This window comes from Vigna angularis, chromosome 11, assembly GCF_016808095.1.
Source record: "Vigna angularis cultivar LongXiaoDou No.4 chromosome 11, ASM1680809v1, whole genome shotgun sequence".
Taxonomy (NCBI): domain Eukaryota; kingdom Viridiplantae; phylum Streptophyta; class Magnoliopsida; order Fabales; family Fabaceae; genus Vigna; species Vigna angularis.
The window spans coordinates 21121107-21192872 of NC_068980.1; the positions used below are offsets into that span (position 1 = coordinate 21121107).

Below are 71766 nucleotides of genomic sequence, written 5' to 3' on the forward strand. Positions count from 1 at the left end.
TAGAGAACGGATAAGTTGTCTAATGTGTATTAATAAACTCATATAATATGTGTATAAATAAACTCATCTAATGTATATTGTTAAACTCATTTAATCAATATATAGACAAACTCATCTAATGTATGTCGCAAGACTTGTTTATTCAATATATGGAGAAACTCGCCTAAAGTATATTCTTAGACTCTTGTAATCAATGTATGGAATGACATTATTTAATTTGTTTTTTTTTTGCTATACTTATTTAATTATAGACTCATCTAACTTATTTCTAAACTCGTCTAATGTATAAGCAAATATAAAGGTTATTTCTTAACCAACTCTTTGTTTACCTTTTTTTTCTCTCAATCAAATACTTTTATCACTCTTTATTTTTTTTACTTTCCTTTTTCTTGCATTTTTCTAGAATTTTTTCTCTTCCTTATTTTCTGTTTTACTCTTTTTTCACTTTCATCTTAATTTGATTCTCACAAACCGCTCTTAAAGATAAAAAAAAAAAAGTGTTAGGGACACCTTTTATCCTTTGAACAAGAAAGAATACTATTGGTTAGATCATCATGGATTACCTTTCTATCATATTGTCAAGGTCTTCCAAACAACAAGTGACTCGCCTCCATAGGTACCACATCACATACTACCTCTACTTATTTACCTATAGAGAAAGCAATGTTCACCTGCTTATCCACCACCAATTATGCATCCTCACCACACCGAGCTTCTCCACTAGTCGTTTGCTTATTACATTTGTACAACTTTCTCCATCAATGACGAGTGAGAACACATTTCCTATAACCATACATCTATAATGGAAAATATTCCTTCTTTGGGTCTCATCCTCCTCCTTATTCATATTATCAACAACCTCCTAACCATAAAAAGATCTCCCTCCAAAGGTGGTACTTCACACTTCATGTCCTTTTCATCAATACTAGATGATTCACCAACATAATGCTCACTAATGTACTCCCCATTCTCCAATAACATCATAGTTCTCATGTTGGGACATTCAACTGGTATATGTGCTCTACTCAAACATTCAAAACATTTTTTTGAACTAGAACGTGAATCATCATTATTAGATTAAGAAGTTACTTTACCCACTAGTGCAGCGAAGGAAAACAACAACGATTATTTTTGACAATATGCTTCAGCTTTCGAACCAAGGCATATACTAGCGAAGGAAAAAGGTGGGGGACTTTTGGCTTCGGTTCCAACTGTGGTAATATGTCAAAGGTTTTTGCTTTGGTTCCCTTGCACTCGAAGTAGTAAGAAAGAAAAAAAAAAAGGGGAGAGGGAGGGGTTATTACCTCGATTCAACCGAGGTAATAATGTGGGCTTATGGTACCACTTGAATACTCCTTCTCCTTAGATTTAAGAATGGTATAAATAGAGAAGAGAGAGAAAAAGTTGGGCGCATGGCAGGAAGAGCAGAAGATAGAGAAGAAAAAAATGCATATTTCTTTGCCACATGGAGTTAACTTTGTTTCTGACAATTTAACAGAATAGACTTGATTGGTACAATTATACCACATGGGGACACAATTGAGACGTTTTTAAAAGCGAGTACCAACTAGACATTAACCGTTAAATTTGAAGACCAAATAAGCAATTAAGCCTAAATTTAATTAGTTGAAATAATAATCATATATAAGATATATAAACACTCATTCAATATAACACTGAACTTTTGAACAATTCAGTAATAAATATCGATTTGCATGTATTTTCTTCAATTGTATAAGAGTGAAAGTTGATGAATTTTTCATTGTTCTAACTAGTTAAGGATAAATAATTTGAAGATGTTTATTAGGAGACCGTCGAGACATCAACTTTTATTTAATCTTGATCCAATTTTAATGAGTAATAATTCATAATCTTTTGAGCTAAATAACTTTTACTTATAGATATGCTCTATTTTGTACAAAAGGACTTCAAATATCAAAAGATTTTCTATAAAGAAAACAATAATTTTATCAATACTTTCTTCAAAATAAAATAGGTTAAACACAACAATATCCATTTACCTTCAATCAGAGAAATTGATCCTCTTAAGTTTCATTTTTCATTGTAAGATAACGATTTAAATAGAAGAAAAGACAATTCTTTAAATATATGTAAATTTCTTTATATAATCATAGTTATATTAAATTACATGGTTATTAAATATATAAATTTTGAGTTTATTATTCTAACTTCCAAAAAATATTGGTAAAAAGGAATTCACCCATATAATAATTTATAATCAATATTATAAATTAGTGTTCAATCAACTTATAATTATTCTATTTCATTTGTTAATTTTATATTTTATGCTATACAATTATAACACTTATATGTTAAATAAACAAAAAAAAATTATTATTTACAAATAGAATTAGAAATATGAATCAATGGCAGGACATCACTCATAAATTCATATGTCTGATATTTTTAAAATTTAAAATTTACATTATTTCTTACTATAACTTTAAATATTAATATTGATGGTTATATATCATATATTTATGCAAAATATATGTTGTTATATAACAAGACCAGTATATATGTTAGGCCTACCAGACTGGTTAAAACCTAATATTTAATCTTCTAATTAAAAAAAAAATTCATTGGCTTTGACAAGAATACAAACCCCTCACAATCCACATAACCTATTTCTAAGTATCTAATTAATCCCCAAATGTTATGATTTGACGATACTTAAACTTAACCATAACTCATAATTATAATATATTTTTATACATTTAAAATTTAAAAAAATAATTTACAAAATCACTACTTTAGCTAATTTCAATACTAAATAGGATCTCGATCCATATGTTAACAACGAATTGTTAATAACATTTTGACAACGGATAAGTGTCTAAATGTTATTGGGTCATTTTAAATAATATTTCTTTTGAAAAAGCATAAGTTGGGAATTGGTTTCCGAAAATACCCCTCCCAATTTATAACTTTTTATTCTCTATTCTCCATTTTTGTTTTCATTTTATGTGTGGTCTCTCTCACGTGTGGTTCCTCTTCTTTCTCTCATGAAGCAATCATAAAGGGTTATCTTCTCCGATGAGGTAATCCGGTAAGACTCCGCTAAAGTAATGGAAAACTTCGGTAAAAAGTTATTCTTTTTCCCCTTTGCATTGTCGGTTTCTCCTTTCCCATGTCCCCTTTCCCATTTCCCATTTCCCCTTTCTCCTTTCCTCTTTCCCCTTTTCACTTACTCCATTTTGATTTACCCTTTAGCATTTTCAATGTACCCATTTCCATTTGCATTTTATCCTATGGTCATTGATTTATTTTTCATGCAGTTGAATGTGCGTCATTCTTTCAAAACGAAGTATGTTGGTGATTTGAATGGAAGATTAACCCCGCACCATAGAAATTTAATTTCAAAGACACCATTCAGTTGCTTTTTAGAATTGTTTGGCAATGTTAAGTTACGTAGAAATCTATTGAATGAGTTATTAGTTAGATGGGTAGACTCCAGTGATGGTTTTTTTTGTGGAGAAAATTTGTAGAATTCAAGGAAATTGATGTGTGCTTAATAAAGATGATTGTATTGTTTTTTAGGATGATTGTATTATTTTTTATGACTAATGTATCATGATATTATTGTAATGAAGATGATCAAGTTAATAGTAATGGTATACAATGAATCTATGTGGTCATCATTGAATGTTAAATTATTTTACCATCATTGCACTTAAAAAACAACCATTCACATTAACTCACTCACTCGTCTAAAAAAATGCTCATGGACCTCATCTAACTTACATGAAAACACTTAAATGATATTTTTTTTCTCAACAATTCAATGACCTAACGTGTTCATTGGTGCATTAAACACCACCCATGACCATTAAACTCACTCACCCATCTAAAATAAGAAAAGTGAAACAATAACTTAAAAGTAAACTCATTTAGGAAGCTTAGAAAAACATTTTTTTTGCACCCATGACCGTTAAACTCACTCACTCATCTAAAATAAAAAAAACATGAAAGAATAACTTGAAAGTAAACTCATTTAGGAAGCTTAGAAGAACGTTGTTTTTGGGACATTAACTGCATCTAGTACAGTGGTCTAAAAATCATGAGTTAGTAGTCATTTGAAAGCTCTTTGAGTCTAAATTCCAACAAAATAAGAATCAACCCATTAGGACTTTGGTAAAGATAGTTACGAGCAAAACAACTAGCAAAGGTCAGAGGTGACAGGAATATATAAAACGTTAACTTTAAGGAATTAACTGCACCTACTCAGATGTCCAAAAATCACAAATCAGTAGTCATTGGAAAGAGTTTTGAGTCTATTTTCTAATGAAAAAAGAATCACATTATTTGGACGTCTTTGAGAAAAGTTATGATTAAAATAGTGAGCAAAGGTCAAAGTTGCAGTATGTTATCTCACTCGAATTGTCTTTGAGGAGTGACGTTCTCACAGCTGGGTACTGTAGTAAGTTTTTGTACAAAACCAAATTTTTGTACGTATAATCGTTTACATGGCCATTGTAATCGATTACAAGGGACTGTATGGCCTACACTTATTTGAGGACTTCACCTAACTTGGTCATCACACCAACATTGGGTCTTTCCTCTAACATGGACTGCCCAAACCTCAGTTTTCAAGCTCTACTCACACTTAAACTCTAAAAAGAAGTCTCACCCATTGAAGAAATATGAAAAAAATACTTAGATTGCCTTTGGGGAGTGACGTTCTCACAACTGGGTACTGTAGTACAAGTTTTTGTACAAAACCAAGTTTTTGTACAAATCAAATTTTTGTACGTGTAATCGTTTACAAGGCCATAGTAATCGATTACAAGGGACTGTATGGCCTACACTTGTTTTGTAATCGGTTACAATGACCTTGTAAATGATTACATGTACAAAAATTTGATTTTGTACAAAAACTTGTATTACAGTACCCAGTTGTGAGAACGGTACTCTCCAAAGGCAATTTAAGTATTTTTTTCATATTTCTTCAATGGATGAGATTTCTTTTTAGTGTTTAAGTGTGAGTAGAGCTTGAAAGCTGAGGTTTGGGCAGTCCATGTTGGAGGAAAGACCCAATGTTGGTGTGATGACCAAGTTAGGTGAATTCCTTAAACAAGTGTAGGTCATACAGTCCCTTGTAATCGATTACAATGGTCTTGTAAACGATTACACGTACAAAAATTTGGTTTTGTACAAAAACTTGTACTGCAGAACGTCACTCCCCAAAGGCAATTTGAGTGAGATAACATGCTGTCAACTTTGACCTTTGCTGACTATTTTAATCATAAACTTTCCCACAGAACCTCCAAATGATGTGATTCCTTTTTATAAGAAAATAAACTCAAAACTCTTTCCAATGACTACTAATTTGTTATTTTTGAACATTTGAGTAGGTGCAGTTAATTCCTTAAGGTTAAGGTTTTATATATTCCTGCCACCTCTGACCTTTGCTAGTTGTTTTGCTCATAACTCTTTTCTCCGAACTCCAAACGAGTTGATTCTTGTTTTGTTGGAATGTAGACTCAAAGATTTTTCAAATGACTACTAACTCATAATTTTTAGACCACTTTAGTAGATGTAGTTAATTTCCCAAAAACAACATTTTTCCTAAGCTTCTTACATGAGTTTACTTTTAACGTTTTCTTCCACCACTTGTTTTGGAAGACATATGTATTAAGCATAAGAAGTTCGCAAAAATCTTAAGTTAAACATTGATAAAGAAAACTTTCAATATTCTTAAAGCAATTGAGTCTTAAAAACCTTACAATATTTATGAAGGAATACAGTAATCATAATGCTCCTAATTAAAGTAAATAACACTATACTATATGTTAGTACGTATGATATTTGGATATAATGGGAAAGGGGATTATGATAGGAGGAGAGGAGTTGTATAAATAGTTGTTTGTTTAGTGGAGGGGGACTTTTGACAGTTAGATTGTTAACAAGCTTTGTCCTGTGGAGGGGGTTAAGCCCTTTGTATCTGTAGTTGCACACACCATTCTTTTGTGAATAATACTCAGTTTAATTCCTTTGTCTCTTTTGTGTGTCTGTTACGTGTGGTGTTTGGAGCGTTCTTGATTAGGTTTCTCTTTCGGAAACCTATCAATTGGTCCGACCTGCCAGATCAAGAGGGGTGTGAGATAGTGATGGGGAGCCAAACGGAGGGACGATTGGAGAATCTTGAGATCACAGTGGAAGGGATCAAGGCAGAGACCGCTGCGATACGACACGACATGCAACAATTGATGAGGCTAATGGGTGGAGGAACTAATAATCATGATGGGAACTCTGAAGGGGATAATAGTTTGGTGAACGATAATCACGAGAGACTTGATAATGGGGGATACAACAGAATTGGAGAAAAAGAGTAGACCTACTGGGGTTTGAAGGGCAAGAACCACACAGCTGGAACAACATAGCATAACGCTTCTTTGATATACAGAAAATGGCGGAGGAAGACAAGGTAGAGCTCGCCTACATTAGCATGGAAGGTAGTGCGAGTTATGGGTTTAAGATATGGAAAGACAAAGCCAAGAACCGTTCTTGGTCTAGCTTAAAAGCAGCATTGATAAATCGTTTTGGAGGGGGATTTTGAGGAACTGTGTACGAGCAGTTGGCGACGCTGCGACAAGAAGGGTCGGTGGAGGAATTCACCAGGAGCTTTGAGATATTATTGGGTCATATCGGAGGAACTTGTGTTAGGGTTTTTCCTGGATGGGCTACGGGAAGAAATTAAGGGGCAAGTCCGCATTCAAGATCTTCAAGAATTGGAGGTTGCAGTGAGGATCGCGCGGGACGTGGAAGACGCAATATCCAGAGCGCAGGGAGGAGGTTGGAACGACTTAAAGGTGAACCCAATGGGTACGCAAGCCTCGACAACCATCGTTCAAAGAGAGGTCGAGCGACAGTCAGCGAACCGTTCAGGAGGAATGGAGGCGAGTGCGTCAAACCGAAGAAAAGGTCCGATGACGACGAATAGCGTGAGAGGTGGAACCGTCGGAGGAGGCGACAATCGGGGGAGAATGGTAAGAAATTTACCTTATCCAGAATTTATTAAAAGACGGGAAGAAGATCGATGTTTTCGGTGCGGGGGTCCTTTTGCACCAGGTCACCGTTGTTCGAAGCTTGCGGGTGCTACTCCTGGCGAAAGACGAGGAGGACGAAGGGACAGAAGGAATGAACTAGGATGCGAAGCCCATGGAACTAGTTGCTTGCTCAGCAGAGGGGTTGACACCACCCAGAACCATGAAATTAACAGCGTGAATTGGAGAAAGAAGAGTGGTGGTCCTCATAGACAGTGAGGCCAGCCATAACTATATTAGTTTGAGGGTGGTGGAGGAATGGAAGTTAGCAGTAACTGATACAAACCCATACACGGTGAGCCTTGGGGATGGTCACAAGAGGATATCTCGTGGACGTTGCGAGAAAATTCTAATAAATTTGGGGAAAGCCACCGTGGAGGAGGAATTGTACGTGTTCGAATTGGGGGGAGTAGATGTAATCTTGGGGGTGACATGGCTAGCGAAGCTTGGAAAGGTTATGATCAACTAGGGGGAGATGTCCATGGAATATATGTTGAAGGGTAAGAAGATGACAGTAAAAGGTGATCCAACGCTTTCCAGACAGTTGGTGGAACCCAAAGCCTTGTTGAAATTAGTGGATGCTGAGTCATGGGTACTAATGTGGGATGTGGGCCTAGTGGAGCAGGAGGGGTGCGATGAGTGGACTAGGGATTTGACAAGGGAACAACAAGCTGAATTAAAGACAGTGTTGCAGGCACACTATGGGGTGTTACAGGCACACTACCGAGTATTTCAGGAGGTGCAGGGCTTACCACCACCTCGTGATACAAAGCATCCTTACAGAATAAAATTTGAGATTGAGAAATTGGGTTTGATTGAGAGACAAAAAATTATGGCCAGAAGAGATCTTGAGACTGGTGGTGGGAGAACCAAGAACAATAAAACAGAGGAAAACTACACTGTGCATGAGTCTTCTACTCCTTACGAAGCTGATACCCATTGGACATCCTCGCTGGTTCCTATGTTTGTGGTTGCTAATATTGTTGTTTTTGTTATTTCCATGTACATCAACAATTGTTCCAAGAATAACCTCGGTCTCCAAGGTGGTTGCGTGGCCAAGTTCCTTGGAAGGTTCTCCTTCGAACTTATGCAGGAGAATCTGTTGCTTGGTCCTTCTTCTTCAACATTGACCAAGATGGGAGCCCTTCGGTGGGATAATGTTGGGAACAGGCATCAAGGATGGAGACTTGTCACTTGTATTTGGTTACACACTGGGATTATTCATTTGCTTGCTAACATGTTGAGTCTGGTATTCATTGGGATTCGTATGGAACAACAATTCGGGTTTGTGAGGATTGGAGTTATATACCTGGTGACTATCCAGGATCAATATCCTGAGTTCAACCTTGTGGACAAGGTTGTTGAAGGAGAGGAGGGTAATGTTAGGACATAGGGTATTTGGATATAATGGGAAAGGGGATTAGGATAGGAGGAGAGGAGTTGTATAAATAGTTGTTTGTTTAGTGGAGGGAGACTTTTGGCAGTTAGATTGTTGACAGACTTTGTCCTGTGGAGGGGGTTAAGCCCTTTGTATATGTAGTTGCACAGACCATTCTTTTGTGAATAATACTCAGTTTAATTCCTTTGTCTCTTTTGTGTGCTTGTTACGTGTGGTATTTGGAGCATTCTTGATTAGGTTTCTCTTTCGGAAATCTATCACTATCAAATCTAACTACGAGGTTGTTCATCAAAGCGACTGCGTAAGTAATTAAGTTGTTCCTTAATGTTTCCAACTCAAGTGAAAAATTTCTTTCGATGAAGAGGAAGACTCGTGAGAGTGGAAGCAATGCTCTAGACAAAGTGAAAATGGTGGAGAAAAACGAAGAAGAGTAAAATGCCGCCAACCCGAAAGCAAGGACACTCGACGGCGAAATTTCTTTCGATAGATAGGAAAATCCGTGAGAGTGAAAGCAATGCTCCACACGAAATGAATATGATAGAGAGAGAAGAAGACATAAATAAAAATGGTGGAGAGAGAGAATGTCTCAAATGAAAACTCGAAATAAAAAGAAGAATTTCAAATGTTTTTCCAAAAATACCTCTACAACAAAATGCACCTTTTAATAAAATATTACAAACAAACCAATACAAAAATGTCATTGTTGTAAAAAAGTTGGTTGTAAAAAAGTTGGCAACTATGTGTTGTAAAAGAAACATTTTTCTATTAAATAATCCGGATCTGAAATCACACCGACCCAAATAAAAATGGATGTCCGAAACCAACACTACTTTAGATAACAAGATAAACCTCAGACTCTCTCACTCCAAAATCAAAACCTCCATTTGTTGTTCAGTTATAATATTGTATTCCGTTTCAGATAACACAGCACAATAACAATGGCTTCTCTTCACTCTTCTCTTCTATTGCCTCCGAATCTCCTTTCCCTTACTTCTCCTTCAAGTTCCCCTACTCACATTCTCTTGAATATGAGACCCTCCACCACCCACTTGCGACCCCTTTTCACCACACGGCGTCGTTTTGGGAGACCCTTCGCAGTGGCTGAGCAGGCAACGGTGACGGAGGCCGCAAGAAGGCTCTACGTTGGAAACATTCCCCGCACTGTCAACAACGATGAGCTCGCCAAGATTGTTCAAGAACATGGCGGTGTTGAGAAAGCTGAGGTTTTTAAATTTTCAACCTTTCACCAATTTTAAAGTTTTTTGTTTCCTAGGTTATTAGTTAAAGCTTTTCCTGTGTGGGACTGCGCTGAATTAAGATAATGTTGGGACAAACTTCTGGTTAGGTGTTCTTAAAAAGAAAAATACCAAGAAAAAAAAAGAATTTACTTCTGCAGCTAAACTTAGCTTATGCAAACAAACAACTGTTATTGAAGTAGTGCACTTGTTTTTGCTTATTAAATAAACATAGAAATGGGGTGTTCTTTTTGGTTTTATTTTTATTTGATATTTGAGGGAAAGGTATGTTTTACTAAGTAGTCTGTATCAACTTATAGAATTTTTTCACAAAGCATGATTTGTGTGTATGTGAAAAACAGTGCCAGCTGGGGATTCACTGATGTAGAGCCTAAGGTGAGTTTGAGAGTTGGATTTTGGAAAACCTCTCTGATAAGGATAATAGAAAGGCATTATCCCTTGTAAGATGATGAAAACACGATTAAATATGTTACATAGTAGTGCCCTGCACCCTTTTGAAAAGTAAACTGAAGTTAGAGTACAGTAGCAGTTGAAGAGTAAAACTTACTGAACTATGAAATGTGTACACGAAAAATTGGTATCACCTTTTATGTATTGTTATAGATTCTTTTGTATGTTAAACTGCTCAATGGAATGATTGTAGATGTATTGACATGATCTGAACAATTTAGTGAAGGACCTGCAATACACGAATATCCCTGGGATTCAAAAATACACTAAATACTATAGTATATTGATTAGTGCATTTTATATATCCACAAGTGACAACTTTATTTGTATGGTCTGTCAGAATATATGGGAATCCTTCATCTGTGTACTGTTAACATTTCTTAATGCATGGCTCATAGGTTATGTATGATAAATACTCTGGAAGGAGCCGTCGCTTTGCGTTTGTTACAATGAAAACTGTTGAGGACGCAAATGCTGTGATTGAGAAACTTAACGGCACTGTAAGTTTAATTGCAGAATTTGAAGGAACCTTTAGAAAGATTGTTAATGTTCATTCAGCAGTTTAGACTTTATATCCCTTCAAGGACTTGTGAAATTCATGTTTTCTATGGCAGGAAATTGGAGGGCGTGAGATTAAAGTAAATGTTACTGAAAAACCTTTATCAGCATCAGATTTGCCTTTATCCCAGGCTGAGGAATCTCAATTTATTGACAGTCCCCACAAGGTGTATGTGGGAAATCTAGCCAAGACAGTAACAACTGATACTCTTAAAAAGTTTTTTTCTGAGAAGGGAAAAGTTCTGAGTGCCAAGGTTTCACGGGTCCCTGGTACCTCAAAATCCAGTGGGTATGGTTTTGTTACCTTTTCATCAGAAGAGGATGTAGAAGCTGCAATCTCGTCTTTCAACAATTCTGTAAGTTGTTTACTTCAAGCTTAGATATCCAAATGTACTTAAAATACATGAAACCTTAAATATAGCACCTAGAAGATGCGTTCCCTTGTCAGACCCCCAAATTTTGGGAAACATGCATCAGAAGAAAGAACATGGAGATCATTGGACCACTTGTGCCCATATTGGGTTCCAGTTCTGATGTATAGTTAGTTATGAATCTGACAGTTACGTCAGATTCTATAAATTTTAGTATTGACTGGTCTGAAAAGGGGAGAGAGAAAGATGTTTACAGATTGAGTGTATAGAAAGTAATGTTTGAGAATGGGGTTTTGTGAGAAAGAGAAGGGAACTTTTTTTTTCTTTTAATAAATATTAATTAGTGCATAGCTTTTTAAAATAGAAGAAAACATGATAGATTAGCATAGAATTAGTGTCCTATTCTTTTTACAAATATCTCTATTAATTTAAAAATACAAAGTCTATCCTCCCTTTCTTTTCCTTCTAAAATTCCACATCCAAACTTACTCTTAGGGAGGGAGAGCTAGGAGTCTTGACAATTTCTAGGCAAGAGAGACCTATTGCATTCTGCTGGTCATCTTTCTATTGTGGTTCCTGTGAACTTTACTTGAAGAAAGAATCTAGTTCAGTAAAAATTCCATTATTTGATTCCAGCTTTGTTTATCTTTTTTATAATCTGAACTAGTTCTTACCACTCTTTTTTGCAATCATGCTTATGGATAACAGTGGTGCAGGTCTTATATACTTGCTGTCATCAATGTTACACATGTTATAATGTTGCATACAATCTACTAAGTGAATCAAACATAATCTCATTTTAATTCCTTACCAATCTAAGTTCATCCCAAGAAGACAGGTAATCTGCATCAACTTTTTTTAATATATAAGTAATAAATAAAATGTTTCTTGGCACAACCACAATGCCTGCGTAATTACCTATAGTGTAGCTCAATTGGAAACACACGCTGAATTGTGAGGGAAGAATAGAGTTTGATTCCCACATTACACCCTTGAGGAGGGGTAAAGAGCTCTAATTATGTCTAATTTCTTAATCTATCATTAGTTTCATAATCAGCTCAAATCATCAGAACTTGCGAAGGTACATTAGGGTCTCACTTGAAAATCAAAAGGCCTAATGGTGATTTATAAAGTAAAATAGCGTGCTTAATTTCCATTATCTAGTTTGCTTATAAACATAGAAGTGCACATCCACATTGCTAAAAGAATTATGTAATAGATGGTTCGTTCTCATCTCATCTCGTATGTCTCCCTTTTTGTTATGCTTATCCATGTTGTCTATTAATGATGTTTTGGTCTGGTTTTTTAATATCACTGGATGCTGTAGATTGAAAACGAGACTTTGAACTAGTAATTAGTTTTGCTCTAAATGTTAACTCTGAAAGTGATTTGTTATTTGTCTGATGTCTTGTTGAATGCAGTCATTAGAAGGGCAAAAAATCCGAGTGAACAAGGCATAGAGAATTAGCAATGTTGCTGAGCATTTATCTGACCATGTACTGTCTAGCCAGAAAAAAGTAAACTTTGGGTGAGGCTGAAACCACTAACAAATTTCCTTGTCTCTTTGTATAGCATAAACCTAATCATTTTCAGTTGACAAGGTTCTACAAAAAAAAATAGTGGTTAATGCTTCTTGTAGACATTTCACCTTGCTATTTCTTCATCTTCATGTTGTTGCTCCCTTCTACTCTACTCTGGTGATGTAACTCTTGTTTATATATGCATGTATTCAATTCCATTTTTGTCTGAATTTGAGTTACCATAAAAACTGCACCAAGCATGCCTCCAATTTTTCCGATTATTGCTCTTTCTTAGATAATACCAATCTATCATATATTAAGTATTCTTGACAATGTTCTGTTTGGAAATAATTTTCTTTGGTTTATGAATCGTTTTGTACTTAAGTTTACCATTAGTGTTGCCAATGAATAGGGGTGGCAAAACAATCCATTTATTCATCATTTGTGGTGTTCATCTTCTACAAATAAATCTATTTAATGCATCCATTAAAGAAATATATATATATATATATATATATATATATATATATATATATATATATATATATATAACTAAAATACTCTTTGGTGCTAATTTTTGTAGAAATTATTCAATGTGGTCTCCCTTTTTTTTTCAATTAAGTCCCAAGTGGTTAAAACGTTACAATTAGGTACTTTCTATCATATTTATAGAAACGATGTTAAAGACATGTCATGTGGGAGTAGGACTGAACAAAAACATGTATCTGACCGAATCTGTAGTAAATTTAAGCATACAGTCAAGTTAGTTTGGATAAGTCAGTAATGTTGAATAAATAAAATTGAGTAAAATGGTAATTGTGGTCAGGTTGTTGGAATTTTATGGATATCCCACTTGGTTTGAATTTTTATTTTAATAGTTATAAATTTCTAAATTTATTTTAAATTTTAAATTTTAAATTTATTTTTAATATGATGTTATTTTGTTAAAATTTAGTAGTAATTTATATAAAATCATAGTTAATTTTATAATCATTAATAAAATTATACATGTCATTTAAACATTCACTATTAAAAATAAAAATATTTTTTTCATTGAAAATTTTAATTTAAAATAAATTCACAATTTGAAAAATCTGATGAAAGTAACCTAGAACCCGAATAATCTAAATCAACTAACCTGAAAGATTAAATAGTTAGAATATGAATTTTAAAATATTAATTTTTGGTATAGTAGACTTGGTTAGGTTGGTCTGAATTCGATACAACCTGATTGATGCTCATCCTTACATGTGAGTTCTTTTTTTTTTCTTGTTATTTTTTTTTTTAGTTTTTGTGTTCACTTGTTAGATTTGTGTTGTGTCACTTACACTTGTTAATCAAGTGAACTTAAAGTCTCAAAGGTGCTATTTTCTTATGATGTCCAAACAGTGTCATTGTGATAGCTATAATCTAGATTATTGAGTTGTTATATGTTGTGAGTTAAACTACATTATTCTTAAAATCAATTTAATCACAAAAATTTTTTGAAATAAAAAATAAGACAAATATCTTAAAATGTGTCAGGTAAGGATAATTGTGTGTAACATTACCTTTGCTTGAAAATATTAAAGTGTATTTCAAGCTTTTATATATATATATATATATATATATATATATATATATATATATTGTAAGTCTTGTATGGGTGAATTTTGGAATTCTGACTATTGATATTTTAGTGAAATTTTAGCTCACCTTGCTAGAAATTGGATTGAATTCTTAAATAATCCAGTAAATTTGGTGTTTTTTTGCTTTCTTTTTATCATCTTTTTAGTATCTTGATAATTGTAAAGGTTCAAAAAACTAAGATTTTACTGTACATCATGTTAATTGATTAAATATGTTTAAAAAATTGTTTTTAAAGTTTAAAATGAACTAATTTTTTTTAAAAAACAACTCAAACCCCCTTTTGGTTTATGATTATTAACTAAAACTATTTTAACATATGAAGAACTGAATTTTAAGCCTAACCCAACCTTACAAGACTAGCTTATAAGATGAGGTTTGCATTCACTTATATACTATAAAATTGTGTTATGTATAATTGATGTGAGATCTTCAACACTCCTCACGATAAGGCATATGCATATCGAACGTGACATTAGTTCTTAATGAATGGTTCAATAATAGCCTAATAGCGAATGGAATAGTAGATCTAACAAACATCATTTTTTATACGATTCTAATCCATGACTTTAATATCATGTTAAAAAGTGAATTTTAAGTATAATTCAATATAACAAAATCGATTTGTAAAATGAGGTTTGCACCTGCTTACATACTCTGATAGAGATCTTCGCAGATCTCTTCTTCTGTTATTACCGAACGGTGGATAACAGGATCTTGCCGAGCGGCTGCAGATAGCTGAAGACTATCGAACGACTGCAGACTACCGAACGATGGACACTCGAAAGTCGTTCGGTTACAGTGATATATAATAGTTTTGTTAATTCTGTTTTCTTTTCCAATCTTCCTCTTTGTATATATTCTTTGCTTTCGCTGTACCTAATACACTTACTACTGATATTCATTCACAATTATGCTTTCTCTAGAGTTCTTGTTTTCTCTTTTCTCAAACACTCACATGGTATCAGAAGAAAGACAGTAATTCGGGTTCTTTCTTTGCCCCTTTCTTCATCTCCAGATTTCTTCTCATGGCAACCTCAATTTCTACCACCGATCATCGTTCTAATCCTGCCCACCCTCTTTTTCTTCATCATGGTGAGAACCCAACCCTTGTTCTTGTTAATCCTCCTCTCTCTGACACCAATTATCAACAATGAAGGCATGATATGCTTGTCGCTCTTGAAACCAAGAACAAAGATAAATTCATTTTTGGTACTCTTTCTTGCCCTCCTCCTGATGATGTTCTTCATGAAGCCTGGAACAGATGCAACAAGATGGTGATCTCATGGCTAACGCGTTCCATGACTCTAGCCATCAAACAATCTGTTATATGAATGGATTCTGCGTACGAGATTTGGAACGGTCTTGTCCAATGTTTTTCTCATGGTGATAAGTTTCACATCGCTGATTTCCAAGAAGAACTTCACTCTTGTAAACAAGGTGATTCTATTGTCTCTCAGTATTATACTCGTCTTCAAATAATTTGGAAAGAACTTTCTTTGTACAAGACCATTATTGTTTGCACCTGCACTTCTCCTTGTAATTGTGGCTTATTGACCAAGATTCAACAAGAGCGCAACGATCATTTTGTCATCAAGTTTCTTCGTGGATTAAACGATGAATTTTTCCAAGTTCGTTCTCAGATTATGCTAATGGAACCTATGTCGACTCTCCCTAAAACTTTTCCTTTGGTCCTTCAACAAGAACGGGAATTTCATAATTCCTCCTCACAAATTCCACAAGATTCCATGGCTAGTTTCAATTTCCAGGACCCTCAGAGCAAGACTTCTAATCCTTCTCGTGGTGCGTTTCTTGGTGGTCGTGGCAGTAAATTTGGTGGTCGTGCTAAATACTGTGATCACTGTAAAAGAACAAATCACACCTCTGAAAATTGTTGGATCAAATATGGCCTTCCTCAAGGTTATAAACCAACCATCAAACAAAAGTTTGCTCCCTCCAATCCCTCTGCCAATCTTACTGATGTTGTTTCACACACCTCCAATGACTCCTCTGCTTATACAACCCAAGTTTAATGTAGTTTTTCTAAGGAACAATATGATGTTATTCTTGGATTGTTGAAACAGTCTCAACCTTATACTCCTAGGATGGCCAACGTCAATCAATGCACTCCACAGTCATCAGGTTCTCCTTTTACACCCAGTTTTTCTTCTTGGATTATAGATAGTGGAGCTACTGATCATATATGTTCTTCAAAATTTCCTTTTAATTCTTTACATCATATCCCTCATATTTCTATACGTTTACCAAATCACAGTTTCGTTACTGCTAAATTCTCAGGGACTGTTAATTTAGGCAATTTGGTTTTGCACAATACTCTATTTGTTCCCAATTTCTCTGTTCATCTTATTTCTATTTCTAAACTGTTACATTCAAATAATTGTTTCATTATCTTTCATCAAAATAATTGTCTCATTGTGCAGATGAATACTTACCAGACGATTGAAGTAGCTAAAAACTACCACAAACTCTTTTATCTCCTTAATAATAATACCATTAGTACTTCATAATTAAATGTCTTTCATTTTGTTTTTCCTAATAGCTCTAGTGATTCTGGTAATTTGTGGCACATGAAACTTGGCCATCCTTCAAATAAATTTTTCCAGACATTAGCTTCCCAATATTCTGATATTTCTTTTCAATCTATTGATGCTTGTGCTTTTGCTAAACAAAAACGTCTTCAATTTTCTCTTAGCAAAACTGAATCTCCATGTTTCTTTCATCTCATTCATGTTGATATTTGGGGCCCATTTCTATTATTTCCATTGATGGATATAAATATTTTTTGACCATTGTTGATGACTATAGTCGTTTCACATGGCTTCTTCTTTTGAAACACAAATCTGACATCAAATGTTTACTTCCAAACTTCATTCTTTTAACTGAAAACCAGTTTTCTTGTAAACTTAAAATTATAAGATATGACAATGGAAAATATTTTCTTCTTAATGATTTTTATTCTACCAAAGGCATTTTTCATGAAACTATTTGTGTTGCTACTCCTCAACAAAATGGCATTGTTGAAAGGAAGCATCAACACATTCTCAATGTTTGTCGATCTCTTCTATTTCAATCCAAAGTTCCAAAAAAATTTTGGTCTTATTCTATAAAGCTTGCCATTCATATTATTAAAAGACTGCCAACCCCTTTTCTTCAAAATAAATCTCCTTATGAACTAGTTTATTCCACCAAACCTGATTTTTCAAATCTAAAAGTTTTTGGATGCTTATCATACTCCAGCTCTGTTATTGCAGGTCGCACAAAACTTGATTCCAGAAGCAAGAAATGCATTTTTCTTGGATACAAATCTAGAACCAAAGGGTTTGTGTTGTATGATTTGCATTCACACTTTACTATTGTTTCACAAAATGTCATTTTTCATGAACATATTTTTTCATATCAAACTTCTTTAACTTCACCTTCATCTCCTACACATGATGATATTTCTGATGTTATTCCTTTTGATTTTCCCAATATGGCACGTGTTTCCACTGCCCCAAATTATCCAACTAGTAACACTTCTAATCATACTTCTAATAGTGTCATTATTCCTACCTACTGTTGTACAAAGAGTTTCTCTTAGAAACAAAAGTAGACCTAAATATTTAGATCATTACTACTGTGGTACTATTTCTAGCATTCCCTCATCTCATACTACCCCGTATCATATGCATTTGTTCCTTTCTTATGATAATTGCTCTTCTAATCATGCTTCTTGTTGTCATAATATTTCTGCACAAGTTGAACCATCTTCTTTTAAAGAGGCAAGCAAGTTTGAATGTTGGCAGCAGACTATGAATTCTAAACTTTGTGCTCTTGAAAGAAACCAAACATGGACTTTGGTGAATCTCCCTGCTGGTAAGAAACCCATCAGTTGTCGTTGGGTTCATCGTATGAAGCATAAACTGGATGGCTCTATTGACAGATATAAAGCTCGTTTAGTGGCAAGAGGTTTCACTTAAATTGAAGGCTTGGACTATTATGAAACTTTTTCCCCTGTTGTTAAAATCACGACTGTTCGTCTTGTGCTTGCTCTAGCTGCTATCAACCAATGGTTTCTTAATCATTTAGATGTTGACAATGCCTTTCTCCATGGTGATTTAACTGAAGATATATACATGAAGCCTTCCCCTGGTCTCTGTCCATCTACTCCTGATCTTGTTTGCAAGCTTCAAAAGTCTCTTTATGGTTTAAATCAAGCTAGGAGAAATTGGAATCACAAACTCACATTAGAATTACTTTCTATTAGGTATACACAAAGTTCAACTAACCACTCTTTATTTATCAAACATACTCCCTCTACTATCACCATTATTCTGGTATATGTTGATGATATCCTTCTATCTGGAAATAACTTGTCTGAAATCACTATTGTCAAAGATCACCTCCACAACAAGTTTCACATTAAAAATCTTGGAGATCTCAAATATTTTTTAAGATTCGAAATTTCTAGATCTCAAGTTGGATTATGTATCAATCAGAGAAAATATTGTCTTGAATTGATTTCTGAAGCTGGTATGCTGGGTTGTAAACCTGCTCCAACACCTGTTGATCCTTTTGTTAAACTTCATGTTTATGAAGGTCCTCTCACAGATCCTTCTTCTTACTGGCGTCTTATTGGACGATTACTCTATCTCACTAATACGCGGCCCGACATTGCTTTTGTTGTCCAACAACTTAGCCAGTTTGTTTCTACTCCTCGTCAACCACATATGCAACAAACCATGAGGATCATTAGATACTTAAAGAATGCTCCTGGTTCTGGTCTGTTATATATTGCTGATAATTCCTTCCGCGTTCATGCATACTCTGATTCTGATTGGGCTGCTTGTGCTACCACTAGAAGATCCCTCTCTGGTTTTTGTGTTTTTCTTGGAACTGCTCTTATTTCTTGGAAGTCAAAGAAACAAACCACCATTTCCAAATCTTCTTTTGAAGCCGAATACAGGTCCTTAGCTTCTCTAACTTGTGAACTGCAATGGCTGCAATATCTTTTAAAAGATCAAAATATACCGTGCTCGACACCTTACTCAGTCTATTGTGACAACAAATTTGCTATCCACATTTCCAAGAATCCCACCTTTCATGAAAGAACCAAGCATATAGATATAGACTGTCACATTACTAGACAAAAGCTTCAAGATTGTCTCATCAAGCTTCTTCATGTTAATTCTACCAATCAAGTTGCGGATGTTTTCACCAAGTCTCTTTATCCTTCTCCTTTTAATACTATTACTTCCAAGCTAAACATGCATAATATCCATGTTCATCTTGAGGGAGGGTGATAGAGATCTTCACATATCTCTTCTTATGTTATTATCAAACGGTGGATAACATGATATTGTCGAGTGGCTGCAGAGAGCTGAATACTATCGAACGGCTGAAGACTACCGAACGGCTACAGACTACCGAACGACTGAAGACTACTGAACGGTGGACACTCGGAAGCCGTTTGGTTACAGTGTTATAGAATAGTTTTGTTAATTCTGTTTTCTTTTTCAATCTACCTCTTTGTATATATTCTTTGCTTCCGCTGTACCTAATACACTTACTACTGATATTCATTGACAATTATTCTTTCTTTGGAGTTCTTGTTTTCTCTTTTCTCAAACACTCATACACTCTGACCTTATCTCTAGTTAATGTGGAGTTGTCATCACATGCTCGTCATGTTGAGGTATATAAATCTTGAGCATGAAATTTAACAGAGTCATGTGTTGTCACATATATATTGTCTTGTATTCAATTCAATTTTTATATTTATTTTGTGATTCAATTTAGTTCTAATTTTTTCTTTCTTTAAATGGAAGATGATTGTCTCTTTCCAAAATATAATTGAATTCAATTTACTTATTAATATTTATTTTGCAGTAGAAGTTTTTCAGTTATATTCTTCTACATTAATTAAATATATATATATATATATATATATATATATTAATATTTAAAAATGACATTATTATATATTTATTAAAATTATTTCTATTTAATATTTATTTCATAAATATATACTACTTTTTTACATATATTAATAAATATAAAATAATTTTTCTTTATTTTAGTTTCTAGTATGTAAATTACAAATTACACTACTATATTAATATACTATTTTAACTTAGGGTTGAAAAGTGATCACAAATGTTTATTATAATTTTTCTAATTTTATATTATTTTATAATGGAAGTGTTTTATTCACATACACATAGTCAAGGTATTTTTATAAATTTTATAAATTAAATAATTTATAATAATAAAACAAGTTTTATAATTTATTTTTTATTTATAGTAAATTGAATTTAACCATGTCTTGAAAAGAGACAATATTGTTATATTCTAAGAAAATTAAGATTAAATTAAATTAAATAAATATAAATACTAAATTCAATATAAACAATGCTAATTAGGATTGACAAGTGACGCTTACATTGACATGTGGTACTATTAACTGACATGAATAACATTGACATGTGGTACTATCACGTGACATTAATAGTTTTACATGACATAACATATACCTGACACATACAAAAAAATGAGTTGGCACGTGACATGTTTTTAATGCTATATGTACAAATTTAATAAAAAACACTAATTGAATTGTTTTAACCAAAAATTAAGACTTAATTGAAAAAAAAGCACCACGTTAAATATTTTCAACAAAAATTGAGATCAAAAGAGTATTTTAGCCTATAAAAAAATGTATCAAATTAATTCAATTAACTTTACGAATGAAATATGTAACAACGTAAGAGAATAGACTATTTATACTCTCCTGAGAACCTATCAGTTTAGTATTAAGCATACCTGTCACAAAGATAAAAGAAATGTATGCAAAATCATATAATAAAGTGTAGTACAGTCTTGTCACCAATTTCTAAGGTTATTCAAAACACACAAGTTACTAAAATTCTTTAAAATTGTGAAACATACATTACATCATATAAATATATACATTCCTTCATAGAACTCTAAGAACGTCCCTTAGCCTACTGGTTTGTATCATTGGAAAAGAGACACAAACAACCAACAAACAAAAGAGAGTAAGCTAATGATAACTTAGACATTAACATACAATTATTATATAAAGATCTAAATCAAAGTATCGAGTATTCACATCACAAAACTATTCTCATCCATTAACAAAAATATGACATAGACTCAATTATTTGGATTTACAAATCCACTTGGACTCTAAAAGCTTAACTTTGTCATGTAAAATGAAATTCCTCAATGTTACAATTTCAGTAATGGTACATGGTCCCTTTCTCTCATGACAAAAATGAGTTAACTTATAGCTTAATAAAAAAGGGATCCACGACCCTATAAGTAGCTATAAGAACCTTTTTTCCTCTTCATCACCTATACTCAATCCTTTATATAAGTTTGTGAATCTAGTAAAGTGTAACGATAACTTCCAAATAGTGTCCCTAGTAAATGCATGACACTAGACTAACATGTCATACCATTCCTCATTAGGAATTACATGACCAAACAATTCAAACACATCCAATTCAGATATAACACTCCGTACCTGATGACACCTCATTGAATAATTCAATTTACCTCATGCATAATCTCCTCATCAAGTTACATATCCACAAAACCTTTATTCTTACAAGTATTTTCAACAATGACAACATTATATTCAAATAACTTAATACATTATCTGTTAGAAAATGTGAATGGAATGTTTCGTGGGTGGACAATAACCAAGAGGGGGGGATTAGATTTTAGATTTCCTTTTAAAAAACAATACATATAATCACTTCATAACAAAACAAGCAAATAAAATAGAAAGAGTATAAGGAAAGAGAAGTTTGAACAAGTGATTTTTATACTAATTTAGATCAAAAGATCCTCCGTCCAATTGTTACAATACAAAGTTACAACACAAAGTTACAACACAAAGTTGAGTAAAAGTTTAGAGTACACCTCTCTTGACAACATATGAACAACACTTCCTTTTGATACACAAAAGAATGAACAAGTTTACTTTGCTACAACATATATGCTTTTCACTTACACGCACTAAGACAAACACTTCCTTCTACCAACACAAAGTTCACAAACTCACACTTAAAGCACAAAGAGGTTTAAGTAAAAGCACTTGAGTTTTTAGAAATATTAAGTAAGTTTAAAGTGCTCATAAACAAGGTATTTATAGGATTTGTTTGACGTTAGGTCATAAGACAAATAGTCTTTTTGCAACTGTCGTTGATAATCGATCATCTTAAGTAATAATCAATTATTAGCGAATTATTTTGAAAGTTATTTTTTTCGAGATAATCAATTATACCAAGTGATAATCAATTATTCTAGAGAACCTTTCCGTTTTTTATTTTAATTGGGATAATCGATTATCCCAAGTTATAATTGATCATTCTAGTGAGTTTCTAAAATAATGCTTTACTTTGATTTTTTTGTGTGCATATTGTTATTCTAACTATTCTACTATTACAAATGAAGTATTACAAAAGCTTTGTTCTTAAGCAATCCACTGAACATCAATTTTCTCTTGTCTTTAAGTACTTCATCATCAAAATTCTTTTGAGTTGAATTCAGCTTGTTGTTAAAAATCTCCTTTTTTTTATGATGATCAAAATCCTTATGTAAAGCTTTTGTGAATACTTGCATATTTACAACTTAGATAGGAAAACAATATTAAAGGAGTGTATTGCTTTAAAACTTAACCTACTTCTCCCCCTTTTTTTTATCAGAATAAAAAACAGAAGTGTTCCCGTAAAAACATTTTTAAACTAAATAGAAGCCCCCTCTCAAAATATTAATTAAATTATCAAGAAACTCCCCTTAATTAAACAGTGTAGGTAAAATATAAAGACTAAGCAAAAAAAAAAATTGCATTAACCCATAAATAATGTTACATTTAATCCTTAACACTAGATTCATCATCATAATCTTTCTCTAATTTAAGCTCTGTATTGGTTAAACTATTGTGTATGTTATTAAGTAAGTAAGTCACACACTTTTTCATGTCTAACTTCTTGAGGTGAAAGATGCATGCCCAATGGCTTGGAGGTTGAACTTTTCTCCCATCCTCCTATAGAGGTTGGCAATATTGTCTTCCATAGATGAAGATGATCCTTTAAAAGTTATTGATGGTTCAACTACATTTGTTGCATCATGCATTTCATCCATAAGACTTTTGGTGAGTAAGAGGGATTTTAGCTCTGTAAGAATAAATGACTGGTAAACTCTTTGAGGTGGTACAAATGGTAAACTTCATCCGTAAGTCTCTCTAAGAAGCAATGGGAAGTAAACTCCTTTAAGACTCTAAGAGTAGTGATGAGTTATAACTCTTGTGGTGAACGAATGGTTGGTTTGCTACACATATGAGTTACAATTGAGAACCTGATATTTGTTTAGGAGAATAAAAGGCTGAAAACTCTGTAAGAGGGTGTAAGAGTTACAAAAGTAGTTTATCAAGTGATTTTGTATGAGTTGATGCCTTGCGTTGAGACCATTTGTGTGTTAAACTAATGAATGAGATTATGAGTGGTTGCATTGTTGTTTTGAAAACATGTTTTGAGATAAAATATGGTCATGGATCAAGGAGAATGTTGGTTAAGAGATATGGTGTGATTTTTATATTGTTTAGTTGTAAATTGCGATTATAAGATTTATTGTTTTTATATTAGTTCATATTTTTTGTTTGTGTGTGATTGCGATGATCATACTTTTATACACAAAGAGATCATAAAACATTCGGAAATGTAGATGTACAATGGTTAGAAGAGGCAATGTGATTTTAGTAGAAAAAGTTTTATTTTGTTTAGTCTCATGTTTTTCCTTTTAAAATATTTCTAAAATAATATTTTTTTCATTGAGATTTTAAATAAAGGAATGGAATTTTATTTTAGTTATATAATTTGTATTAATTATAAATTATAGGAAAAGAAAAACTGAGATGATAGATAACTTTAATTCTTTTAATTTGTAATTAAATTAATTGGACAAAAAGAAATCAAGAATAAAAATGGACGTTCAATTTGTTATCTTATCTTGTTTCAGATAAGAGAATTACATAACAATTAGTAAAATTTTAAAATTCCTTTTATCTATAAAATCGAATAACAATAAAATTAGTAACAAAATATTGAACTATACAATATTTCATTCTTCTCCAGCTTTTATAGTTTTTAAATGACTTTTTTATCCTTTTAAAATTTAATGAGTTGTTTTATAATTTTTTAAATAATACAACAATAATTATTTTTTTTAATAATTTTAATTGAAAGCTGACAATAATAGTTGCAAATATATATGTTTTTCTTTCCAAAAATATAATTACAAGTTACTATATTTTAGGGTTATTTTATACAAGTTACTATATTTTAGGGTTATTTTATACAGTGGGTTGAAAATAGAAATAGTAATAGTAATCAAATACAAAAGAAAAACTGAATGCAACTACAAATATTACTTCTACTTTTATTTTTTCAGAATTTAAATCATAATTTATTACATTTTTTTAGTTGATACCAATGTCAAAGTAAAAAAAAAAAAATTACTAAATTTCATACTAAAGTCTTAAAATTGCATTCCTACAAAATAATTATGAAAGGATTTTTTTTATAATATTGTAATTACATAATGAAACACTTCTAAATTTTCATCAAAATAAAAATAAAATTTGATTAAAATATACATAAAAATAAAATATATTTAAATAATAATATATAATTATAATTTTTTATTGATAGTTCTTTTATAAAACAAAAACTAAAAAAATTATTAATAAATATTAAGACATAGAAAGTAAAAGAAATAAAATAACATTTATAAAATCTAAACTCCATGATTTATATATATATATATATTATATTATATTATAGGTTATTTCTGATTTTCATTAATTTTCTTAATCCTACATTTATTTTTGTTATATTGATGTTGTCAGAAACATATTCTGTCTGAATAAGGGTCGATTTTAACCTGATATAAAAGTAAAGGTTATGGAATCCGATGGCAGACATTGTAAATAAGGGGAGAAAATGAGGCCATTTCAACAGAACTGGAAACTGCGCATCACCGTAATTCTCTGGCAACATCCGCGCCACTACACAGTTCCAAACGTTGTTTCCCGCCATTTCTCTATTGCATTCAATCACTTCACAAACCCTAACCAAACCCAAAATCCCTTCCTCCATCTTCCCGAATCTAGTCCCATCAAACATCTCAAGAACACTACCATGTTCTATTCTCAAACCTTTTTGGCGCGAAAGGGTCCACTTTCCACCGTGTGGATCGCCGCTCACCTCCAGCACCGCCTCAAGAAATCTCACTACACCACCACCGACATTCCCTCCACAGTTCGTAAGTAAAAGACGTCGTTTTTTTCCTTCCCAAATCATCTTCACCTCCACACTTTTGTTCTTAGTCTGTTTTTTTTTTCTTGTGCTCTTTCAGTGCGCATCATGGACCCTGGTGTTCCTATCGCGCTCAGAATGTCTGGGCACCTTCTTCTTGGCGTGGTTCGGATATACTCCAAGAAAGTTGAGTATCTTCACCAAGACTGCAAGGACGCGTTGACGGGTCTCCACAAGGCGTTTTCTTCTCTCCAGTTTGCTCAGACGGAGGAGGTGGGGCCAGCGCCGTTTCAATCGGTGACTCTGCCGGGGACTTTTGACCTCGATGCGCAGAACATTGACTACCAAATAGATTACACAGGGTAATTTTTTCTTGGGTTTTCACTTTTTTATTTTTTATTTTTTTTATTGAGTTTTCGTGGTCTGATTTGTGTTATCACATTATGGATGATTTTTGGGCGTCTCTCTAAGGACTGAGGATCGGAACTCCAGGGATTTGGAAGACATCACGCTCCCAGGTTACATAATTGGTTGAATTTTTTAGAATAAACAATTGAATTTGTTCCTTAGGATTTTGAATTGTGTGCAGACAAATGCAGTCATGCAGCCATGATTGAAGTAACATTTTGGTCATGGACATTTCGAAGCCTTGATGTTACAGTTGAGATTATAGCTATGTATTGTATTTTTTGAAACCAATAAGGGGTTGGTTTTTAATTTATGTTGAGGGGAATGCATGCTAATTTAGTCGGGATAATTTCTGAAAGACGATGAAATAGTTGTTTTTGTATTTCAAAAGTGAAAAAGTAAATTACTCCTGGGAAAAGACTAAATTTATGGATGTTTTACGAAAACAGTGATTTTTTTCTTTTGGGGACTGAGTGATGCCAAATTTGTGATTGGCCAGTTCGTATGTGTATTTTGCTGATCAATGAAAAGTTAGTGATGTGAGGACCAATCTGACAAGAAATACACTTTTGGGAACCCTGAGTATTGTTTCCATTTTTAAGGGATTAGCATGACGCCCTTTATCTCTTACGGACTAATTTGATTATGAACTCATTTCATTCCTTTTGAAAGCTTGTGAGCAGATGGACGTTAATAATTAATAATTCTCAATGTGCAGATCGAATTCCTGTGACAACAGATTATTACGTGACTGTATCTTTTGATGAGGTGCAGTCTTGTTCCCTTCAGGCAACTGTGTAACTATGTGACATTGTATTTTTCTTTTCAAACTGTTAATTTTTCTTTATTATTTAGGATATAGTAATAGATTCTTCTCATACAGAAGTGCTGCATGACACTGGCCCTATTCCAATGGAGGAGGAGTAAGCCCTAGCTGTATTTTAATTTTTTCTTTTTCATTCAATTTTTTGGGATTATGAACCAATGGTACTTGTTTTGTTCTTACAGCATTGTTCCCCGGTCTCCATCATCATTGAAAGGCGTGGGTGCTGCAGATGATGGTCCAAGCACCCAAAGAGAATCATCAACTATCCAGCCGGATCCTATCATACATAGTCCTCCACAAGCAACCACCCCGGTCGATCCCATTGAAGTTCGTCGGGGGTTGGGCCCTAGTCCTCCACAAGCAACCCAAGTCGAGGCACTTGAGGTTGGTCTTGATGCCACCAATGATGATCTCAACCTTGAAAATCCTCCACTATTTTCAAATCTTGAGGACAATGACGCTGAGCCAAACAGAGTTCATGACTCTATGATTCATGATTTTGATCCTGAAAGGATGTCTGTACCATCTCAGCTACGATTTAATCCTCCAACTCCACCTACGTCTCAAGGGGGCACCACCCCAGCTGTGCCAGTTCTTGTTGGTCAGTGCATGAATATCTATGTCTCTTGTGTTGCATATTGATCCCAGAAATACAAAAAGTTTACTTTTGTTTACCTTGCATTTCAGATAATACTCCCAATTTTGTGCTTCCTGAAAGTCCTCCAATACAGCAGCCACAAGGGAGAGGAAGAAAAAGAAAACAGTTGTTTGATGAACACATTGTGTTAAAGAATAAGTAATAATTTAAGATTTGTTTTTGTTGAATAGCCTCCTTCTCATGCAACTTGTAGATCATACCTGAAAAAGTTTTAGGTTCCTGTTCTTTCTCTGCTTGTTATGCATGTTTGATGTGTCTTTGTAGATTCATGCGGAGTGCACTTAATAATCCACGTGATATAATGAGGAAAAGAATGGAAGCTCCTTCCTCTAGCTTGGGTATATGGAAATTGAACAATAGTCGGAGAAAAGAGCACATGTTTTACCAGCCCTTGTTAACTGGTAGGCTGATGTCTGTATGTTATTTTGCTGATTGTGTGGTACCTTGTACTTTTTTCAACATGTGATCTGAAAATGTGTCCCGGTGTTCAGGAGTTGACAAGAATCTTTTGGACATATGCAATGGTGAATATATACGTTCAAAACCTCATTTGGTCATCTCTGAGGAAGATCATGCTGATGTTGGAATGGCTGAAACTCTTTCTCCAACCGACCAAGTCTCCGAAGAGCCAATAGCTCCTACTAACCAGCCCCCTGCAGACTCTGTAGCTCCTACTAACCAACCCCAAGTGGAGCAAGTAGCTGCTACAAACCAAACCTCTGAAGAGCCAATAGGTGCTACTAACCAAGTTACTGAAGAGACAATAACTGCTACATCGCCTGTTACTGCATTTGATATAGAAGTTGAACATGCTCGAAATGTTGCTGTCACTCCCCCTCCCACCTTCCAATCACACAATGTGGTTGAGGATGACTACACGAGCCCTGGTAGAAGAGATGACTTGACTATGACTTCGCTTCGTAACCTATCAGTTGCTTCTTTGGGAACAAATATTGCATCTGAGAGAATGCCGACACTAGATTTAGCGGCATCACCTAGTGCTTATGGATCAGAGACAATGCAATCTCCATATTCAGATATGCATCACGTGATCAATTCTGCTGCAACAGATGTAAGATTTTATGTTTTATTATGTATGCTTTCGTATAGTCAGTCTTAGTTAATCACATATTTCCTTTCAGTTAAAAGCATGTATTCTGATTTTCCTTTAGTAGAAGGAATATGGGAGTAGAATTAATATAAAACTGTAACTTCTAAATCCCTTGAAACAGATATTGTTGTATGTGTGATATAGTTTTGATTCTTCCAGGGATATTTACTTGTCAAGCATCAGTTTTTAAATATTTTAGGACTTAATGCTCTTTTTAATTAAAACACTTGCTTGACGAGTTGACTTCTGATCATATTTTTGAGCTAGTAGCAATAGCAATAGGAACGACTTCACTCATTTACGTCTATTTGCAACAATTTTTTATATGTACTTGCCTGTTCTCGCTGCCTAGTCTTTTTTCACCATCTGTGGATTCCATTCTTGTTCTGGAGTGTGAAAATTGCTTCTAGTAATCTTACTATTAATGCTCTTAGTGTGGTTTAATTGAAGCATTGAATCTAATAATTTGTTAAACTTATTTTTGTAGGAGTTTTGGTTTCTGAATCTGGGCAACAACACACCAGCCAGTAGGTTCTAAATGTCATATCGAATTTGATTTTTCTGTCAAATACCCTTTTATTACTTATTTATTGTTGGCATTGCTTGTATTATATGATACTGGATATCCAATTTCTACTATATCATCAGAATCAGATTTATGGTTAACACTGGTTATTTTGCAGGTTCACAAGGTACAAGTGGAAGTAACATGACATTGTCTGAAAGGACCAAGTACCTATCCATTTTCTCTATACATTTTCGTGGAATATGCATGATTTTGTTCAAGCTGTTTATAACATGCAATGCAATTTTTTGAGACAGTTTATAATATTTTTTATGTTAGCTTATAGAGAGCAGTTATCCAATTACCTCAACTCTTGACGTCAAGTACAACTATTTTAATTGTTTCTAATCAACAATTAAAGTTAATGAAATTATAGTTAATAGTAACGCACCAATAAAATTGGTTTATAGGATAGTCTTTTGAAATATCATTATTGTGATTTTTTTTGCTCAAGCATGCCATTGTGATATGTTTAGGTTGTGCTTTTCCAAATTTAATATATTTCTGGGTATTTTTAATTGTTTATATTTATGCATATAACCTAGGGACTTGCACATTGTGAATTTGTTCAGTATTCTATCCACAGGGACTGTTACCTCACTTTCTTCCTCTTCCTTGGGCCCAAATGATTGTTCATCCAATATGTCATTAGATACAATAGAGTGAAATATTAAGCATCAGATTAGTGTGGTAATTATGTTATGGTAAGAATGTAATGATGTGGTGATAGGTGAGGAAATCCTTAAAGAAATCTTAGTAATTAAAGTCATATTCTTAATGTGTGTGGATGTTTTTTTTTCTTTTCTGGAAGTTAGAATGTGCATATATACCATTTATAAGTTGTTTATGCCCTTTTGCTTTTCATACTATTTTCTTCATTTTAGTTCTGTAGCGTCTGAACTTAGCCAGTATTCTTCACATATGTAATTCCAGGTATACAGCTGAATATTTGAAAAGACTTAATCCAATCACCCCAATTTTGGAGGACCCTGCAATCACCCCTATTTCGGAGGCCTCTACTGGAGATCTCTCTGATCTCAGCTTGAACAAGATTTTAGAAGGGAAAACACGGCATATTGCTGCTCGTATGTTCTTTGAAGTATTGGTGGGTTGAAACATTTCCATTCAAAGAAGCTTCAATTATGTCCAAAGAATGTGAATATTTGGTGTTTGCATGTATGCTTCTAATGATTAGAATGTGAATTGTGTGTTTGGAAAGATTTGATCCAATCACCCCAATTTTGAAGAACCTTCCCCTTCCCCTCAAAATTGTCCCTAAACTATTTAAATAGTTCAGATGCAGCTGGCACACAACTTATTTATTCCTTCTCTTATATACAATACCAAACCTATCAGAAACCTATTAGAGATCTATTTTCTCTTAGCTTGAAAAGGATCTTGGAAGGGAAAACTCGTCATATTGCTGCTTGTATGTTGTTTTTAATGATTAGTATGTGATATACACGTGTGTGGGTGTAAAAGTGTGTTATCCTTGATGTTATTTATCTCTCTCCTTTAAATATTGCTATCTCATTGGATAAAATCCCTATACTTAAGTTTGGACTATTCATTTTCTTGTGAGCAACATAGTTATATATTTGAATTCTACTTGGTGCTTCCAGATTTAGTTCTGTTAATATCTGATAGAAAAATGTGTAGTCTATTTGATTGTAAAATTAAGGGATATATATTTTTATATCATAGATGAATTCAAGTCCTACAGATAATGCTTTTTTTTTTTTTCAAAAGCACGCATGCCTTGTGAAAAGCATTGTTTCCCTCCCCCTTCTATTCTTGTGACTGAGGTGAAAGTGGAATTACAGGTTTTACAGACTAATAGACTTCTTGATGTAAAACAAGATGCACCTTATGATGATATCAGCTTGAAGTTGGCCACAACGCCTTCAAATGTTCGAAGTTGATGGCAGGTCATTGTGTATATAGGTAAGAGTTTTGTACTTATTTAAGACTTTAACTTAAGGTGGATGATAGAAATTGAGTGGAAACAGTGATAGTTCGGGTTCTAATAAATTGTAATGCTGGCTTATTGATATATATTTAATTATTCAAGATACCAGTAATATTTTTTCTTTATAAAAATAGTATTTGATAGCGTAAATAAATTTGTTCTTTTAGTCATAACTAGCTGATGACAATAACATACTTCTTTCTGAGTTGTACTCTGCACTAGTAAAAATTATTTGAAAAGGGTATGTGCATGCAGATTGAAGAATGGGTAGTATGTCTTGGGTACTAGTTAGATCCCTCACCCTCAATTTTTTTTATAGTTTTTCGGTTAAAATTAGATGTAAGGAATACTTTCTTTTATGATAGTTGTTTTCACAACAATGTAGCTTTTTTTTCTATTAAATATTTATCATAAAATGTATACTTGAATGAAAATAATGAATTATTTAATTGAATGCAATCACCAATTACATTTTCCTTATCTCTATTTGTAATAATAAAATATATTAAAGGAAATAAAAATAAATATGTTGTAATGAATAGGAAGATTTTGAATTTTTTTTTCTTAATTATTATGGTGATATTGAGAATATTTTTAATCCTAATAATTTGCTATTTAGAATAATTTGTATCTTTTAAAATATAGATTGATATATATACATATACATACACACACACACACACACACACACACACATATATATATATATATATATATATATATATATATATATATATAAACATACACAGAAAGAGGGAAGATCAAGTGAAAACTATTCTATGAAAACCATACATCTTATTTGTACACATGGACATGGATGATTAAGATTAAAAGTTAGTGGTTACATAAACCACTTAAAGTTGTATTTTTCTAATCTTGACCAAATGATGTTTAGTACTATTCTCGTCTTTTAGAACAAGAAAAGTTTTCATTTGATATGTTGGATATTGGTATTGTACTGGTATCCATGCAATATAGCCGCTACTGGACCTATGCCGTCATTCAGGGTTTGTGTTCTTAATACTTACTAAGGGTGACTACTAAACTAAGAGTGACTACTAAATTCTAATACTATATTTGAAAGAGAAAGTTGTGGTAAGGATATGACCTAAATTTAATCGGTTATAATATTCTACATCATCGTGCACTTGAGGAGCCTTGCCTTGCTCCCTCCCGAATCACATGTTCACTTTATTCAATATTCTTGATACTTTAACCTTATTCTGATTCCTTTGGGAGCAATTAAAGGTTGTAGATAAAAGTTGTGGAGAATTTTTTAACTTGAACCATCTTGTGCAGCCTAACATTTCCTAAAATTTTTCTTTCATCCGTTTGAAATATTGGTTTGGTGATCCACTTCCCATAAGGCAGTTTCTCTAACTTTTTCTTTGTTGATTTGCAGTTGGATTTCTTGCCTAGAATGGAAACGCAGTCGGTTATGTATAATAGCAGACATAAGGCGAAATGGCCAGCTTGAGGAGATGATTTTTGTCACTATGTATATCTGTATCTGGTTAGTTTATATTAAACTGCAATCATTAACTTATTTTTATTTAATTTTGCCCACCTTGTAATTTAGGATTGAAATTGTCCACCTTGTAATTTGGTCTGAATTTTTGTCAACAAGCATGGCATTTAAAATTAGGCTTTTCAGGCTTTTTACAAAAGTGAGGATTCTTATACCTTGACATGTAATATATGTTAATTATGAATGAAGGCTGAAACAGAAAGAGCGGTATAACAGTCAAACAGTGATATTTAGGTCCTCTGTACAAAGTAAGAAAAGGCAGATTTATGTATCGGTTGTCTCTCTAACATACGGACTTCACTCAATTATGCGTTATGAACTACGAACTGTATGAATTCTGAATCAAAATTCGTTTAACTGGCATTTTCAGTCTGCAAAAACACTATAGGTAACATTACCTTGGACTAACCAGTAAATTTGTAGTGCTCAAAGCCACAAAATAAGCTAAAAGAACCTACCCTCGTTTATAGCCATCCCTTATCACCTTTTATTATATGCTTTAGCAGCAAGTTTATAAAGTATGAGAGGGATAAATTGCTGATATGAGTACATCACACATTGTTTAAACTATATGCAGTACCAACTAAAACCATGCACCGTGAATCGTTTGTCACTTTTCAACAAGAGTTTCAATTTTGTTTTCTAGATGAGCTTCGTGATCTTCTAGGCGACCTTTGACCGTGTCATTGTCCCAACGGATCAATGTTGGCACCCCAGTGAGCTTGAACCTAGGTTCCACTCTCCATGGATGCTTGGGGTTCCTCCATGTTGGTCTATCTCCAACATAAGCTCTCAAAAGTGCAATGTCATCAGATGACGCCTCCAGCTTCTTGTAGATCACAGGTTCTGCTCTCACACAATCTAAGAAGGAAAAGGTGTACATCACAGTTCTGATTAAACTAGTCATGCTTCTCTAACAATATGATAAAAAAATTGTAATCAACATCATTCTTAATCCTTTTTCTTGTCTAATATAATACTTTAATTGGTAATTTACACTAAGCGTCATCAAAGTTAGAGATCTAAGTTATCCAGAGATATGCTAATAGGTACAAATATCATTCTACATACAGAACAACAATCTATCAGAAGCTCTTCTCACTAGTTAACCAATATCTTATAAGTTTTCTGCAATATTGACAGAAAAGATTCTTTCTCCAATGAAATCCAAGCCAATGTTTTGTAGTAAATTGTGCTGACAAAAACTTGAACCGCTATTTCCTGAGGCGTGTAGATTCACTGTCCTTAAGGACTTATCCGCGGTGTATGCGCAAGTCCCCCAGGATACAACATGAACTTCTCGAATAATATTCGAGGATCACAGAACTAGCAAGAAACTCTCTAGTTTATACTCAGGATAGTTTTGGAGAGGAAAATTGAGAGAAAGAATGAGAGAATGAGAGAAGAGAATTTTTATGATGATTATTATGAATGAAAATGGTTGTTCTATTTATAGAACAAATATATAATGCCGTTGGAAAGCCAAATGAACGTTGCCAACCAAAAGTGGATTTTGCACCGTTGCAAAAGGAATGGAACGTTGCCAAAAGAGAAATAAAGTAATGTTTGCATGTGGCAAAATGAGAAACCGAACTCTCTGCCAACGTTCAAAAACAAACGTTTCTTTTGCAATAATATTAATATTTTACAACATGTTTTGTGCTATATTGGCAAAGAATTTCCATTGATATTTTCAAACGCTCCATGAAATAAAATGCATTTAGTGCATCCAGTCATCAAATTCAGAAGCTGAAGTAGCTATTAAATCATAAGTTTTGGAGTAAAAAGAATCAGATTTGAACATGCAAGAGAAAGAAGAAAAAGAGCATGCATGGATAGCATGATAGGTATATAGATACCAGGGCACCAGCTGAGAGAGGTAGCAGGGTCTTTGTCAGCCAAGAAAAGGATGAGATTCGCCTTGTTTTCTGCAGCCTCTGATCGGAACTTCTCAAAAACACCATCAAAACTCGACACTGTTGCCTCCAACAACTTCAACGGCATTTTTTCTTCTCTGCAAACAAAACAACTCCAAAAAGTTGTCAGATTATTTTCCAACACAAAGTTTGATACTTTTTCTCCAAGTGTATATGACAGACCTTAGGCTCTTTTATATTTATTCTCTCATTGTTGTTTCATTTTTTTTTCTGATATTTTAGTTTTTTAATACAAATTTTGTAGTTCATGAGTTTTTTGTTTTCTGATAACATTTTTTGTTCAGTCATCAGATAACTGGACCGCCAACGCTGTCATCAAATATGTCATTGTTTTTTAAAATGTCCATGATAACAAAAATGCTGTTTTTCTCTACGTTCATGCTCATTGAATATTATTTTTGAGGAGACCAAATATTAACGAAGTTTAGTCTTAAAAAATCATTTCTTTCAGTAAAATAAAAAATGAATAGTTTAATTCTGTATATATGTATTTTTATTATAATTCTACATTAGTGCTCAACGACTATTAAAAAGATAGTTGCACTCTATAGTTTTTCTAGAATTCATAATTCTTTTAATCTTCGGGTAACATTTTAAAATGATCCTAATTGTTTTAAAACAGATGCAGCACTAAATGTGAATTTAATAATAGGAGAAAACCATATATTTTGCAAAACAATATTAAAAGGGCTAAAGCATTATAGAATAAGTTGCTTATAATGGCCCCATTAATTGATGTGAAAATGACAAGTTTTATGGTCAATTAAATATTTATGCTCCTGAGAAAGATAAAAAACATAAAGAAAATAGAATGAATGTAGACATTGATCTTTGTATCTATCTATATCGCCTAAACGTATGCAGTCATTTTAAAGTCCAAATACATTCCACAATTTAAGCATATGAAGGAAGAAAAGAAAACATCCTAATTGGTTCAACAATAAAGCAAGTCCAATAATGATACGTATTCAATTTTTACAATCTTTTAGAAATATGCCACTTTTCCCGAGAAAGTTAAATAAAATTTAAAACATTTTTTCAAAATTTGTTGGAGAGATCATGCTGATTAATGTTAAAGTATACTTTAAATAGAATTTCACAAATAATTTCTAAAAATAAGTGAAATAGACAGTGCAATACAATATGTAAATAAAATTGTACTAATTAATAATTTATTAAATTATATAGGTTTTTTTTTTGTTTTTGTCGGAATTATTCAACATGGTTATTTAATTTTGTGTTCTCAATTTAATCTTCATCTTAAATAAAATGGAGTCAATATATTTTTTTTTTAAAATTATTTGAAGTCGTTAAGAGAACGTCGATTTGACTATAATTTACATCAACACACAATATATGATTTAAAATATTAGTATCTAGGAAATGTTCCTTTTATATAACCAAGTTATCTTCTTTCTCTCTTCTCTTTCCAATCTTAAACCATATCTCTTTTTTTTTCCTTTATATTTTATTTTATGAATTTTCCAATCTTAAACTAAGTTATCATTTTTCCAATATATGTTTGTAATTTTCTTTTAAAAGTCATGGTATTATTTATGAAAGAGCACTTCAATAAGTCTGCGGCTTAATGTAGCTGAAAGAAAAACTAAACTTTATTTGATATGATAAATGTGATTACAATTTCTGGTGTGTCTAAAAATATGAAGGGTGAATCTTTATATTTTATTTGTTATATTCTTAATATGATTTTTTTATAAAAATTGTGATAAAAAATTTTATGGAAGAAAACAGAATAATTTTTAAAATATCATAATGTGTGGAGTGTCTTATAAAGATTAATATCTTTTTTTAATAAAAATACATAATAAATATTTTTTGTGAACAATTTTTTTTTTAAAAGTGGAGTGTCTACAAGGATTAATATATTTTTTTAATAAAAATACATAATAAACATTGTAAAATAGGAAAATGAAAAGTGAGAAATGATATTAGTAGTTATATTTCTAACCTATGTGTGGCCAAACAAAGAACCTTGATCCCATAAATGATTCCATTGAGTGTTCATTGGGGCATTTAGGAATATGAATTCCTAAATTCATAACCAAACCACTAATTTCTTCTAGACAACTAACATAATACTAGTTAATAAGAGTTATAAGATGAGTAACTTAGAATGATGATAATGAATTAAAATATATTATAAGTTGGAAGAATTCTAAACTCTAAATCCTCAACTTTAACTCTTAATCCTACCCACGAAGCCTAAAGTTTAAAGTATAAACCTTATTTCTTAACTCATAAGCCATAATACTTAAACTCTTATATATATTAAAAAAGAGAGTTAATGATTGTTAAAACAATATTAGAATAAGTGAAAATTCTAAAAGAACAAGTTTGTGATCAAATGAATTGGCACACAAAGATTGTGAGAAATTATTTACCACGAGTTCATAAACTACCAACTACCAAGGTGATTGAATATGTTAAGAACATTCTTAACACGCCCATTGATGATTTGTTTAAGTTGTATAAACTATGCATCTCAATGGCTTATAAATAAAAGAAATTGATTAGTGTAACATAATAAATTATGTATAATTTATTTACATGTTTCACTTATTTTACCTTACTTTGTTGTCATCTTAAAATTATAGTAAAAATTTATGGATAAAAACAAACTTTGACATTAGATGACTTATGTTAAGATGATAAAGAAATTTGTATTACATCTACTTTAAAATTTATGTATTGTACATGTCCAAGTATTTCTTGGTCATATGCAACTTGTTTATGACCAAATATATGTTAGTCTACTAAGTCGACGTATATTTGATCCATACCTATTCGATCAAAACGAGATCATGTCAATTACCTATTAGTCACAATAATTTACAAGTTAGAGCCCAATTATCAATAATTAACTACGATAATTCAAGATTAAGAGGTAATTAGGTTACGTGGCCCCTAGACCTATTCAGGTAAGGGTCCATGAACAATAATATAAATAACACATTTTACGAGATACGTTAATTATATTCATTTGTTACCGTGTTGATGCACTTGGTTGACTTGGGTGCTAGAGTATTTTTTGCAGACACAATCAATATTTAACTAGAATAAGACACATATTTTTGGAGAGAATGAATACTCCCAATGTTGGAAGCTTAAAATAAAATGTTTGGAGTGTTTGTTGGAATATAATATACTCAAGAACAATTTCATATAGCATTAAAATTGACACCATTATTATGCTTATTTGCTACCAATATGATGATGTACAATTAAATAATGATTAAGGTGTTAAACGCTTCAATTCCTTCTTTAAAGTGTTTTAAATGTTTTATATGATGTTCATAATAATTTTGGTGTGATATAACTAGTATATATCATGTAATATATCTCTTTAAACACTCGCGTTAAATGTTGTTTAAAAGAAAATTGAATAAAATTTAAAATACTTTTGTAAAATATTTTGTAAGATGATGATGATTACAGGATCTGACAATGATTGTCATAGAGTCGCTAGGCAATAACTATTAATAGAAATGATAACCTGTTAATAATGTTACTTTCTATAAACAAAGAGAACTTTTCTCGTAAGCTCATGTTAAACATCGTTGCCATACCATAAAAAAAAGAAAATGCTTCATAGAAAAAAGATTTTACAAATACAAAGAACTTGTTTTTATTGTGTTTTTCATCACTCTAAAAGTTTTACAGTTAAAAGATACCTTTTAATATTATATTTTTATTGTGATTTTGTTGCTCTAAAAGTCTCACTTAAAATACACTTTTTAATATTATCACACGCCGAGAGTTTTTTTTTTCTTTTTCACACAGTCACTTAAAATCACTCACACAAAATCAATCATTTCTATATACATGTCTTAAATAAAGCTTCTAAAACTTACATGTAGATTTTTTCTCCTTATGGTAACGCTTATAGTAAAAAGTCTTTCAGCTATAACACATTTTCTATTGCAGTCAACGTATTATGCAAATCATAATTTTTTTTTTTAAATATCCTTTTATTGTATTTATCACCAAATTGAGGATATATTTAATGAATTGGTCTATGGTGTTAACATTAATGTGAGAATTTGACGACGTCTTTAACTTCTACTCTTTTTTTTTTGTTGATATCTTATAATGGTCTTCATATAGTAGTTGTACATAATATGAACATTTTTTCTTTGAATGATCTTGTAATTTTTATGTAGACTTGTCTTTCTTCTTTAACTACAAATACTTAATTTTTTATATACATTTATAAAAAATATTATTCACTTAAATTTAATATTATTTATTATGACTAAAATAATAAATTGTCTTACTAACACTATATTCTTTTGACTAGGATTAAAATATACATTATGTATAACCTATACACTTATCATATACTTAATAATTGAAAAAGGTTCTTAAGGAAACATACTACCGTGGTTCGTATGTTACTCGTGAATCACGCATTTAATTTCTAAGGTACTTTTACTAATTTCTCCTCTCTGATATATATATATATATATATATATATATATATATATATATATATATATATATATGTATGTATAATTTTTTATTAACTTTAAAACTTAATTTAAAGAGATTGAGTTTACCAATCACATATTAATTTACTCTTTGATTAATATCTATGTTTGATAGACACACACTACTAGAAAAAGATAAATAATAATTAAATTAAATGGCAGTTAATGATGAAATTTATTTTTCTAGATTACTGATTACTTTGGTAATAGATTTTCAGTCACAAAAAATTAACAATTAAATCAGTCATTATTATTAAGAAAATAATAAATGGTAACTAAATTTAATAAAAAAATGTAATTGTTATTAGTGACCATTTTTTTTCCACTTTAGTGATCAAATTTTTAATTACTCAAATCGGTTACTAATTAAATTTCTAAAATCAATTCCTAAATTAATAATTAATTTCACAGGTCTCTATTTCATTTATATTTTTGATAAATTTTTAGTAACAAGCAATCCTAACAATTATTTATTTATTTAAAGGCAACTTTTTTAGTTTCTTTGTACCGTATAATTAGAAACTATTTTTTTAATCACTTTTAATCTATTTTAGAGACTAATTTTTATTAATAAAAGTTTGGGAAGGATTTAACTAATATATATATATATATATATATATATATTTAATAGATAGAAAATGAAGATTATTAAATTCTTAATGAAAATAGTAATATAAAATATATTTAACAATAACATATTTTTTTGTAAAAATTATTTGAAATAATAAATTAAAAAAAAATACACTATATTTTTTTAGGATACTCATGAAATCCATTAAAAACCATGGTGGAATAGGTTACACAATGCAAAGAATCAATTACAAGTGAAGGTGAAATGGGTTATCCAGTGTAAGGAATCGCTTATGGAGTAAATTTCGGACATGTTGGAATCTGTTACACTATCTCATGTGTAATGGGTTATGTACACTTTGATAGAATCAATTCCATCCGCTTCACCTTCAACCATTAAAAATTACATGTGATGGAATCGATTCCCTTAGTGAAATGGATCATATATGGTGATGTTATTTATATTTTCAATTCTCACATGTCAAGTATGAAGGTAAAAATAAATTAAAATCCCACTCACCCTTACACGAAGCAAAACAGTACCGGAGGAGTGGTCGGTCTCCCTTCCTCCACCCAACCTGCTGCAGGCGACGACGACGAGGGCGCGCAACGATGGCCGAGGGTGACGGTCTGTGACTCGACGGCGAGCGGTTCAAAGGAAGGCCAGTGCGGGGCAGCAGAAGAACAAGGGTGGAACCCTACTCCCCGAACCAGTGAGTTTTCTTCACTCTACCACACCAAACCACTGTTGGTTTGGGTTTTAAAAAATCTTTTCTTCAACCTCTCGCGGTTGCAAAATCGCGAGTTTGAGCGAGTTCAACGATTCTAGCCCACGAGTTTACATCAAAATCAAGTTTGGTTCTGAGTTGACTCGGAAGGTAGAACGTAAGTGAGTTTGACCAGTTTAATTGAGGTTTGCTAATTTCCGAAATAGCTCATATAAGTCGCAGCAATTTATTTTGCAGAATAACATTTTAACTTTATTTTAGCTTATAGACGTTTTGTTAGTGTACTATAAAGATCGATCTTCAATTTCAGCCAGTATTATTGTCTATGAGATGAAATACAATGGATAGATACATAGTATACCAACTTTACTACTGATCTAAAAGCTACTAGAGATGACAATTAAAAAAACTGGGCAAATAATACATGCTGAACCGTACAAAGAAGGTATTAACATTAGAAACTTTCTTTTGGAATTTGGAAAGGATTATGAGTAAAGCAGCAAAGTAGATGAGACAGCTACTTTAGCAACTAAGAGCCGCATGGGAACAATGGACTGTGGACTGTGGTCTCGATGTCACCTGCCCCGGTTGGCTACCATGTGGTCCTTAATTATGAAATGTCTGTTTCAATCTATTTTGTGGGTTCAAATGATTGCAATTTCCTTCAAAATTTTTGAGTTTGCTTCCATCATTTCTTGCCACGCGACATAGAAACTTTGTCGTTAGCCTAAAAGCATTTGCTTCGTTGAAAGGATGTCCTGTTACTTTAAACATTATAGTATTAAGTTATAATAATGTATTTTCTATCATAATTTTAACTTCTTATTTTTCACAAGGTGTACCTCGACACTTTATGACAAAATATCTATGCCTAACAAAAAGCCAACTCATGCATGTTACAAGTACACAAGAAGTATATGAGTGAAATGAGACTTGAAACGGATGTGACGGGGGTCTTAGGGCCCATCACAAACCACTAAGCTGTGCCACTGCCCTTAGTCAAATTACCAGTTAATGTCGTGCAACCTGCAATGACCAACGCTGCAACAATGGTATGGGATAGTGAGAAAAGATATTTTAGTTTTTTTTTGATTGTTAATTTGAGGGTGCAGTTAATAATTGTTAGAATAATTATCCTATGTATCATCATTAAGCCTATTTAAGGGTAGTGTGTCTAGTATCTATAGTAGTAGTACCTAGGTCTGCACCTAGGTGTCTAGGGGCAGACCTGTAATCTTCCATGTACTTTTGTATCAGAAGTTTCTTATATATAGGATGAGAGTGAGAGGGATCTTTCAAGTCATCTAGAATTATTTTACAGTTTCAATATCAAGTTGGTATTAGAGCAATGTTAGAATCTATCCTAACGAGATTTGTGTGGACATATTGTTCCACCCGCTATTGGGCCACTATCGGACCATCCATTAATGTTTAGTCTCACACTCGAGGTGTATATACTTCGGCATGAGGGGAGTGTGTTGGAAGTTCCATATTGGCTAGAGATAAAACCAATTTATAGTATATAAGTTGGTACAAACTTTACCTTATAAGCCGATTTTGTGGGGTTGAGTTCGACTTAAAAGTCCACTTCCTAACAATAATAATAGAGTACACGAAGAACAAGCCTTATAGAATAGAATAGTAAGAAGGTGTTGGGTTGCAATAGAAATTTCACATTTTTTTTTCACATATCACTACCCGATTTCTTCTTCCTTCTTCAGCCATTTTCTCTTCTTCCTTCTCCTCAATAAATCAAAACCAAGTCTAATTTGCCTCCCTTTTTGAAGTTATCAACCTACAAGATAGTTAAAATAATAGTTGAAGAAATTAATAGATACTTAGTAACTTAAATCATGTAAATGAATGTAATTTGTAAGTTCAAAATATTCACATGATTTGAATTAATTTATACAACTGGACAATGAAATTTATACTTACTTTTTTAATATACTTCAATTAAATTCTTAAATCTCAACTAAATTATACTTCCTATCTCAATTAAATTCTTAAATCTTTCTCACAGATTATAAGATTTATATTTAATATGTCCACTACAACAAAAAGGTATCTTCTTGGAAATGCTATTTTTGTTCTTTTTTCTCGAATGAAGGATGTTTGATATGTGGTGCTTGCATATCCCAGTAGCAGACCAAACACCCTTCCCAGGTACTTCTTTCCCCTATACCTAGTTATACTATTTCAAGTTCATAATATACTCTTTCTCACCAATTAATTTATTTTGTTGTTTTGCCTCTACTTTCTTAAAATGTTTAGGAGCATGTTTACTGTATTCAAAAATAGGTTCTCATATTATTTCCTTACATTTTTTGAAAATTTATGTAATCTTTCAATGATATATGAAAGCATAATTTATTATTTGTTATGTTTCCCTCTTGCAGACCTTGTGAAAATATTTGAGATAACACTTAGGTTGGAATATCAACGTCACGAAACAGGCCCATATAGATCCTGGAGAGTATTTAGGAGAATGCCTTGCACTAGCTGTTGCAGCACTTAACCCTGATATTGATTTTGTATTCATTTTGGCAAAACCCAGGTAACTTTTAGTAATCTTATTTTTTTGACTTGAGTGTATTAAAATTAGCTTGTCCTAATTTGATGTTGTGATTTGTTCTCATCATACTTATCATATAAGTGCATAATATTTTTTATCGGAATAAAGATACCAATAGACATAAAAATTTTATATTTTTCTTTTTGTTGAAATTCATGAAATACGAGATTTATGTTCTTTTAAAAGTTTAAATATTTGTAAGATAATTCTTGTAATCATATATATATATATATATATATATATATATATATATATATATATATATAAGAAAACCTCCATTTATCTTTAAAAATTTAAAACTACTCAGTCTTGTAATTTCAGAAAAATAATTTCGCTAGATTCCTAATGTTCCCATGTTTGACCTATCTTTGACTAAAATAAATCACATGCTTTCATGTATGTATGCATGAACGAAAAATAAATAAAAGACGAGTCCTGATTTTGTAAAATCTAAATGATATTGAAAAGGTAGACATAAAAGATATCTTCTTCTGCTAATCTCTAGCAGGCTCAGGAAACTGATGAAAGAAGAGTGCAACAAATGGTTATGCTCAAGTTGGACTCAAAATTTGCGGCCTTTTCTTACAACTCATGTCACCCATTTAGGAGTATGTTTTTTCTTCGTTTTGTCCACAGCATTACCAATTCCTATCAATCTATACTTCATTCCAATCAGCTTCTAAATGGGTTGTCAAAATCTGGTCGAATTGATGTTGCCCGAAAAATGTTTGATAAAATGACTAAAAGGGATGAGTATTCATGGAACACCATGATATCTGGTTATGTTAATGCGGGAAGATTGGTTGAAGCAAGAGAATTGTTGAATGGGTTTTCAAGCAGAAGTTCTATCACTTGGTCCTCCCTCATATCGGGGTATTGTAGATTTGGGTGTAAAGATGAGGCTTTTGGTTTGTTTAGGTCGATGAGGTTGGAGGGACAAAAACCAAGTCAATACACTTTAGGAAGTATCCTGAGGGTGTGTTCTGCATTGTGTTTGATCCAAAATGGAAAAATGATTCATGGGTATGTGGTGAAGAATGGATTTGAGTCCAATGTGTATGTTGTCACTGGCCTTGTTGACATGTATGCAAAGTGCAGGCATGTTTCGGAAGCTGAGATTCTCTTCAAGGGTTTGGCCTTTGACAAGGGAAATCATGTCCTGTGGACTACCATGGTTACTGGTTATGCTCAAAATGGCGATGGCCTTAAGGCAATTGAGTTTTTTTGTTATATGCATGCAGAAGGGGTTGAGTCTAATCAGTTTACATTTCCTAGCATATTGACAGCATGTTCTGCTGTTTCAGCTCTTTGTTTTGGAGAACAGGTACATGGTTGTATTGTGCGGAATGGTTTTGGGTGCAATGTATATGTTCAGAGTGCATTGGTCGATATGTATGCAAAATGTGGACATTTAACTAGTGCAAAAAGGGTATTAGAAAATATGGACGATGATGATGTTGTTTCATGGAACTCTATGATAGTTGGGTGTGTAAGACATGGGTTTGAGGAGGAAGCTCTTCTCTTGTTTAAAAAAATGCATGCAAGAAATATGAAGATTGATGACTATACATTTCCATCTGTTCTGAATTGTTGCATAATAGGTACAATTGATGCAAAATCTGTTCACTGTTTGGTTATCAAAACTGGATTTGGGAACTATAAGCTTGTTAGCAATGCTATTGTTGATATGTATGCCAAAACTGGGGAGTTGAATTGTGCATATGCTGTATTTGAAAAGATGCTTGAGAAAGATGTCATCTCTTGGACCGCCCTCGTCACAGGTTATGCACAAAATGGCTCCCATGAGGAATCCCTGAAGATTTTTCGTGACATGAGAATTGCTTGGGTAAATCCTGATCAAGTTATTGTCGCAAGTATTTTGAGTGCCTGTGCAGAACTGACTCTTCTAGTATTTGGTAAACAAGTGCATTCTGACTTTATTAAGTCAGGTCTAAGATCATCACTATCAGTGGATAATTCTCTTGTAACCATGTATGCAAAATGTGGCTGCCTGGATGATGCTGATGCAATTTTTGTTTCAATGCATGTCCGGGATGTAATTACTTGGACAGCTCTTATTGTTGGTTATGCACAGAATGGTAAAGGAAGACATTCCTTAAGATTCTATGATGCTATGGTTTCATGTGGCACGAAACCAGATTTTATCACGTTTATAGGATTATTATTTGCTTGTAGTCATGCAGGTCTTGTGGATGAAGGACGTGCATATTTTCAGCAAATGAAAGAGATTTACGGAATAGAACCTGGCCCTGAACATTATGCCTGCATGATTGATCTTTTTGGACGGTCAGGAAAGCTCGATGAGGCCAAAGAAATACTAAATCAAATGGAAGTGAAACCTGATGCCACTGTATGGAAGGCACTCCTTGCCGCTTGTAGAGTGCATGGTAACTTAGAGTTGGGAGAGAGGGCAGCTACAAAACTTTTTCAGTTGGAACCCATGAATGCTATGCCTTATGTTATGTTGTCTAACATGTATTCTGCAGCTCGTAAATGGGATGCTGCTGCGAAAATACGAAGGTTGATGAAATCAAAAGGAATAGTGAAAGAGCCTGGATGCAGTTGGATAGAGATGAACAGCAAAGTGCATACATTCAGTTCAGAAGATAGAGGACATCCAAGGGAAGCTGAGATTTATTCCAAGATTGATGAAATTATAGTAAGAATTAAGGAAGCAGGTTATGTTCCAGATATGAATTTTTCTTTGCATGACATGGATAGGGAGGGAATGGAGGTTGGTCTTGCTTACCACAGTGAAAAATTGGCTGTTGCTTTTGGATTACTCGCTTCTCCACCCGGTGCAGCAATTCGGATATTTAAGAATCTCAGAGTTTGTGGAGATTGTCATTCCGCTATGAAATATATATCAGGAATTTTCGCTCGTCATATCATTTTGAGAGATTCCAATTGTTTTCATCATTTTAGAGAAGGAAAATGTTCTTGTGGGGATTACTGGTAGGATTTCATTTTATTCTTAATACTCGTCCTTCAGTTTAAAGATGATTTGATATTAGACAGTTTCAAGCTCATTGAGGGTAAGCTCATTATTATTTAAATGTTTGAAGTGAGAAAATATACAAGAAATAAACCTTGTTCTAGAATATTAAGAACTTAATACATATAGACATTTTCCTTCTAATTTCTGGTCTCTGTATCTTCGGTCACTGATAGTTTGTTTCTTTAAATATTGCATGTGTGAGAAATCAAGCCAATAATTGAGGCACATTGCTAAAATTAATTTATTTTTACCTGTTTGTGGCTTGCTACCTAGTTACCTACGCCTAAAACCAGGGTATCAATCAGCAAAATATGTTTTAATTAAGGAAATTTAATTTCTCTAACTGAGATATCCTAGATACCAAACATTATTGTGTCCATTCCCCTAATAAAAAAATGTTAATCGTAATTGCCTAAATGGAACAAAATTGTCCTTGAACATTGATACATCACATGTGTAGCGTACATGAAATACATTTGAGAGAACTTTTTTACAGCTTAAGTCAATTTTATGCTTGTTTAAAGCTCTTTTAAGATTGTTTATATAAATATTTTTTAACTTTGATAATTGTTAAACCAAAGAGAACCTTTGACATTGTGTATCAAATTATATTACCATTTTATCTAACGACAAAGGTGGCAAAGGACATGCTAATCACCATGAAATTCTAGTATCAGTCCAAAATTTATCCTTTAAAGGATACTAGAAATCCATTAAGAATTTGTTAGGAAAAGAATACTAAATGAAAACCAGAACTTTATCTGTGTATCCATGTGTTATTCTGATAGGGGAATAAAAGTATATGTGAGGAAAAATAAAGGCGGGAAGGAGAGAGTGTCTGTTAAAAATTAGGAGGGAGTTTCTGTTAGAAGTTAGTTAGAGGGAAAAGGGAGTATAAATAAGGAGTTAGTGGAAAAGGGGGGGAAGAGGAAATTGGTATTTTGTTGTTGACTGGAACATTAGTCCAGTGGAGGGAGATCGGGCTTCCTTGGGGGGGTGATTGCTATACAATTGTATTCTTGGTTCATTGAATAAGAGAAGTATATTCAGAGAAGTGCATTATGTTCGGTGTGATTTATTTGCTTTCTTAACTTCTTGATTTAAGAAGTCCAACAATATTGGTCCGACCTGTCGAATCCAGATCGAAGGAGAGACGAGATGGAGAACAGGGTGAGTGCATTGGATGGAAGATTCGATGCCATGGAAGCGACGTTGGAGGAAATTCGAGCAGAGATGAGGGGAAGGGCTCGAAACGTGAATTGCGACCGGTGGAGAAGAGAAGAGGGAACCAGGGGAGGAATTCTGAAGGCAGTCATTCGGTTAATGGAGGTCGGGATACAGAGGAGGATGAATCAAATGAAGAATCGAATTAAGAATGCGACGTTCAAAAGAGTTGGATGAAGAGAGTGGAATTACCCACTTTCGAAGGGATCGATCCGATGGGATGGATCGCTAGGGCGGAGAAATTCTTCGAATTACAAAATGTGACAGAAAGGGAGAAGATGAAGCTGGTGTACATTTGTATGGAAGGGGGAGCGAATTATTGGTTCCGCTTTTGGCGGAAGAAGGTAAAGAATCCTACTTGGGTGACATTGACGGAGGCGATTCAGGAGGTTTGGAGGTAGACACCGGGGAACGATCTCCGAAAAATTGGCGGCGGTGCGACAAAGAGGAGCGGTGGAGGAATATGTACAGGAATTCGAGGTCCTGGTGGCTCAGGCGGCGGGTGTGACGGAGGAACAACTTCTTGGGTATTTCTTTGCTGGATTACAAGAAGGACTGAGGGATCTCGTTAAACCTTATGATCTGCGCGATCTGTTAACCGCGATGGAAAGGGCACGGGACGTGGAGCAATCGGGATTAGTGGCGAGGATGTCTGGCAGTGGTGGGGCGATGAAAGAAGGATTGACGTGGGGGAAATATGCGGCCAGCGCGAGCACGATAGCAAGAACAAAGACCTATCGCGGGTCATCGGAGGGGCATGGGAGTAGCGGCGGAGGTCTCGGTCCAAAGAAAGAAGTGACAATCAGGACCACCGGTTCAAAAGTAGAAAGCAATGTAGGCGGAGGCGGGCCGAGTCGTGGAGTGCAAACTCTACCATATCCGGAATACCTAAAGAGGAGAGAAGAGGGCCGTTGTTTCCACTGTGGGGGTCCTTATAGCCCAGGCCATCGTTGTGCGGAGAGAAGTTTAAAGGTAATGATCATGGGGGCGGATGACGATGAGGAAGAGGCGGAGACACGAGAGGAGGCAGAACAACTTTGCATGGAATTGTCGGTGTATTCAGCTAGAGGAATAATGCAATCCAACACCATGAAGTTGCCCGGTTGGATTCGGGACCGGAAGATCGAAGTGTTTATCGACAGCGGGGCGAATCACAATTTCATTTCGACGCGTCGAAGAGCTGAGGTTAGAGAAAGAGAAGACGACACATATCGGGTATGTTTGGGTGATGGCCAGAGAAAGGAGACACAAGGATGTTGCATGGGGCTGTCCTTGACACTGGAGGGAGTGGAGATCAGAGAGAACTTTTATCTTTCTGAGTTGGGAGGAGTTGATGTAGTGTTGGGAGTTGAGTGGCTGGCGAAATTGGGGGAGATTAGGGTGGACTGGAAGAAGATGACGTTGAAGTATGGGCCGACGGAGGCTGAGGTAGTGATAAGGGGGGACAACACATTAATGAGGAAAATGATTACCCCTGAAGTGTTGCAGAAGGAAACCGAGATCGAGACACTGGCGATGGTGTGGGGTTTGAGTAAATCTGAAATAGCAGAGGAAAAATTAATAGCAGAAGATTTAACGCCCATGCAGGAGGAGAATCTGGAGAAGATTTTGGGGGAGTTTGAGAAGGTGTTTGAGGTGCCACAAGGACTTCCTCCTGTCAGAAGAGTGGACCACCAGATAACCATTAAAGAAGGCACTGAACAAGTGAACGTGAGACCCTATAAGTATTCCCACTTAATGAAGGCTGAAATAGAGAAGCAGGTCCAAGAGATGTTGGGCTTGGGTATTATTAGGCCCAGTAACAACCCATTTTCCAATAAAGCTGCTGTTTTTAGTAAAGATAGAGTGGTAGGTTGTGGTGGGTATGTCAAAACAGTGAAGAAAGGAGAAGAATTGTTGAGGCCTGGGATTAAAGAAGTGTTGTCAGGAAGTGACCCAGCTGTGGTCTGGGTGTCCAGGGGTGCATCCACTAGGGCTGTTACAAGTCCATTTGTTGAAATTACTAAGGTTATAAAACCTGCAGATCTAGCTTCTAGCATTGGCCACAAAGGAATTTCCAGGTTGCTTGCAGAATCTTTATTAACTAGCCATCTTATATTACTCATAGTGGTGAAAGGTAAAGATGGTAGGAAAGAAACTTCAGGACTGGAAGTAATGCAGACAGTTTCAGAAACAAACTATAATACTTGTGCTCCAGAAGGTAAGAGGTCACAGTCAGAAAGCAGTATACAACAATCATATGGTCTAGGGGAATCTTGGAAAAGGAGCAGTTCTTATTAATGGAACAGAAGGAGTCAATAATTCTCTCATATAGACCACCACCCAAGCCTCCAGACCTGAATTGGAGGACAGTAGCTAGTGGATTCTCTTCATATGATAACACGATGATGAAGAGGAATCATGAGATCAAGTTTCACGGTTCTAACAGTGGAATTACAGGTGGAAGGTCCATTATATAGACCTTTAAATGTATTACATAGGAGAGACAAAGATCAACAAGGAGAGGAGGTATCTCAAATTCTAATCCAATGGCAAGAGGGAGGAGTGGAAGGAGCAACCTAGGAAGAAGAGATGTACATCAAGCAACAGTTTCCGAATTTCAACCTTGAGGACAAGGTTGCTGAGATGGAGGGGGGTATTGATAGGGGAATAAAAGTATATGTGAGGAAAAATAAAGGCGGGAAGGAGAGAGTGTCTGTTAAAAATTAGGAGGGAGTTTCTGTTAGAAGTTAGTTAGAGGGAAATGGGAGTATAAATAAGGAGTTAGTGGAAAAGGGGGCAAAAGAGGAAATTGGTATTTTGTTGTTGACTGGAACATTAGTCCAGTGGAGGGAGATCGGGCTTCCTTGGGTGGTGATTGCTATACAATTGTATTCTTGGTTCATTGAATAAGAGAAGTATATTCAGAGAAGTGCATTCTGTTCGGTGTGATTTATTTGCTTTCTTAACTTCTTGATTTAAGAAGTCCAACTATTCCAAATCCAAACATACTTTAAATATATATGCCCTACTGAGATTCAATACCTGGTTATACATATTTTATCATGCTTATGGTTTGGCACCACTGAACAAAAGTTTTGTTATTGAAGGGGGTTTTTGCTATGGAGAAAATGTTCCCTGAGTGGATTTCAGTATTAATGTCAGCCACCATGTTGGCTATCACTGCAGAGGTATAGAAATATTATCTTTACTATTAATATATTTAGTTGTATACATACATTTGTATCACTTTTTTACTTTCTCATCCAAGAGTTTGATCACAGATTATCCCTCAAGCCTTGTGTTCTCGATGTGGTTTAAGTGTTGGAGCAGCATTCCAATAAATTAAAGATGTGAAGTAAATCAGGGTTTTCAACTTATATGTGAATTGTGAGCATTATCATTCTTACTGCCTGAAACATAGATAGGTTCGATCTGGGTTGAAAGCTTGGTAATTGTTGGCTTTGCTGTCTTACCCTGAATGCCCGAATACGTGGCTTTCATATGTTATGGAATGATAATATTGTGGAGTCACTCAACTTGCTGACTTCATTTTTGAAGTATTCTGTTCTGTGTTTACACTTTCTGAACGTTGTTTATCGTATAAGGAATGATGTTATTAGGCCTTGTGTTCATAAAACTGCTTCATGGTTTTATTTACCAACACATGAGACAGATTTGAACTTACAGTGAAACTTATTTTGTGCTGTCAGCTTCTGTTTTAGATTTTTTTCCCAAAACAAACTATTGAATATTTTCTAAAATTTAGTGCAGTTAACAATTCGATTCAGTTTATACTATAGTTCAGTGTAATTTAGGACAGTTTAATTCAATGCAGTGTAATTTGATAGAGTAAAATATAGTTTAGTTTAGTTTGTCTGAACTATTTTTTAGTTTAGTTTAGTTCACATGCAAAGTAATTCTTAGTAGTTTTTACTTTAGTGTAGTTCTTATCAATATAGTTCAGTGCAGTTTATTTTGCCCAAATAGGTCATCTCTAGAACATGTGAGAATTTACATTAATTCTCTTCATCTCATACATAGAGGAAATTTCAATTTGTTTTGTAAAAATTAGTTTCCATGAAGTTCTGTGAGAATTCTTTGGGTGATATTTGCAATTCATACTTGTATATTGTATTTTGGTAGATACTTGTTTATGTCAAAACGTTCTCTTGTTTTTTTTTTGTTTGATACTCAGATACTGCATGAAGTAACATATAATGAACTTAATGGCAGTTGTCCAATGTGTTTGGAGAGAGTGGGGTTGATCAGTTGGTTGATATCATTAAGGTAAAAGTTGTCATGTTCGTTATCCTTTTTGCTTGAATATATGTTTTTGTCTTGAGCGTTTCATCCTGTGGGCTTTGGTTTTTAACGAGTATAATTATGTGTACTGTAGATCTTGGGAACACCTACCAGAGAAAAAAATAAAGTGCATAAATCCAAATTACACTGAATTTAAGTTTCCTCAGATAAAAGCTCAGCCGTCGCACAAGGTTAGCAGTTCTTTACTTCTCTGTGCCCCCACTTGCCCCTCGCGTAATTACTTTATAAATACTTGCAATCAGACATTTTATTTCACCATTCTATTTTTTTAAAACAAAAATAATTATTATAATTAAAAATTACTTACAAAACAAATAAAAACTATTTATAATAAAATTATAAAAATTATTTATATTTATTTTGTTATTATAACAATATTAATTTTATTATTTTTATCATAAAAATATGACACATTTGTATAACATATGTGTTTCACTGATATATATCAATTACTTCAATAAGTATTTGCTTGTGCGAGGCTTATAACCTTAACTATATAAGTCATTCTATTATACCATATTTTAGTTAATGCTATATAAAGGTAAGGTTCAGATGTGTCCATTGGATTGCTTTTGTTTGAAGATAGTTGTTCCCTACACCATCACAGACTACTTTCTCCGTCTCTCCATTTTTCTTTTGTCCTTCAGTAATATTTAATTACTAGAATTAATTTTTACCAACATTCCAATACATCCCACACCCCACCCCACATCGATGTTAAAAACCCATGCTCTTCTCCTTAACCATATACAATCATACATTTTTTCCCTTGACAAACACATATAAATCGAGGTCTTCTCTTTATCTAACATCCATGGTCCCATATAAGGAACACACACCTACTAATTCACAAATTCAATACCCATATTGTTTACTACAAACACACTGTATATACAATACAACTGACCTCGTTAGTGTTTAAATTCTCAATAATTCAATTAATGCATTCTTATATAAAATTTTAATAACCTTTGGGTCCTATGCTTTTTATAAATCCTCAATAATTCAATTAATGCATTCTTATATAAAATTTTAATGACCCTTGGGTCCTATGCTTTCATCCTTGACGCATATTTCAACTCCTTCAACAAGAATGAGAGAAAGGGAGAGTGGAGATGAGGCTGCAGAGAAAATAACGAAAGGGAGAGAAAGAAATAAAGGGAGAGTGGGGTGAAGGTGCAGTGAAAGAGAGAGAGAAAGTTTAGTAAAAGTATAATAAAAGAAAAATTGGGAAGGTAGGTGTAGAGAGCACTAAGGTTGGTGAAGGAAGCAACTCTCTTGTTCAAATAAGAAAATAAAATATATTTAATATATAAAATTATATTTTGCAGTTAAAGGAGAGTTGAAAAAAAAACTGAAAATATGTATAATATGTTTCGCTTTTTAAATTTAGCAATTGAGATTTTATCACTTATTATAATTATAACATGGCATTATTTTCACTTTCACTTATAAAATAAAATTGAGCAAAGTAAATAAATAAATAAACTATATTAAATCCTTTTAATTCTTTAATATTCTTTCAGAATGTTTTGGCATGAAATAAAAAGTATTCAAATATCAATTATAATTAAAACATTTTAAAAATATTATTACGTAAAGTTAAAATTTATTTATGTATAAATATATTTTTAGATGGTTATAACTAAAAATGGAAAAAAAATAAGATATAGGAGATTCCTTTCAACACGCAAGAAAATCTCATGAGGTGTGAAATATATTAATTACTATAAACTTGTTGATAAAATAAAGAGACCAATTGCCACTCTAACTCTTATCTTATGTGACTGAAAATGACAATTTGATGTTTATCATTATCCTATAGGAATCCATAGTATATAATATTTTATTAAACATGTGTATTTCATATCGGATGGTTGTCAATTCCAAGTTGGAAGCAATGTTTATTCTCAGAGCATTTCTGAACTGCTTTATGTTATTTGCAACTTCAACTTCATCTCGCAACTTCGACGATGCAGAGAATGTTGAGATGGAAATAGGTACAAGTTCATCAAAATACACTGAAAATTCAAGTGCTGTTACCTATTTTGTAGTTAATTCATTCCTCTCACACGTTTAACTAGGTTGTGTTTCTGTTCCTTCCTTCTCTTTCGTATGATTGAACAGTTCATTTTTATTTGTACTGTAAATTTATAGAATGATGAAAGTTCATATTGTTCATTCTGTTAGTCTTTTTTTCATCTTATATATAACTCTTTCACCGTTTTAATTCCAAGAAAAACACACACTCCTCATTGAAGATGAGTTCGTGCTTTATGATCATCATGTGCTTAAAAGAAAAAAATAAAATTTAATCATAAGATGATATAAGAAAACATGCTTAGAACATAAAAAGTTATTTCGTTATAATTTTCAGGTTCATATAAATATGAAGAAGCCAAGTTTTGAAAGATATAAAGGCATCCTATGAAATGTTAAGAATATAAATCTTTGTTCTCTTTCTATAACACTTTAAAATTATTAATTTCCATGCTAGAGAACTTAGAATCAACTGTATATCTTATATTGGTTTATATTTGGAGAAATCATAGGAATATATATGGGCAATAATTTGGAAATATTACTACTTTAATATTTGGCCTTTTACTAAATGGATATAAAATGAAGTCTTACTAAGAATATTTCTAAAGCTTTTGATGATGTACTTAAACTTTTTATTTTTATTTTTTTACAAGAGCTTATTTGATAGTTTATATTCGAAAAACTTTGAACTCTCTTAAGATGATTTTGAGAATACAGAACGATTTTATGTCAAATTAATTGATTAATTTTAATGGCTAATTAATTAGATTTAATCAGAACTTACACTTTAAAACTGATAGCAATATAATCAATTAGGTCCAAAGATAATTGAATAATCTAAGTAATTCTAAAAGTAAGGTAAATGCACATTTATTCAATTAAACAGAAGTTGAATTGATTACTTTCATTTTGCTTTAAAACATGTCAATACATATTTGATCAATTAAGTAATAATCGATTAATATTCAATTGTTTCTGGATCTCATAAAAAACAAATTAATCGATTAGAGTTAAATATTAATCTATTAAACAAATCTGTTATAACAATTTTCTTTTAAAAATAATCCTTTCTTTCGGAAAAATCAACTCAATTGAATTTCATAAGTTCAATGAGTACGAAGAGAGAGTTTCTAGAGTGTTTCATATTATGAAATACTTTTCATATTATGTAAAATCGAAATAGAATAAAAAAATTTCTCTCTGGTTTTTTTTCATTTTCTTTTTGTTTTAGTTGGTATTGGTATTGATAAAGAATATTAAAGATTATTTCTAAAACATATTTGTCACTAGTTTTCATGACGTTTTAAAATTCAAATCTTTATAATTTTATCAAAGACTTAAACTGATTATCCACGGACTTAGAATAAATGTTGAGTTATGACGAATTATGTACTTGTGGTGACCACTACTATTTTGCAAAGTCCTTGTCAATTAGGTTTCACCTTACCACATATCACAATGTTAATTTGTACCGCGGCATAGGCCATATTGAAAGCACCTAGACTAAGACTTCCTACTACTCTCACCACATGCGTTAAACCTCCATATATGAAAATGTATAACCATTAGAGTGTCAGAAAAACTCCCAAAACTGAGCTACCTACATTCATTCTAACACACTTGAACCACACCAAGAAGTTCCACCTTGGAACCAACCTTTTCAACCTTGAAACCAATGAGATCACTTCACATTCACATAGTATACTAATACATGAGACTACTTATCATACATTAAAGAAATAGAAACACTCATACAAGTCATTAAAAATCATATAAAACAATTTCTTCATGGTATCTTGATACTTACATTTAGGTAAGGAAAACAACTTTGAAACCCTCACCAACAGCTCTGAAAGGGTAAAAAACCTTTAAAACGACCTAAAGAACGTCTAAAATTGATACCCAAAACTCTGAAAATCACCCAAAATTGCCCTGAATCGATTATCATATGTGACAATTGATTATTGCCGAGCGATTTGAAGAAAATATGACCCTCTGACTGGAATAATCGATTATCAAATGAGATAATCAATTATTCTTATCAGTTTTTGACAACAATCTGATTTTTCTGGTTTTGGTGCATCTTAGACATATCCAAATGATCAATTTAGAATCTGTAACACTAATATTGATACGAAAACATGTTTATAAATGAAAGTAGAGTATTACATTGCTCATTTGGATGGGAATTAGATGTACCAAACCAACTTAACAACTGAAAAGTGCCTAAACTCAATTCTATCTCTTGCAACACTCAATATCAACAATCTAACAACATGGACAAGTCTTAATACACTAGATAACATACCTAAATACCTCAGTTTCATCCCAACTATCCTACTTTCCATTTCTGACCCTTAAAACCTCTAAAATGGACTAAAAACTCAACTTATGAAGCCATGAACACTTCCATAACAAATTTTACTGGTTTTAGCTCCTAAACAGGTCCTAATAGGTATAATAATAGACATCTAATCTTCCAAAATAGTTTATACTCATTACTCCAAAATCTCACTACTCAAAACCCCATTTTTACACAAAAAACACTTGAAAAGTTCAACTACAAACCCTCCCTTTGTTACATAACAATTTTTAACCATCTTGCTCTCCAAACAAGTCCCAATTTACCTCATGATAGTACCAAATCAGTTACCATAACACTTCCATACCTATTTCTCAATTTCACTAACCAAAACCCCCTATTTTTAAGCTTGAAACCTAAGTGACTTAACCAATAATTTCAACAACCATTTGAATTCAGTTTTAAACAATGAAACATCATTATCATACACAATTATAATAGTATCAAACATCACCATTTCATCACACCAATTGTACACAACACTATATTATCAAAACATCAATTTAACATACATAACATTTACCCAATCACACCAATTTCACTAAAACATCTATAAATCATAGAAATACCAAATTTATACTACAAACACAGCTAAGACAAGGTATAACTTCCCTCACCTCACAAGACATAGCCCTAACTCAAAGAACGCTCCACCGATTACTTGAACCACAAGGAATATCTAGACGAACCTACGAAACACCAAATTGAAAACGGACAAAGTCCTTAGAACTCTAGATGAACCAAGAACGAGTAAGAGGGACATGATTACACATGTAACATTACTAGATTCTTCTTAAAAAGCTTTGGAACGGAAGGTAAAAAGGAGTCAAAACTTACTTGCTCTTTTCTTGAAATTCATCGGCTAGATGTGGAGATAACTAAACTGTGATCTCCTAGGAACTTCCTGATAATAAAATATGATCAAGGGATAAAACATCTTAGAGAGATGTGAGAGAAAACAAAGAAAAAGAGTTTTGGAGAGATAGACTATATTTTAAGTAATGAGACGAATTTAGAAAATTCTATTTATATTATGTTTCGGTAGGGATTTGTGTAGGACCGAGAAACACACCTTTTAGCCTTCACCTTCCTTCTTCTGACCTCTGAATCTCCTGCTCCAAGTTCTTCAAGTCCGAGCCGAGGGGGAGGGTACCTGCAAAAGGCACTCCGACGCTCAAGTTAGGCGTGTGTTGGAAGAGCTTATGCTCATAATTGAATATTCAGTGTTTAGCGAAGAGTTATCACAATTGAGTATTGAGTAGAATGTAGTGGAGAATGAATAGAACGTACCTGACTGTTAGCTCTGATCTTATATTTATAAGTCATCCCATGAATCCTAAACTGATTCAGGCCCCATAAAATAAAAACAGACTTACCTTTAGATTTGGTTAGTTGCGGATAAACAACTTATTAATATCTTTTACTCATATTTGATCATCCTGCTATTATCTGCTAGATTACTGGCCAATTACTTATTGGCCCATTAACGCATTGACCCTGCCATGAGACTTTAATATAAATAACTCAATTTCTGGCCCAATTACGGTCTAATATATGATGTTAACCGATCAACTAATTATCTTAACCGCTCGGCCTTGATATCATACTATACATAATGCTCCCCAAGTCTGAGTTAATCGTTCGGTTTCATGGACAGGTTAACTATAGGACTTCAGACTGGTGCTCGGTGTCGGGGCCTCTTATTGCTTACCATTAGATGAAGGCGTACCATTTGCTAAATAACCATTTAGGTTTCTCGCCTTTGAGGCAGTTGCATAGTCCCGTAAGCAGGGCCGCAAGATCAAATGTAATCCTACGGTGTACATTGCTTGCAGCTACGTCAGTTTCCCCTCATTAATGCGAAATGCTGAGTTTGATACGAAGAAAGATGTTTACCAGGGGAAATTGGTACCCCTAATAGACATTCCTGAAGGTGCCCTGTTGGAGGCTGAGCCTACTCCTACGACTAAGGTTGGAATTGAAGAAGAAAACGTGGTAGGAACAACTACATATGGAGAAATTAGAGAGGAGGATCCTGCAGTTCCTTCTAAAGATGATGTCACTGTTGTAACCCTTCCGTAGAGTAGATTTTAATATGCTAATGTTTGAACTTTAATTGCTTTCCGCTGTACTGTGGTTTGTCGAAGTACTTTGTTACTGGTTATAACAATGATTTCCTTTTGCTTGTTTATCTTTGAGCGCCGCTTGGCGGATAATAATGATTGATTGCTTTGCATATTGCTTTAAGATGCTTATAACCGCTCGGCCAAGTTTATCAATGTCCTTATGTTTGCATGCGCTAGGTGTTCTTTAGCGAACATGTCCTAGACTAAGGGGTGCTCCCCTAGGTTTTGATGTACTAGGTGTTCTTTGGCGAACATGTCCTAAACTAGGGGGTGCTCCCCTAGGTTTGTATGTACTAGGTGTTCTTTGGCGAACATGTCCTAGATCAGGGAGTGTTTCCCTATATTGGATGTACTGGGTGTTTGTTGGCGAACATGTCCCAGATTAGGAAGTGTTTCCCTATATTGGATGTACTGGGTGTTCTTTTGCGAACATGTCCCAGACTAAGGGGTGCTTCCCTAGGTTTTGATTGTGCGGCTCGAACGGTAAGTTCTTGCTTGGCCAAATGATTCGTATGTAAGATCTTGTCACCTACCCTGAAGAAATCAACTCGAATTTTATATGGTGAGAAAAAGAGTAGCCAAACAAACCAATGCATTTACAAGGTTAGACAATTAATATCAAAATAGATTATGCTATAAGGTCGATCGGCCAAGCAAGTAAGACCGGTTGGTCTTTAATTTGATTGTCTAGAGACCAAAATTGAAATTCATATTAGGATGTGTTACGAATGAGCTGGTAACTGCTTTAGTGCCTTGTGACCTGTAAGATACATAATATAAAAAACATAGGTAAGACTGTTCGGTCTTTGGTTGAGCGTTCGAAGAATCCATATTGGAAAGCGTCATGGCCAAGATGTAACTGCTTCCTTGTTATCTGTATTGAAGAAATACTAACCATTCGAATTTGAAATGTGAGAAAAAGTGGACATAATCAAAAGTTGAGACAATTAATATCAAATTAGCTTATAAGGCTAGACGGCCAAGCAAGTAAGACGGATCTTTTCTGTAGTTGAATGTTTGGAGACTAAAACTGAAATCCTTTATTAGGTTATATCATGATTGAGTTATTAATGCTTAATGCTTTCTGGCTTTCCAAAGAATTGAAAATGTTGATCGTAGTTGTACCCTGTACAAAAAGAAAAAATGGTCCACGAATGGCCCAAAATGTGAGAAGACATACAAACACAAGTTGGCCTTTCACGAAAACTGAGCCCGAAGTCGTTTCTTCCACTACATTAGAGTTTGTAGATTACTTTACTGGTTGCAATTTCCCGATGCAATTCACTCCAGTTGTTTCGTCTAGGACACAGAAACCTTTGTTACTGTCCCAATTTCATTCATATCTTGATATTCTTGCCTTTGCTCTAGTATCCTTTCGCATGATACAGATCGCTACTTGGAAGCAGAGCAATTTGGGGCTACTGTGCGTGAGCAAGAGAAAAAAGCCTCTCAAGTCTGCTGTACAATTAATAGGTGATGGTGCCCGGCCGTGCGACGGCTACGGCATTGTCTTGGTGATGATTTCAGATTACGGGTGGTAGCGGAAACCGCGGCAGCTTCCGATCCGGGAATATAGAGAAAATTCTCTCTGTCGCGCCCAAGGGAGAACGAAAGGGTTGAACCTGCTGCGTCCGATGTGGGTGACGTCACTAGCGACGCTCTTGGCCGGCCAAATGGAGGTGTGATGCTGCTTGACAGATGGAGGGCATGGGCTGCCGTGAATGGAGGTGAAGGAGGAAGCTGCTCTCCTTTGCTCGGGGTTGGAAACCTTTGGGTTTTGCAGAAGTTCTGCCACCGCCCACTCGATTGTGCTTGCTGCCGTGTCTGTCCTGCAGTGAACATTTAAAAGATAATAACGTTAATAGTTTTTGAGAAAAAATTATAGGGCTGAGAGGTAGAATTCCTCTTCCATCCTTTATTTGGTAAAGGATCCTGCAATGTCAAAGGCTTGGTTGGCGTGGAACTATGTCTTTCGCGTTATACCCCTAGGGTTATTGATTTTATTTGGGGAATGTTAGATGCCGATGTTGGTGGAGGACGACAGCGAGGCTGAACCGACCGGCGCGACGGATGACGCGGAGGCTGGTGCATCCGTCAATGACACCAATAATTGGCAACTCCCATGTGGAGAAAAGATCGTGATTTGAATAGAGTTGTGACCTTTATGGGGGAATTGAGGTTCTGAGAGCACCCTTGAAAGATGATAATGGAAGAGTGTTTGTGTGGTGCTCACATTGGTCGAGCTTGCTGACGAAGAGATGGTGAACAAGAAGAAAAAATGACACGGTGCTCAGCGAAGGAACCTGGATGGCGGGGCAAAGCTTCCAAAGCAGTTATTGAGGACGCCGCATGAGGTTGTGCAGCCTGCGAAAGGAGGCAGGGATTTGATGAGCGTGTTCTCATAGCCATGCAGGGAGGCACAGACGGAGCCATTGAAGACGTGGACACTGGTGACGGAGTGGTAGTTTCGGAGGCGGTATTCGCCACTGATGATGCTGAAACCGGTCACAGAGCGGTCGTCATTGAGGATGTCGAGCCACTCGGCGCTGATAGCGGAGGGGAGGCCAGATATAACCTTGACGTTATGACCATGGTGGAAGGGATTTCTGGTTATTTCAATCTTCCATTATCCCCGTGTAAGGAGTTTCTTGTATGCTCATGTTGGAAACCCCTTTGTTTAGACTTCTTGGTTGGATGGCAATATCTCGTAATGGCTTTTCCAGCCTTTCTTTGATGAAGGACCCATCAAACTAAGCTGTTTGTGGTAATGAGAATCTGATTCACATTGTTATTGAACTAGGTAGGGCTACTGCCTATTGTGAATTGCACCGATAGTTATCTATTATGTTATATAACTATTAAATAACATATATAATAAATAAATGTTTCAGTTATAACAATTATGAATTGCACCGATACTTATAGTTATACATTATATTATATATATTTTCAATATCTATATAAAATAGTTGTTATCAATTAGATATTTAGATTTTGCGGTGGTTTATCGTAAAATTCAAACAATGCTAAATAATATAAGATTTGCAGATGCAATGAAACAATATAAGATTTACAGATGCTATGAAATAATATAAGATTTACAGATTTTTTATTATTTTATTTTCATTATGAAATATTCATATTTTTAAAATACTTGTTGATGAAAATTCAAAAATGTATCTAAACTCATTCAGATCCTATAAAATTATAAAATAAAAACAGACTTATCTTTATATTCGGTTGCGGATAAACAACTTACTAATATTGTTTACTCATATTTGATTATCCTGCTATTATCTTAACTCATAATTGGACTATTATCGGCTAGATTAATAGTCCAATTACTTATTGGTCCGTTAACACATTGACTTTGCCACGAGACTTTAATATAAATCACTAATTTATTGACCAAATTATGGCCCAATATATGATGTTAATCGATCAGCTAATTATCTTAACTGCTCGGCCCAAATATCATATTATACATATTATAAAATTATTTTAAAATAAAATACTCGGTTTCATTATTCTTAATACACCTATCAATTCTAATACTCTATTTTCTAGGTGGAAGTTATAATTGATTTAGTAAAGAATATTGTAAATTGAAAATTGATAATATTTTTGAGATATTGGATTGAAGATGAGTAAAATTTATTGTAAAATAATTTTAGTATTTATTTTAGGAAAATGACAAGATAATTAAAAGAATTGATAGCAAATTTAGTAATTAACGTAGCTTTAAAAGCTGAGAATAAATCTGATGATAACATAATAAACATGTTTCCTTTTTTTTTCTACCTATGGAAACGAAACACTTGTTCATCATCAACTCCAATGCAAGTTAGAAACATTATTTGATTAGATCCGAATAACAAGGAACTAACCCTATCCAATTTATGATAAAAAGAAGAGAAGATAAAAAGATAAAAGAGAGTCACTATATATATATGCAAGTTTGAATGAGTCATTCGGTTCACCAAAATCACAAGAACCATTGTTCTCAGATTATCATGGGAAAGTTATCAATCATGTTGCAGGGTAAGTGCAAGAACCGCAAGGAATCATCATCATGGCCATTGACAAAATGCTTTCACCACACCAATACAAGAGATACTGCCACGAGAATTGCAGAAGAATGGAACGTTGATTTTTCTGATCTCTTCATCGGGAACAGGTTTTCTCACGGTGCTCACAGTAAAATTTACCATGGCATATACAAGCAGCAACAAGTTGCTATAAAAATTTTCCAGGTAGGAGAATGTGAGGAAGAGGGAAACCTTAGATCTCTTTTGGAGACACAGTTTTTGAGAGAAGTCGCACATCTACCTCGTCTGCACCATCAGAATGTGGTGAGTTTCATAGCAGCATGCAGAGATTCTGATTCTTATTACATTCTCACGGAGTATCAACAAAAGGGTTCTTTGAGGGCACATTTGAACACGTTGGAGTCGAAGCCAATCTCTCTCAGGAAGGTCATACTTTTTGCTTTGGATATTGCTCGTGGAATGGAATATGTGCATGCACAAGGCATCATTCACAGAGACCTTAAACCTGAGAATGTGCTTGTAGATAATAACTGTAACCTCAGAATTGCTGATTTTGGCATTGCTTGTGTGGCTTCAAAGTGTGACTCATTGAGGGGAACATATCGTTGGATGGCACCAGAGATGATCAAAGGAAAATGCTATGGGAGGAAGGTTGATGTGTATAGTTTTGGGCTTATTTTGTGGGAGTTGGTGAGTGGAACACTGCCATTTGAGGACATGAATCCAGTTCAGGTTGCTGTTGCAGTAGTTCATAGGAATTCAAGGCCTGTTATTCCCACACATTGCCCACAAAGTTTGAGAGATTTGATCAATCAATGTTGGGCATTGAAACCACAGAAGAGACTTGAATTCTGTCAGATTGTTCGAGTTTTGGAGCAAATGATCAAAGACATTCTTCTCTAACAAAGGAAAGTCACAACTTCTTTCATTTCCAGATCAGTAATTCAGTGTAAAAATTACATTAATGGGTTACTCTTTTTTGGAAAGAAAGAGACGTGACTTGATCTATAATGGAGTATAGAAACTGCTACCTCTAAGATTAATCTTTTTTCTTTATCTTTTTTACGTAGAAGGAACATAATTGTGTTGCACAGATCTTGTAGCTATGCTCATTGTCATCTATAGAATGAGTTTTTGGTTGTATTCATAAAGTTGGTCATGTGCTTTAGTAGTGACCTGGTTTTTGTAATTTGTGGTACAACAGTTCCATTGTAATTATAAAAAAAGAAGAGTTGTTTTAGATATTTATATAATCTCGTGTCAATTATTTCATTTTGTTGAATGGCAAAGAAAAACATGAATTGATCGGTTGTTACAAAAAGTTTGTACATTGCAGAAGCTAAGGTGTGGTGAATATTATCTTTTGTTCTCTTTTTATTCATTAAATTTCTATCTTTATCTAATTTTCTTTTAGTTGTACAAAAGTTTCCAGTAGTTTTTACTATTCATTTGACTTTTTAATGGATCGAGGACCACTTTGCACCTTGATTTGCCTCTGTTCTGTTATATAAATAATCAAAACACAAACACATAACAAATCAAATAAAACTGTTCTTTTCACTGTACACCCTTTACAAATTATTCTTGCTTTGTAGCAAATGCTCTGATTGAACTGAAGAAGAAAACAAATAATTAATAAAAGACTTGTTGATAACATTCATTTGTATATTTTTTTTTGTTAACTGTCATGATTGGAATAGATTTGACAGATGATAATTCTATTATGCTAGTTATGGGAGGTTTTCTTCTTACCCCTTTTGATAGTTCTTTTAAGATTGCTATGGAAGTAATGCTAATGTCAAATGGGTTATGAAAAGGTTGAAGCTTTCTGCCAAAATTTGCCTTTTATGATTGTGGCAAGGTAGATGAATCCATGAATATTTGTAATTTAACATTATTTTAGTTCTTGATGTGTTCTTGTTCCAACCCAAATGATCCCAAAATTTTTAGAGATTTCTATAACATGGTTGTGAATTTGTGGTAACTTTAGAAGTATGAATAAAAATTTATAAAAATTTGACTTCTTATCCCACAGCATTTTTTTGACTGTAGGAAGTTTATGAGAAAATAGCTGGCAGACTCAGCATAATGAAAATGGAAAGTGTTGATACAAAATCCTTGCACCTCACGTATAGAGGGACCCACACAGCAATTTAAAGGATTATTTTTTATCATAGGGTGCTATAAATAGAGCAGCTAAATGTCTCACTTTGGATTCAACCTGAAACCAATCTTTGCTTCATACAAGCAAATCGAAACTGCAACAATGTCTTTTTTCTCATCATTCTTCAATTGTTGTGTTTCCTCTTCTTCATCATCATCCAGGAAAGTCTCGGATGTTGAAGATGGGTGTGAATCAAAAGCACCTTCTTCAGAGAAGCAAAAGAAGAAACCAAAATCAAAGGGAGCACCAGTAGTCATGTCTTATTTTCCTATTAACTCTTCTCTCTCACGCTTGTAAGGATGGCGTCTGATTCTTGGAATGAATTGTAACAATTATTATTATAGATTATTTCTTAATGATTAAATACATGATCAAAGTTGAAGAAAATGTGAATATATAAGCTTTATTTTTGACAAATTTGGCTGGATATATAGTTCTTCTGTGTATATATTTCATGTTTTTCATATGTTTGAGTGGTACCCTCTAGCTAATAATAATAAAATAAAGCAGTCAATGAGAAATTATATAGGTGACTCTTATATCAATATTTATTAAATATCAAATGCAAATTAATATGTTATAGTTAACTTGCATTAACCAAGCAAGGTGTAAATTTCCTTGGAGGAGACCGCATCAATATGTAACATTAGCTCAATTATTGATCAGAAAATTTGGCTGCATAATCTTTTTATTTGTATTAAAATTTTATGAGAAAAAAAATTGGAATAATTTTATTTATAAATTAAAATTAGTTTGGGTAAGTTAAAAAAACATTATTTTACAAAAAATAATAAGATGGAAATTTTACTAGTTAATTTTAAACAATTCTTTAAATTAAAAACTCAAATAAAAATTGATCTTAAAATTAAATTTAAATAAATGTGTACAATAAAATATTAGTGTAAATACATATAGTTCGTTTTAAAAATAAATTAAGATAAGTTTCATCAGAAATATATTTAAAAATATATTTTCATAAATAATTTAAATTTCATAAGTCTAAATAAAAAAAACATAAAATTAAACTCTAAATAATTCTTTAATTATTATTTTACTTTTTATAAATAGCTTTATTTTGATCATATTGTTTTTAAAATATTTGAATAAAAATCACTAACAATTAAATATTGAATATTCTTAGTTTAGATTGTATGATATCTATACGAGTAAGTAAAATATTTTATTATCTATTGGGATTTTTTTCATCCCTAAAACTAATTTTAATTAATGATATTTATATTTTATTGTAAAAATGGTAATAAGAAAAGCCGTCCACCTGTGCAACTATTCAACGTTATCCAAAAGAGTTGGTTGGTGGTGAATGCATCACTGAGCAAACTTATAAGTGAATGTATGACATTAATTGCAGCAACACCCCCATTGGTTGAGGCTCAAAAGCAGCCTCTAAAGACCAAGACATTTTTTCAAACTACCAACGAAAAGCTATGGTCAAATGTTGTCCTTGCTCTCCAAGCAAATGCATCTTCCTTTGTCTTTATCGTAGCATTCTATAAATAGGTTGTTACTTCATCTTCATCACTCACAACTTCACAACATAAACTTTCATTTCATATTTGCACGCTCAAACTCAACCTTCACCAACATGCCTCTCATGTCATCCTTCTTCAGTTGCTTCATTCCATCTTCGTCAGGTCAAGTTTTTGATTATGGTGAAAGATCTTCTTCTTCATCATCATCATTATCATCTCAGATGAATCTTCCTTCTTCAGAGAAACCAAAGACCAAACAAAAGTCAAAGGGTGCTCCTATTGTTTTGTCGTATTTCCCTGTCAACCATTATCCCTCACGCTTGTAGAATATGAGTTATGTATTCTCAGTTCAGAAGACTAAGCAAGTGTTTGCTTTATGTTAAGACGTTATTCAACGTATTTTAGAACATCAGTTAACCTAAAATCAAACACATACTCAGAGTTTCAACATTCACTTTATATATTAATTTATCTGTCAGACTGATTAGGTTATCCAGTTCAAGTTTGATCTGTTATTTGTAAAATATAGTTTCACACTATATTTTTTTATTTATTAATACACACGTCTTTTCTATAATTTATTTACTTGTATATTGTTAAATTCGTTACTAAACTATTACTATTTTGTGATGAATATTTAACTACATTCTATTCTTGTATGTTTTTTTTTTTAAAATTTTGGTAGTGTTAAAATAAAGAAATTTCTTCGAATGTATTGCATTGCGTGGAATATTTACTCAACTCTTAACTTATCATAATAAGAATAACTAGAATAACTTATTTTTCACTTTTATTTTTGGGTTATTATTACCTTTATATAAACTATTAAAATAATAAATATTAATTAATTAATTAATATATTTTTATTGTTAATTAATTTTTAAATTTATTTATTTATTTATTTATTTATTTTCTTCTAATTTAAATTTATATGTTTTTAGTATTATCATAGATAACGGATTATTGTAATAAAAAATATTCTTAATATCTCTAGTGAGTGAAAAGAAAATCATTTTCAGAACCTTTCCTTTTTTTTTTCTTTATCATATTATTGAAAATGGAGTAATTGTCATACCATTTATAATATTTAGTTTCACACCACATATTTGAGAAGTGTAGCTCAAGATTATGCGTTCACTAAAAATAAAATAAAATTATACTATATTAAAGACTTATTTGTGAAGATAAATTAGATTCAAATTCACTTCCTAATAATTATAAATATTGTTTTTAAAATATTGATTTTAAATTTCAATCTAAATTATTTCAATACCAAAAAGATAATTTCTAATATAATAAAAAAATACATATTTATAATATTAAATTAAATAATTAATTTAAATCATATCTTAAATTTTAAATTATTACTATCAAATAACTTAATATTTTTAGAAAAACTCAATATTAACTACATTAAACAATTCATATAATTTATTACAAATAATTTCTAAGTAATATCACTATAAAAATATAATTATTTTAATTTTTTTTATAATTTCAGTTTATTTAGAAGGTTTGAAAAATTAAAAGAATATTTCAGAATTGGGTCTCTGTAATACCAAATTGTAATCCACTTTTGAATAAATTTCTTCAACTAACTTGGATAATTGGTTCTGAGCTAAGACTTAAGATTTGTTCTATATGGTGAGATTTAAGAACAGAAAATGTTTAAAGAAGACATACATTGTCGCTTGCTGACGTTTTTGCAAAGTTTCTTGGTACCATCACTTATCATTTTCAAGAGAAAGATGTAAGAAAAACTTTCTCAACTTATTCCTCGTGCTGCCCCAATTGAATAAGGCCAAAAACAAAGTAGAAGTGACCCAACAATATATTATTCGGAGAGGGCAAAGTCAAAAGCAACCACTAATATGTTGTCGTGTTCTCCTTCTTCCCCAAGTAAATTGACTAATTCTCTTACACATTCATTTCAATTTTGCTTTTTGCCTCATATGTTATTCACTTCAAATTTCATTTCTTATACAAATACTTTGTGAAACTCTTCTATTATCACTAGCGCCACGTAAAAACTTGTAAATAAAACAACTATTTAGACGTCGGCTATGGCGGGACCCGACGTCTAAATACTCATATACGTCAACTCCTCCGAATAGACGCCAAAACTAAACGAAAAAGTTAAAAAAAATAATTTTTTATTCTATTTAGGCGTCTGTTATGGGGAGAACCGACTTCTAAAGTCATTTACACGTCTGTTATTGGGGAAACCGACGTCTAAATACACAACCCAGAAAATTAAAAAGTCACTTTTGACTCCATTTAGACGTCTGATCCCGCCATTCTGACTTCTAAAGTCATTTAGACGTCTGTTATTGGGGGAATCGACGTCTAAATACACAACCCAGAAATTTAAAAAGTCACTTTTTGACTCCATTTAGACGTCTGATCTTGCCACTCCGACTTCTAAAGTCATTTAGACGTATGTTATTGGGGGAACCGACGTCTAAATACACAACCCAAAAATTTAAAAAGTCACTTTTTGAATCCATTTAGGCGTCTGATCCCGTCAATCCGACTTCTAAAGTCATTTAGACGTCTGTTATTAGGGGAATCGACGTCTAAATACACAACCCAGAAATTTAAAAAGTCACTTTTTGACTCCATTTAGACGTCTGTTATGGGGGTTACCGACTTCTAAAGCCCTTTAGACGTCTGTTATGGGGGAACCGACTTCTAAATGTCGGCACTAAAACACCGCGAATGTGAGACAGTCGTTACGCGCACTCATTGTTCATTATCTTCGTCGCATTTTCTCCAAACGGGTTACGCTTTTTAGGTTCATTTTCTCACTTTTGCACCATTTTAAATTAATTTTACTCCGAATACATCACTCTTTGATGCATTATCTTTCATTTGAACCGATTAAAATGCGTTTTCGTTAGGTTTTGGTGCAGTTATTCTCGTGTCCTTGGGCGGCGTTCTTCGCGATTTCTTGCGTTTTGCACTCCTCAAATTCCCTCCACTACGTTTTCAAAACCATCCAATAAAAAAAAAATGTACAATACATTCTCTTCAACTAAAATATAAAGTTGTAAACTCGAATCACCATGCGTCAGGAGCAACCTTAGAAACGTCTGACCTGGATGGATCGGACGTCTATATAGACGTTTGACCTATATAGGTCCGACGTCTGTATAGACGTCGACGTCGGACAAAAATCAGACGTTAAAAGCCCAAAATAACAAACGTCTAAAGTCCATTCTGCACTAGTGTATTATTATTATTATTATTGAACACACTTTATTATTATTATAGAATTTAAATCAAAACTGTAAAACATCAATTTTATTTAACTTTTATAATAAATTAAAATCAAATAAAACTGTTTATGTTTTTCATGTTTAGGGGGATGATTTGTTAATCTGAATTAGATCGAATCATAAAATGCGTTAATAATAAATTACGATGAACAACTTTGTGGAGAGTCTATACTAAAACTTACCATAGAACATGTTTAGTGGTTTGTTTCTGTGATCAACCCATTTCCAGATAAACAAAATAATTTATAACAATTAGAATTTCATTTGTTTACAACACAAGAAATAACACTCTTCAAGAATGATGCCTATTACAAAATATTTGAATAACATAGTTCTGAAAGTACTATGTTTCTTCTTTTAACAAACATAGTACATAATCGAAGGATGTCTCAGAAGAAGTTGGTGAGAATCTACTACAAGCGTGAGGGGTAATGGTTAACAGGGAAATAAGGAACAACGAGTGGAGGTTCCTTTGATTTTGGTTTACTCTTTGGTTTCTCTGAAGAAGGAGATTTGAACTTAGATGATCGTAGGACAAAGTCAGAAACTTGACCTGATGAAGACGAAGCAAAGCAACTGAAGAAAGATGATATGAGAGGCATGTTTAGTTTTCCTTGGCGGGTTTCACCTAAATATGCTTTGGTTGATGCAATGAATTCTAGTTCCTCTTTCTATGGACAAAGCAAATAGTGATTTGCTTTTAGGGCAATGAAAAGCTATGACTTTGAAATTGAAGAGGGGATTGCAAAGCTAATGGTGTTGGTGTGAGTGATATAATTGAGAAAAAGTGGAATATTTATATAGCATATTATTTATGATAAGATAGGAAGGTTCAATCTTACTTCATTTTGCTTTGGAAACAAGGATAACATGGACATGCTTGAAAAATCTTCAAGTCTTTGTCACTGCTTTGTTTTATCTCACCAAATACAAATATTTTGTATATATAATTATTGTTTTGTATTATCATTAGACATAAGAAAGACAGAAAAGATAATTAAGAGAAAAAGATTGGAAAAGAGATGCATGTGATAAGAAAGATCCACTCTTGTTTTTATTTGCATGATATATTTTGGATTTTCAAGAAAATGAAATATATAAAAACACGGTACTATTTTAAAAGTTTTTTAAATTTATATGTCTTGGTTGTATAGAAACCAAAATCATATATCTTTTTAGCTTTGGTTACTAAAGACTAAGGCCAAAAGATGTGTAAAATATTTCAAAATTTTGATTATTTTTTTAATTATTTTATTTGAGAGAAGAGGTTTGATATTGAATAATAAAATATATATATATATATATATATATATATATATATATATATATATATATATATATATGTGGTTATATAAGAATCAAAATCGAAAGAAGTGTCAAAATTTTTAAAAGTTTTACTATTTTAAATAATTTATCTGAGAAAAGAGATACGGTCTTATTGTGGGAACCGAGACCATATATACCTATTATGATTTAGGTTTTCTAGACATGAAGTCATAAAGTTGAATAAATTTTTAAATTTTTTACTCTTTTCATAACTGAAGCTAAAGACCTTTCGAATTAAATAATTCTTTTAAATTAGAAAGAATATATGGTCTTAGTTCTACTCATAATTAACGCCAAATAAGCAATATTTTTATTTTTTTATTTGTTTAGTGATTCAATTTTTTTAACCGAAACAAAATGTTGATATTTTTTCTTCGTATTATACCTAATAAAAAAGTTCTTTTTTATTTACTTGGTCTTAATAAGTTTTGGTTGTAGAACTGAAATTTGTCGAAAACAATTACCATCGTATTTCTTCTCAGCACCTAATGACAGTAATAAAAAACTATGACTTTGAAATTGAATTGGGGATTTTGTTTGAGTTTGCAAAGCTGAATGGTAGGCTTGAGTGATATAATTGAGGAAAAGTGGAATATTTATTGCATATTATTTATGATAAGATAGGAAGGTTCCATCTTAGTTCATTCTGCTTTGGCAACGAAGATAACATGGACCACTTGAAAAATCTTCAAGTCTTTCTGGCTGCTTTGTTTTTTCTCACAAATACAGATATTTTGTATATATAATTATTGTTTTGTATTATCATTACATATAAGAAAGACAGAAAAGATAATTAAGAGAAAAGATTCTATATAAGTTTGGACAATTCCTGCAAATACATATCTATATTCATCACTCCATTACGTGACACGTATATTTCAACTAATAGACAAATACATCTAAGTGATATATAGTAACATAAAATACTTGATCCGAAACCTTTAATTTATTAAGTGCGAAATTCAAAAAATAAATTATTGAATAAAACAAAAGTGGATGAAAGATTGAAAAATTTAAAGTTATTTAAGTTAGGTTTCATGTACCAACGCTCCCAAGTGAGACAGTTAGTGAGAAAGCAACGCGTCGTAGTGGTTCGAGTATTTGATCACATGATTATTTGTCAAACCTTAAAGAAACCAATAATGCATAAATCTCCGTAACATGAAATTATGAATTTTGAAACTCCTATGTGGTCCCATCTTCTCCTTCCTCCCTAAGAAAATGAACTAACGTGGCAATTTCCTTTATTGGGTTTGCCCAGGAGTGCAAACCCAAGTGTGGGGTGTGTTAAGAGTCAAAATAATTCTAATTTTAGGTGTTTAAAGTACTTATTTTAGGATTTTTATTGTCTTTATTTTCTGTTTTTTAATTATTTTTATTTTCTAGAGTAAAATTCTAAGTTTTG

General features: G+C 33.1%; 7 protein-coding genes across 19 annotated transcripts; 6 read left to right on the forward strand and 1 right to left on the reverse strand.

The window, feature by feature from the left end:
- The first annotated feature begins 7548 nt into the window (after positions 1–7548).
- LOC108332643 (RHOMBOID-like protein 2) lies at positions 7549–8577 on the forward strand. The gene has a single exon (XM_017567961.2). It carries the CDS (start codon positions 7549–7551, stop codon positions 8458–8460), a length of 912 nt encoding a protein of 303 aa, XP_017423450.1. The 3' UTR covers positions 8461–8577.
- A 727-nt stretch (positions 8578–9304) lies between these two features.
- Positions 9305–12839, forward strand: LOC108333160 (30S ribosomal protein 2, chloroplastic). 2 transcript variants are annotated; one of them, XM_017568510.2, is made up of 4 exons: positions 9311–9689; positions 10571–10672; positions 10787–11086; positions 12523–12839. In XM_017568510.2, the coding sequence occupies exons 1-4, from the start codon at positions 9405–9407 to the stop codon at positions 12559–12561; spliced, it is 726 nt and encodes a 241-aa protein (XP_017423999.1). In that variant the 5' UTR covers positions 9311–9404; the 3' UTR covers positions 12562–12839. The 2 variants fall into 2 exon arrangements, with proteins under 2 accessions (XP_052727151.1, XP_017423999.1); XM_052871191.1 differs by lacking the exon at positions 10571–10672 and having other exon boundaries at positions 9305–9689.
- Positions 12840–15581: 2742 nt separating this feature from the next.
- Positions 15582–16280, forward strand: LOC108332642 (uncharacterized). The gene has a single exon (XM_017567960.1). The coding sequence runs from the start codon at positions 15582–15584 to the stop codon at positions 16278–16280; it is 699 nt and encodes a 232-aa protein (XP_017423449.1).
- Positions 16281–25332: 9052 nt separating this feature from the next.
- LOC108332349 (sister chromatid cohesion 1 protein 3) lies at positions 25333–33439 on the forward strand. Of its 2 annotated transcripts, XR_001832489.2 has the most exons (15): positions 25333–25599; positions 25693–25954; positions 26064–26110; positions 26719–26768; positions 26856–26923; positions 27009–27427; positions 27514–27622; positions 27749–27885; positions 27976–28556; positions 29083–29122; positions 29279–29327; positions 30094–30265; positions 30984–31104; positions 32532–32642; positions 33304–33439. XR_001832489.2 is itself a non-coding variant. In XM_017567572.2 (14 exons), the coding sequence occupies exons 1-13, from the start codon at positions 25476–25478 to the stop codon at positions 31080–31082; spliced, it is 2157 nt and encodes a 718-aa protein (XP_017423061.2). In that variant the 5' UTR covers positions 25333–25475; the 3' UTR covers positions 31083–31104; positions 32532–32811. The 2 variants fall into 2 exon arrangements, 1 of the variants encoding a protein (XP_017423061.2); XM_017567572.2 differs by lacking the exon at positions 33304–33439 and having other exon boundaries at positions 32532–32811.
- Positions 32989–34661, reverse strand: LOC108332350 (thioredoxin-like protein Clot). The gene is made up of 2 exons (XM_017567574.2): positions 34517–34661; positions 32989–33518 (listed from the first exon to the last, which is right to left on the reverse strand). Exons 1-2 carry the CDS (start codon positions 34659–34661, stop codon positions 33268–33270), a joined length of 396 nt encoding a protein of 131 aa, XP_017423063.1. The 3' UTR covers positions 32989–33267.
- A 5477-nt stretch (positions 34662–40138) lies between these two features.
- LOC108334038 (pentatricopeptide repeat-containing protein At2g03880, mitochondrial) lies at positions 40139–53704 on the forward strand. Of its 11 annotated transcripts, none has more exons than XR_008246252.1 (7): positions 40139–40385; positions 42424–42957; positions 43481–45951; positions 50308–50388; positions 50482–50587; positions 51396–51487; positions 51597–51691. XR_008246252.1 is itself a non-coding variant. In XM_052871193.1 (7 exons), the coding sequence occupies exons 4-7, from the start codon at positions 43517–43519 to the stop codon at positions 53601–53603; spliced, it is 2775 nt and encodes a 924-aa protein (XP_052727153.1). In that variant the 5' UTR covers positions 40140–40385; positions 41237–41452; positions 42800–42957; positions 43481–43516; the 3' UTR covers positions 53604–53704. The 11 variants fall into 11 exon arrangements, 5 of the variants coding, with proteins under 5 accessions (XP_052727156.1, XP_052727153.1, XP_052727152.1 ...); XR_008246250.1 differs by having other exon boundaries at positions 51434–51487; positions 51597–51666; XM_052871193.1 differs by lacking the exons at positions 50308–50388; positions 50482–50587 and adding exons at positions 41237–41452; positions 53415–53704 and having other exon boundaries at positions 40140–40385; positions 42800–42957; positions 51434–51487; positions 51597–51693.
- A 6757-nt stretch (positions 53705–60461) lies between these two features.
- On the forward strand, positions 60462–63141 carry LOC108332641 (serine/threonine/tyrosine-protein kinase HT1). Its single transcript, XM_017567958.2, has 2 exons — positions 60462–60704; positions 62095–63141. Exons 1-2 carry the CDS (start codon positions 60462–60464, stop codon positions 63004–63006), a joined length of 1155 nt encoding a protein of 384 aa, XP_017423447.1. The 3' UTR covers positions 63007–63141.
- Positions 63142–71766: the final 8625 nt, after the last annotated feature.

Bases quoted from the DNA above. Each gene is read 5' to 3' on its own strand.
- LOC108332643 (XM_017567961.2), top strand. From the start codon at position 7,549: ATGGAATATATGTTGAAGGGTAAGAAGATGACAGTAAAAGGTGATCCA.
- LOC108333160 (XM_017568510.2), top strand. From the start codon at position 9,405: ATGGCTTCTCTTCACTCTTCTCTTCTATTGCCTCCGAATCTCCTTTCC. The intron at 10,673-10,786 runs GTAAGTTTAATT...TTTCTATGGCAG, and splicing joins TTGAGAAACTTAACGGCACT to GAAATTGGAGGGCGTGAGAT. The intron at 11,087-12,522 runs GTAAGTTGTTTA...TGTTGAATGCAG, and splicing joins TCTCGTCTTTCAACAATTCT to TCATTAGAAGGGCAAAAAAT.
- LOC108332642 (XM_017567960.1), top strand. From the start codon at position 15,582: ATGGATTCTGCGTACGAGATTTGGAACGGTCTTGTCCAATGTTTTTCT.
- LOC108332349 (XM_017567572.2), top strand. From the start codon at position 25,476: ATGTTCTATTCTCAAACCTTTTTGGCGCGAAAGGGTCCACTTTCCACC. The intron at 26,924-27,008 runs GTAAGCCCTAGC...TTGTTCTTACAG, and splicing joins CCTATTCCAATGGAGGAGGA to CATTGTTCCCCGGTCTCCAT. The intron at 30,266-30,983 runs GTGGGTTGAAAC...GTGGAATTACAG, and splicing joins GTATGTTCTTTGAAGTATTG to GTTTTACAGACTAATAGACT.
- LOC108332350 (XM_017567574.2), bottom strand. From the start codon at position 34,661: ATGCCGTTGAAGTTGTTGGAGGCAACAGTGTCGAGTTTTGATGGTGTT. The intron at 33,519-34,516 runs GTATCTATATAC...TTTCCTTCTTAG, and splicing joins CTCTCTCAGCTGGTGCCCTG to ATTGTGTGAGAGCAGAACCT.
- LOC108334038 (XM_052871193.1), top strand. From the start codon at position 43,517: ATGGTTATGCTCAAGTTGGACTCAAAATTTGCGGCCTTTTCTTACAAC. The intron at 45,952-51,433 runs GTAGGATTTCAT...ACTTAATGGCAG, and splicing joins TGTTCTTGTGGGGATTACTG to TTGTCCAATGTGTTTGGAGA. The intron at 51,694-53,414 runs GTTAGCAGTTCT...GTCAATTCCAAG, and splicing joins AAGCTCAGCCGTCGCACAAG to TTGGAAGCAATGTTTATTCT.
- LOC108332641 (XM_017567958.2), top strand. From the start codon at position 60,462: ATGCAGGGAGGCACAGACGGAGCCATTGAAGACGTGGACACTGGTGAC. The intron at 60,705-62,094 runs GTATGCTCATGT...ATCATGTTGCAG, and splicing joins CCCCGTGTAAGGAGTTTCTT to GGTAAGTGCAAGAACCGCAA.